This window comes from Odontesthes bonariensis, chromosome 7, assembly GCF_027942865.1.
Source record: "Odontesthes bonariensis isolate fOdoBon6 chromosome 7, fOdoBon6.hap1, whole genome shotgun sequence".
Classification (NCBI taxonomy): domain Eukaryota; kingdom Metazoa; phylum Chordata; class Actinopteri; order Atheriniformes; family Atherinopsidae; genus Odontesthes; species Odontesthes bonariensis.
The window spans coordinates 16,650,562-16,722,650 of record NC_134512.1 but is presented as its reverse complement, the minus strand read 5'-3'; the positions used below and the strand labels follow the sequence as shown (position 1 = coordinate 16,722,650).

The 72,089-nt window shown below is 38.8% G+C and overlaps 1 protein-coding gene across 1 annotated transcript; it reads left to right on the top strand.

Annotated features, from left to right (window-relative positions):
* The first annotated feature begins 29,384 nt into the window (after positions 1-29,384).
* Positions 29,385-60,284, top strand: sema3d (sema domain, immunoglobulin domain (Ig), short basic domain, secreted, (semaphorin) 3D). Its single transcript, XM_075469729.1, has 18 exons — positions 29,385-29,676; positions 36,269-36,521; positions 40,991-41,151; positions 43,304-43,366; positions 43,494-43,613; positions 43,702-43,795; positions 44,311-44,439; positions 47,115-47,251; positions 48,941-49,055; positions 49,274-49,343; positions 49,443-49,587; positions 50,180-50,402; positions 50,774-50,862; positions 51,066-51,107; positions 51,885-52,042; positions 53,385-53,449; positions 53,838-53,977; positions 58,999-60,284. The coding sequence occupies exons 2-18, from the start codon at positions 36,314-36,316 to the stop codon at positions 59,455-59,457; spliced, it is 2,418 nt and encodes an 805-aa protein (XP_075325844.1). The 5' UTR covers positions 29,385-29,676; positions 36,269-36,313; the 3' UTR covers positions 59,458-60,284.
* Positions 60,285-72,089: the final 11,805 nt, after the last annotated feature.

Genomic DNA, 72,089 nt, shown 5'->3' with positions numbered 1-72,089 from the left:
TTGCACAAGCATTTTCTTTCTCTAATTCCACCACGTATTCTTCTCTCTTTTGTGCAGGTCTAAAACTCTTTGAATTTGAAGCATAATTCATTCACACTGGACTAATCTCACCTTGAAAAGTAAAGACAAATGATGTGGTTTATCTCCTGAAACACCCCACGGCTAGTGTTTCTCACACAAATAAAATATCACATCCTCATCGGTCAGGAATTTGATTATGTCACAGAACAAATGCTACATTACTTGTGTTTGCTTTTATGATTCTATTAATTGATTCAATATCACAGTATTAACCATTTATAACCAGTAAAATGAGAAGTAAAAGGGAGGAGCTGCATATTGCTCACATCCTTGTCCAGTTTAATTGTTTGACTTGCACTATACTGTTTAAAACATACACACTGCACGCACATCACCGCTGTGGGGTGTACATGGGCATGTACATGGAAATAGTGCACAGCTGTGCTATAGTTTTCCTTAGTGTATCTCTAGGTTATACTAAAAGGTATCAAAAATGAGTACATACACACATACACAGGCCCTACCACACACACACAGACCATACGTATTAAAGAGACCTGTTTTCATAAAGTAATAGAGTTACTTTATCAGTCTCCCTCAATTCTGTTTTTTTTACTTTTCTTCAACTGGCTGGATGCTAACATGTGGACAGCTACAGTCGTTGAAATAAGGAGCGTGAATAAATTCACTGGTTTATCACTCTCAGCATGTGGTCCTGTTTATGGGAAGACTGTGAGGGAATTCAAATCAACTCCACTCTGGCTCTGACTCCAGGTTTCTATTGTTAGACCCAAAGAGATTGAGTACCTTTCTTTTTCTTCCTTCACGCTCCTGACAACATTTTCCTATTTTCTCCTCTCCCAGACTCAATGCTCACTCTGCTCACTCTGCTCACTCACTCAACACTCTACACACTCATAAAAGGCTGTTGAATCAATTTTTCTTCAGGGAATAGACTATAAATTCAGGGTAAAAATTATAAACTCAAGAAATGCTTCACTAGATCTATGCATTATATCATGAAAATTATACATGAAATTCCTATAACTCATATAACACATTAGGTAGTATGTGTCATGTCTGTGGGTTTTTGCCATGTTTTTAGTTTCTGCTTAAGTTCTTGGTTTTCTCATGTTTTAGGTTCAGGTCTTGTGTTTAGTTTTTTCCATGTCATGCCACCCTCTCCTGCCCTGCCATCAGCCTCACGTCCCTCACCTGTGTTTTCCCCATCAGCTGCACTCTATCATTAATCACCCTCCACAGTATTTAGTCCCCAGGTCTTTCCATGTTCATTGTCAGATCCTTCTCTGTCATTTATAGTCCATGTCACAGCCAGCTAAGTATTTTCAGTCTTTGTTTTGTTTGTCACAGTCATGTTTTGTTTTCACAGTCTCGTTTAGTTTTTTGATATCCGGCTCAGCCGCGCTTTCTGTTAAAACCTTTTGTGAAAATAAATTAAGTTTTGATTTCCAAGGATCTGCATCCGCATCCTTTCTCCTCACACCCACCCTTATTGACAGTATGTGAAAAACCTTTCTTTGAAAGGTTTTGCTGCTGTGCCATAATTGGATGCAGTTGCTACTAACGTTATAGTAGCTACGTTCGTTAGCTCAACAAATCAATTTCAATTAGAAAAAGAAGATTTAATGGCACATAACACCTGTGATGAACTGGTGACCTGTCCAAGGTGAAGCCCACCTCCCAGACCATGGCCGCTGGGATAGGCTCCAGCCCCCGCAATACTGAATTGGATTGAGTCGGTATAGAAATGAATGGATAGATTGATGGATGGCACATGAACATTGTAATTAAACCAGCGTGCATACACTCCTATTATAACAAAGAAATCATCCATCAACTAACATTAACAATGAGCTGGTGAAGCTGCACAATCTGGTTGCTGTGGGAATACGTATAGCCTAACGCTAGTGGCTCAAGAACGATGATCAGTTTGTGAGAAACCAGGGACCCAGAGAGAAGTTCAGAAGCTTTATGATGGGCCGAAAACAAACATTAGCTGGTAAGCTGTCCCATTAAACCTGTTCCCCAACGGTTGCTTTAGCAAGAACAAAAGCTTTTGATATTGTTAGATTGAAATACATTTATTGTCTGCCATTCAACATGATTAACAAGAGGTAGAAATCCACTACAAAATAAAGGGTTACATCTACCTTCCCTCCTATTGAAGTGAAGGGAAACTAGAAGCTAGTATTTAAGGTCCAGCTCCCAGTCTCTGCCAGATTTTCTACCTCTCTGGTGTAGTAACGAGGGTCCTTCTTGACTTTCTTGCATAACTGTGTGTTCCCAGTGCTAATGTCCTCCATCTCCTATTTGCCAGGGTTACTGGCACGCCTGAAGAGCAACACTTTTATCAGGTTCACTCGCCACTCTTCGTTGAGTTGGTCTAACCATTTAAAACAAAAACTCCATCTACTAAATTCTATTCAACAAGAACAATAAAATGTCATCCACATAAAACATTGCAGTATTTTTTATAAATGCAATGTGCTTTAGGCCAGTTAAACATGTCAAGTTTAGAACTTTTTTAACATAGTCTAATTAGAACTGTTTTTGTTTAAATAATATGAAACAAACACCTTTACCGCATTGTTAACAATGTAATTCCAGACACAAGATTATACCAAAGTTTTTCTTAGTCAATTCCCTACATTGTCAATTGTCGATGTACCTCTTTCAGGAAATATCCTGATAGCCCACGCTTATACCTCCGTACCAGTATGTCTATTGAACTAATGTTTGGCATTCTTCAAGAGAGACTCATTTCTGCTTTCTTTCAAACGCCATGTTTGAATTCTGTAAACCCTCCATATCTTCTTTGTGCTCTGTGTATTCCCTTTGCTCTTACGATCAATAAAGCTCCTCCTGTGGTTCACATGTCACTGGTCACTTATAATTGTAGACCCCTGACAAACATGTCTCCTGATGTCTGGGAGCAGACAACAGCCAGAGCATTTCTCTATCTGAAAACTGGCCAGGCTTTCTTCTCCTTTGATAACAAAAACTTACCCTGATGTCCTCTGTCTCTTCCCGTACTGCCATTAACCATCCAGCTGAGAGAAAATTTAGAAAGGTGAAAGTTAGAACATGTCAGAGTCAAAAGTGGGTAAAAAAACATTTGCATTCACTTACCTACTCGTCAATGAAAATTAACACAGTTTCAAGTTATTTGTAGCTGAATAAGAGGTTGTCTCGAAAACTCTTGACTTTACCATAAAAGAATGAACGTGTGACAGTGACTCATTTTCAAGAATGAAGAACCAGTGGCAGTGAATAACATAACTGCATAAGATAATTAAAGAAAGAAAACATGCGTTTTGTCCCGAATGCGCTTTGCATAGCTTCTCATATCTTTTTACAATTTTGTCCACCACAAAGACAACCACCACCCCAACTATGACTTCAATAAATGATCATATTTCTTACAAAGAAATAAAGACAAACATTAAATAAACAGAATTTATGGCTGAGCTGATCTGTTAGATTTTCCTATAGTGTGCAGGTGTCATTGTAGTGCTAATAGAATATATGTGAAACAGAAAAAACTTAGGAGAACTGAGGAGACCAGTTGCTAGACCTTTGGGAGATGAACGTTATCTCATTCTTTTTCTGATATAGGATTCCAGCTGTTCAACAATCCTGGGTCTTTGTCATATGTGTTTCATACTGTGCCAAATGTTTTCAGCATCCGGACTCTTCTACTATAAAGTTATGCTGTTGTAATAGATGCATTACTTGGTTTAGCATTGTCTTGCTGAAATAGGCAAGGCCTTCCCTGGAAAAGACATATTCTGGATGTGAGCATATCTTTCTCTAAAACATGTATATGCCTTTCAGCATTGATGGTGCTTTTCCAGATGTGAAAGCCTCCAGGCACTAATGCACCATCGGAGCTGCAGGCGTTTGATCTGAGCACTGATAACAAGATGGATGGTCCCTCTCCTCATCTCATGCAGTGTCTATGATTTTCAAAAAGAATTTCAAATTTCAACTCGTCTGACCACAGAGCAATTTTCCACTTTGCCTCAGTTTGTTTTAAATGTGCTTTGGCCCAGAGAAAATTACAGAGTTTCTGGATCATGTCCACATATGACTTCTTCTTTGCATGATAAAGCTTTAACCTTTGTGGAAGTGTTCTTAAGCCCATGCAGTGATTTCTATGACAGAGTCATGCCTATTTTAAAGCAGTGGTGTCTGAGGACCAACAGTATTGATTTTTGGATGTGTCTCTTGTGCAAAGAGAAGTCCTCAGATTCTCTGTCACGGCTAGCGAACTAGCCGTCTGAGAACACAGAATACAGATTCTGATGCAGACACTGAACTCGAAGAATATAGATGAGATAATAATTTATCAGCAAGAGTGTAAGTGGAGGGTCGAGAGCTGAATCCAGGCGGACGTGGAACTCTGTGGGAGGAGGGAGATGGTTAGGGTGACTATCTGGGCTGGTGAATTTGTCAAAGGTGGTTGTTTTGTCCTTACTTGTTTTCCTGAGGGGTTCCAGGTAGGAGGGGAGGATGCTGGCTGTGGTGTAAGGTCTTGAGTCGGTGACAGGGTGAGGTGGCAGGTAAGTGAAGCCGGCTGATGAATGGAATCCAACCATGTACAATGATACTGGCAAGAGGAAAGGCAAACAGGGAAACAAAGGCAAGGTAAGAACACAGAAAAACTTGCAATGGTAAACGCACTGGAGTCAGCCTAATTCCCACAAGGATTGTGAGACAATCTGGTGAAGACTGGTTGCTCCTGCAGCTCCTATAAAGGTGTCCTGATGAGGGCAGATGGGAAGCAGGTGTGATAGCAGGAGCAATCCTGACTCCGCCCAGGGCTCCCAGGAAGCCTGCCCAGCCTGCCCAAGACTCAGAAACCAAAACAACAACACAGCCAAGCATGATCATGACATTCTCAGAATCTTTTGATGCTGTTTGTACTGTAGATGATACATTCAATATCTTTCTTGTTTTACACTCAGGAACATTATTTTCAAATTTCTCGTTAAAATTGTAGATGCAGTTTTATTCTGATTTCTTGAACCTCTGTCCACCTTTACCTCTGAGAAACTGTACTTCTCTCAGGTACTCTCTTTGTGCCCAATCATGTTACTGATCTGTTGCCAATCAACCTAATTAGGTACCACATGTTCCCCATCTGTTTTTTTTAGCACCACTTACTTTTCCAGCCTTTTTTTGCCCCTGTCCCAACTTTTTGAGACGTGCTGCTGCAATTAATGTAAAGATGGATCAATATTTTTTGTGAAATAGTAAAATCTCCCTTCTGACATTTTATATGTTTGCAATGTTCTGCTTTTGTTTGTATTTCACACAGCATCACAACTTTTTTGGAACTGGGTTTGAATGATAATTGCAACAACAGACACTTAGACCGCTTCTACTTTTTTGAATATTCCTCATTCTTTATCACAAATCCATATTTTATATGTTAGCTCTTCAATACAGTTATGTCAGTTGAGCGGCTTATGGCCTTGGCATTCCACGGCAAAGATATCTGTTACTTTTACTGGTTCCAAGTTTGAATCAAAAGTTTGTAACTAGATATAGTTGATTATATTTCAGCTTTTACTATGCAGTTGATATGTGCAGAAATTGTGAGGGATGATTTTAAGTGCTAAAGATGCCTCCAATGGCAACACACTGATTTTGTCCGGTGCAATTACTCAGATTTCCGTAAAATTGGTTTGTATTTCTATGTTTTGCAGAAACCCTTTTTCTCAAAAGCTAATTTCTACCTTTTACTATACATCTAAAATAATCACTAATGCTGCAATTTGTCTCTTTCTGCATAGAGTCTCTAAGAAGTGAAGACAAAGACACAGAGTCTCCATGGAGAAGGAAGTGAAATTGAAGAAAATCTGCTGAAGTCACTGCAAATCCATTTGAAAAATATATAACCATTAATCTGTGTTTGAAAGCTTGTTACAATATGTTCAATCTACAATTCACTTCACTTTACTATTTACTGTGAAGTATGTCCAGTGTCGTAATTGTGTGCTTTGCACACCATTACTGACTCTCCAAAACAAAATACATCAAAAGAAACAGCAGTACCAATACATGTAGAAAAAGGTGTCTCTCTTCAGGGAAGAGTCTTTCACAGACTAGAGAGGTAAAAATACTAATACAATAGATCTTTACTACACCACTCGTGCAGTACAGTCCTCTCATGCCCTAGTGCTGCTGTGGATAATAAACACTTAATGGAGAACATTCTATACTAAGCTATTACATCACTAGCTTTATAACCTATTTATAGTTGGCTTGCTAAAAATCCCAACATGTCCTCCAACTGAAACGCTTAATGGTTGTTTGTTCATTTTGTCCCATACGAGATCATAACGGTATCCTGTAATGTATCAACCGTACAAGTGGCAGAGGGGAAAAAAGACTCATATGAGAATTTCCAGAGCAGATCTCATTCTCAAATCTTTTTAAAGCTCTCATCATGTACTCATCAGGAGGAAGGGGGATGGTGACACTGTCAAACCTAACAATAGGCCTTTGTGTGATGTGAGATTGGAGATTTGTTGATTGAGCTTTGATATTCCATCAATAATTCAATAACACTTGGACTTGAACATTACTTGGTTAGAGTTAGAAAACAGTCATGCTCCGGATCAAAATTTTTTAGTACTTTATCATTTTTAGTCAGTCTCATGACCAATGGAGCTGCATAGTCATTCTTTTTCACCTAGTTTTTTGTTATATCTGCCTGCATGAACGAATGGAGTTTCAAAAATCTTTTGCGGCAATTGAATAGAATTTATTCAGTGTTGCCTTTTAGATTACTATCATATGAAAGCCGATTGAAAAAAAGATGGACTCTAGAGGATGCATCGGTCATCAAAATGGTTCAATCTTTGCAAACTTGATGTGAAGAGATTCTTGAAAAAAAGAAAAGAAAAGAAAAGGAGCTCCACTTGTGTTGGTCACAAAATCAGTTTACCAGTCTACATTGGTCCAAATTAGAGTAAGTTAAGACAAGAGAAGTGATCCCCTCATCTTCTATGTTGATTTTAAGTTGACAAAGCATAGCTTTATCCAGGCTTGTGGATATTTAGCTACTGTAGTTGTACACTTTCTCAGTGTATCAAGCTAATCTCGGCAGTTGTGATCAACCCAGCCCTAAGGGCAGATAATGCACAGTATTTATGCCTTTGGTATTTGAGATTTAAAATGAAAGTCAAGGGAATTGCTATAGGGCTGGTCTGCAAAAATGTTTAGGTAGGTGGCAAGTGTCAATGAAATGTCCATGTAATTGCCAGGAAGCAGATTTTCACAGCATAGCATACTTTGCCTGTCAGTCATCTTAATTGGCTGATACAAGTATGTGTATAAATTACTGTTGCATTATACTGCATCCTAATATGCACTTGAACTGTGGTCACAATGAGACAACATGTCTTCTAAATGACAAAAAGTTTATTTGTCAATTTGTCAGAAAATTAAGAGTGTTTGCAAAAACAATTTATATTAATGTTTTCAAATACGTGTTAACTTAAGTCAAAAGCAGAATATAAATTTAGACCCAACAATCCTGAGAACCTGAAAGTTGCCGTAGACTGCAGGGTCTATACAGCTTTTAGACTACAAAATCCAAACAATTAGTCTAAATTTGATAGAAAGCTGGAGCAAAGGGGAACCTGCCTCTGATGAGACAAAATCATTTGATCCATCAGTAATTCGGGTATATTGATTAGAAAAGGCTTCTCAATTTGAAACTGTTGTGGGATACAACCTTAATTATCTTTTGTTTTTGTTATCGCCTCTCTCCATTTACTCTCTTCCCTAGCTGACCAGAGGGAATCAAGGGACTGTTAAAATTCTGACCTGGTGAAAAGTAACAAGGTGACTGATTGCCAGGTGGCGGTAAGGGATGGTTATATCATTCATGACCAAAAAAGAGAGAAAGTGGAGAGGATGAATGATATGGTTGAAAAGACAAGGAAACATCACTGTATAAATCTCTGAGTAGATAGATCATTTGTCCAAACAAACGTCACAGACTCAAAAGTCCAAATATTTATATCACAACTCAGTCACTAACTTTGTGGATTCTATGGGTCAAAATATGCGGTCAATTCCATTTTATTATCTAATATTGTCATGAGTGACTGACAAAGATGACTTGAGTCCAAATGGGGAGCCGCACTGTATGGACTGTTTCACATTAAGAATTTAGTCCTGAATATCTATTAATCTGCACAAAAAGGCTCCACAAGTCAAATATTTATTAGCTCTGATTAGAAAATTCATATTTTAGATATGACTGTGTCTCATTCCTCTCAGCTCATAAATATTCACATAATTTCTGATGATAACCTCAGAAGATTTCAGACTAGACAGATTTTCTCTGTCAAAGATTCTGCTGTCCAGCCATGTAACACATCTCTAAAAGTTTCTCTGAACTTTACTTCACTGGGTGTTGAAGACTGGGTGGATTTTGTGGGACATTAGTTTGCATTCAAGTCAAACCACCATCCTTTTTGGTTTCCGCCTTTTGCTGTTAGGTGCTTGATAAGTATCTTACTATATTTGTATATTTTTCCGTTAATATGTGTTGCAACACTCAGATGAGCAGGCCTGGGAATCTCTCGGGGACAGATGAAATCTTCAGAATCAGCATGAAAAGGGAGCAGAGCGAGCTTGGTGCCAAATTAGCCTGAGATCAGAGTGGATTGACTGAAGCTTGTCTGTGTGTGGTCACATTATGTGTTTGTGAAGAAGTGTGTGATTATGTGTGTGTGCTCTCTGGTAAATGGTTGTCTTTGCAAGTTGACGAGACCTTCTGTTGGACTGTATGGGTCATGGGAACCTGCTTTCTCAGGGTCTTCATTGGCCATCTCATAACACACCCCATCAGACAAACACACAAATACACAAAAACCATCAGTGTGACATGGGACTTCTCCCAGTTGCTCTGTCTCCCGGTATCAACACTCTACTCTGGAGAAGATTAGCACCACTTGTTTTTGCCAACTGGTTTACAGCTACACATGCCTGTACTTGTTTTTAAGACTCAAAGGACCCCAAGTCCCACTATTTGTGCTATATCATGCTGTTACATATGAAATCTACAGCAGAAACAGTATCATACACCCTGAATGAAAAACGTATCGGTCAAAATTTTGTTGAAGTTTAAAAATTCTCTTAGAAGTCTTTGATCTCCTTTTAGTAAACCTAAACATATATTTAATTGAGTGATTTTGTGTTCACTAATTAGAAACTGAATACTATAATTTATTGTCACTCCCTCATAGAGCATTTCCTTAGTGTAAACAAATGGGTAAGCAAATGTAAGAGTTTAGAAAATGACATTAGAAGTAATTATCCAACTTTAATCAGTTGGGAAATATGATGCATTACCTGCATTAAGCTCATTTTAGGTGGATGATTTGTAGTCCATTAGGCAATAAGCAAATTAAATATGTTGTTTAGCATGCATGTTTTGGGAAATTAGGGGAGCATAGAAGCAGAAGGACAGAGAGCGGTTGGAAAGACAGGGAGAATTCAGGGTAATTGGCCATGCAGCCATAATCTGCCATGGACTTTATGTAGTACAGTATATACATGGAGAAAGACACATACACATCAGATAGAATTTTAAGTGCTTTTGGCTTTTGGTCTGCAACAGTATGTTCATGTACAATGAGCAATCTCTGACAGGGGAAGGCTGGAGGGGTTTTGGAGGCATGCTTTTTTTTTCATTTTGACAGTGATTAAACATCATGTGTGCTGTATATTTGTACATATATAATGTATGCAAAAAGAAGTCCACCAATCGAAACTTCCGTGTAGCTCATCTGTTCACACCCTTATATGTGATACATAATGGCATCCTGTTAAGTACCACCTCTAGGGGTGGACTGCATGTAACACACAGCACCTTCAATCACTCATGCATTCATGATGCACGTTCCTACATACATAAGATGACTATTACTATCTGACCATTACCTTCATAGACGTCATTTTGCTGGATACCTTGGCTACATGTACACAGACCATGTAATGGGTAGACCATGGATTTAGGCAATATCGTCAATAGGGTTAAGAAAATGATCATGATTATTGTTACAATGCAATCATACTGTCATGAACTCCAATTGTACCTTTCACATGCAGTTATTCTCAGGACCACTAGGGGCAGCATATTCTTAAAAAAATATTATTAGTCATATCTGCCTGCATTAGCATACAACCTATAGTCATATTTGGGAGGATAATGTTGTATTTAATGAAAATAGATGTAGAGAGCAACACTCCTTGAGTCTTCTATATAATATAATTAATTAATTTAGCCAATATCTCAATAGAAGTACTTGAAACAAAGAAAAGAATCAAACTTATTTGTAAATGAAAAAAGGTCCCACTGAGAACATCACCTGTGTGGCCTTTGGATTCTTTCTCCACTTTTGAAGAGAGAAAGTGCTTGACCTGTAATAAGCTAATCCTCGAGCAGCCTGGTCAGAGACTGTGTTCTCTCAGGCTGAACCATCCCTGCACTGTCGCCTCTCACTTAATGACTTTCTGCTCCATGGTAAACCCGGGCCAGGGAGATTAAGTATAAAAAAGACAGAGTGACAGTGAGAGAGGGACAGAAAAAGACAAAGAAAGCTATGAAGAGTGAAAAATGTGGGGGAGAGCAGCGAAGCATAGCAGGTTCTCTAAGGCTGTGTAAATTGCTTCAGACCGGTATTGATCTTGACAACTGATCAGGTCTTGGTTCTGTTCTGTCCAACAAGTTCTCCAACCTGAATTACCAAGGAAATTGTTCCCTCGTCGATCTCTGATTTCATCCAAGAAGTTTCATGAAATCTAATGAACTGATCATGTTCTCCATGATTTGGTTAGGCTTCTCTCATAAACAGTATTTACAGCTCATTCCACAATCACTGTAGTAATGCACAGAAAAGGAATGTAGAAGTAAAGCATAAGACTGCGCTTCTGTAAACTGCCCATTGTGATGTATTGCACAACTATCATATGTCCCAAGATGATTCTTAAAAGGCACAGTGGGTTGGAAATTGGACTGTCACTCCAAATGAACAGGACCAAGCCCACTTTGTCACAATATTGTCAAAGGAATGACAAATGTATAGATGTACAAAATGTATGTTTCCTTTTAACATGAAAAACATTTGGGGCAATATACACATATACAGTCTTCTTTGACCACTTTTCATTCTTTAGAATGACACCAAACAGTTTACAGCCTTTATCCAAAGGATTTGAATTTCCTAAATTTTAATAATCATAACCCTGCTCTGCTTGGTGAGGATCCTTCTGATCAATATAATGATAATAATAATACATCTTATTTGAAAGCGCTTTTTTAAATACTCAAAGACACTTTACATAAATACAACAGAAAATCAGCAAAACAATATAAAATAGTACACTAAAAATTGTGACATATGACTGGGAATCTAAAGTGACATTGCAGGAAGTGGGTCAAAGTCATCAATCACTGTATTTCAATGTGAAGATCTTGGATACACTACACAGTGGGACGGATGCAAAGGTTTTAGGGCAAAGCTGAAGCTGTCAGGCCAACTTTAGTGAATTTCTGTCAACAACTGTAACACTGTCATCCTCAAAAATAATAAAAGAAAAAAAAAATAGTTAGAAGGGTTTTATATGTGCAAGGTGGTGTGGTGTGGCATGGTGTCAGACTAGTGCTCACAACTCATATTTATGCAGATGTGTCCCCCTACGAGATTGCGAAAGCCTGCAATGCCAACTCAGATTTCAATTTCACGTGGTCTAGTCCAAAAACAATACCTCTATTTTTCAAGCAGATGTCATTTACAAGAATAGATTTAGTTTCAGGCAGAGATGTTAATGTAACACATATTCAAAAAAGATTGAATAAATGTTTCTTCTTGCCTTATCATTCCCAGTTTTTTTCTCAAATGCCAATTACAAACCGAATGGAATTAGTTCTGTTTTTGTGTATTTCCCGTCCTGTGACCCCTGGGCTCATTCTCATGCTAAACTACTTTTCATTTGCTAACGATGTGGCACGGCTTCAGTCGTCCTCTGGAATATGCATGGAAGGTGCACAGAGAGAACAGGTTTTATGGAGATGCAGCTCTATTGCAGTCACTTTCGTTTCAGTTGTCCATTACTGATGATCCTGCAATCAGAGCATACAGTATTCATAACAATGCTTTTGAGTTTGTTGCTGGTTATGAGTGGCCTCTATCTGTCCCTATGTTTTTTTGTTCGTTTGGGTGTGTCTCTGTGTACATAACGTCTCATTTAGTCACCCCTCATTTGGTCATTACATCCACTAATGCAGAATATGCATGGCTCTACTTCTCTGATATGCAAAACAAGCTCTCAACTGCACCTGGTATACAGACACACACTTCATCGTCAGCTACATTCTCCTTTCTCTAATTTGCTTCCTGTTGAAATGTAATAGGAAACCACTCATTTAGGAAAATGGTTTGTTTTGTCTGTCTTGATAATAACGTGTTTAGAGGTTTTGCTCACTGTAGCTGTGTGTATTTGTATGGAACAAAGGCTTCATTCAGCAACTGGAGACAATAGAAAATTGGAAATAGGAAACAGGCTACAAATGGAGATAATAGAGCTGCTGCAGGTGTGTTAAATTTTGCACATACTAACATTGGTATAATATTTTCTCTTTTTGTCTACACCATTAATGATCAAATCAGTGTTGCACTCATGTAAGCTGCGTAGAGGACCTTGAAAGCCCAGTGCTCCGGTACATGTATAAACTCAGCAAAAAATGTTTCAATAAATATGATAATTAATCATCCAGCGACATTTCTATTACTTCCCATGTCCTCAAGTGTGGTCATGTGTCTATGTGTGTAAGTGTGTGTGGGCAGCAGATAGAACAGAGGGTGTGAAAAGCGGATGTGACCACAGGCTGCAGATAAGACAGTCAAGCCTGTCTATCTACACCTCGCCTTTCTCCTCTTTCCTCTCCTTGACTAAATCTAAATAAGATCAATTGGGCCTTTAAAGCCTTGGCAGCGGGCAACTCCTCACATCCTCTTCTAATCGATTATGAATGCTTGGCATACGAGTTCTGTCATGTTAAGTTGCAACTTTGCTGGTTTAGCACTTGGACTTACTGTAAGATTGGGGACAGTTCAAATCGGAAAAAAAGAGAGAGGGAAGTGTAAATTTCTGAAAATAACTTGAAATGAGGAGCTATTGAAATTCAAATCCCTTCAAGGTTTGTTTAGGTTTAACATCATGTCTGAAAATAAGGTGGGTATAAGTTTAGCTCGTCTTCATGAAGGGAAGATAAGTAAGTTTGCATTCTATCTACTTACTCAATGAGTCTGTTAATACTGTATACCTTCATGGTAGCTCTACTGCATGTGTGTCAGATTGCAAAGCAGGAACAAACCCTGCATACCTATCTAAAAAAAGGTTGGGAAAGGACATATCACCATGACAACACAAGGAGGAGTAGAATGTACGCCATTAAAAATATGGAAGCAATGTGGTGTATCTTAGTTTGTCATCTCAATGTAGAGGCAAAAACATGTCTTTGTGTGTAAGGATAAAGCATACTCATACAAACACAGTAACAGACACTCACAGCCACTAAAAGATGCACACAAACACCCAGTCTTTCTCTGACACACAGCCACCAAACGCACACATTTTTGCAATCCATTTATCCAGTCCTTGCTTAATTTACCACGGTGATGACAAACTGAAGTAATTTCCTCTACGTCGTTTTATTCCAGTTCAATGACCTCTTAAACAATTCCTTTTGAACTTTGATTACTTTCTGCTCATTTGCATACTCGGATTGTTAAGCCAACATGTCCTTCCCCCAGAAGAAATGAGGTGACCTTAGAGGAAATCTTAACTTTAAAAGCTGAAGTCACAAATGTATTACCTTTATAATGAAACCAATTTGCTTTGTTTTCAAGAGGTAAGCAACAACCCTGCGTTGAGCTGAAGTTATTACAGTAATTGATCAGTTTTCTCCAGAAATTATTCACAATCAAGACATTGGGGTAAAATGACACTAGGATTCTGTGTAACAAATTTGGCAGTTGTCATCTTTGTGAGCCAAACATGTCAGAAAGTGCAAAATGGAATATAACACAGAGATAACAGTGACATCTAGTGGTCACAATTTATGTCAAGCATGCAGTTTGCAAATCTCAGTTTAGAAATGTCCTCCACAGGGAGTGCAGGAGCTATCACTTAGTTGTGTGGTGTTTAAGCTTCAGTTCCTTTTTGTCTTTGTTAACTTGCAAGTCAATAAGCTTTCATCTTGTTTTTCAAACAATTCATCTTCTGCCTTTTGTCTCTACACATGTGATCACAAACACAGGCACTAAAACTCACACATACATGCGTACGTCTCTAGGTCTAAGAAAGCTGTTTTTTTCCGTGCGACATCAAATCTATTTAATCAATTCAACACAGCCCCAGCTGTCCAACATGAAGTGTTTCCCAATTATCTTAATGTGATTTGCTCTCTGTGGTTGGCTGCTAGACTTCTGATTACGATGTAATAAGATGCTGAGTATACACACACAGACACACACGCACATAAACTTTCTCTTCTGGGCTCTTGTGTCATCGGATAGGCAGCGTGAGTAATGACAGGACAAGCTGTGACAAAGGGAGGGATGAGGAGGCATAAACCCCAGGAGAGGACGGGTGGTGGAATGGAGGAGCTGGATGGATGTAGGGATAAAAAGACAGACAGACACAGAGCCTGCAGACCCCAGTGGAGCATACAGCCGCGGTTCTACTGTCATCAAATCAAAACAGCACGTCCAGCAGAACAGCGAGGCAGACATCATCCTAACTGTGTGGTGACAGGGCAGATGAGATGTTAAATACACATCAGGGGGGAAGTCACAACCCCTACAGGGCAGACGGAATAGAACAAGACAGAAAGAGATGACAGATCGGTATATCAATGCTGGGCCTCACGAATCCCAGCACTAACTTTCTCAGCCCCTCCCTTTGGTTTGAGTCTTAAAGGTAGTATATTGGAGACATAACTATTTTTACATATAGGTGTGATGACTGCATTAACTCAGGTCAGATAACAGGACAGGATCTGGGAATGGATGGATCTGATGGATCAAGATCTTCTGGGACAGTGTGAGCAGTGCAGTGGGTCTGCTGTCAGCAAAGAGGCTCTGTGACAAACGAGAGGAAGGAGGGTTAAAAGAGGCAAAAAATTGTGGCTCTCCTGAGTATTCTTTGAAGACCAAAGTAGAGGAGATGGTCTGAACCCCTGAGATACAAGCATCAGTTTGGTTTGCCTTTGTAACATCGAGAATGGATAAAGAGGATTGAAATTGGTCACCACTAATCTCGAGTCTTGAGACTATATAGAGGAATATCTCTAAAGTCAAGTGCCATAAGATTAAAACTGAACAAATTATCCTAGCTAAAGTGGAAGGTTTTATCTACTTTTGTGTGTACGGTTATCATTGTTTCACTCTCCATATTTCAACACTCAAACAGACCTTTGTTTCTAAAACACTTGAAAAAAGTTTGCAAGTTTTTTTCGTTTTATTCACAGCATGTTAAACCTGCTTAAGCATTACGAGTTACCCTGCTACCCTCTGCTTGAACTGAAATCCATCAGACACACTGTTTTGTTCTGTTTATGCTTTGTTTCCCTGCCAATGCTCGTACTTCTCCGGTTTCGTCTGAGAGCTAATTAGAACAAAAAACATTTTCTTTCTCCTCCTTGACTTTAATTATTTGTCTAATTCATTTCAGGTCGCCTTTACCTTCCAAACCGTGATATTTACGACAGCAACTCTGGCTCGGCAGCAGCTGTTTCTGTGTATTTATAGCGACCACTTGAAGTTAAGCAGCTCTGTATGCAGGATTTTAAGGGCAATTGCCTCTTCACTCGAGTATCTCTTATTTTACTGCCTGATGTGATAGCCGCATTACAGCTTTCTATATATTTACTGTATTTTTTCACGTCACATTTGTAAGTGTTAACATCTTAACATGGTAGGAAAAAATAATCGATTAATCTCCTGACAAGTGTTAGAGCTCTTGTTTTGGATGTGACTGCCTGCATGAGTTCTATCTGATCGTAGGCTGAACTGCCATTATGAAGTTGGAGCGCTGACATAGTAATGGTGTCCCCATCTCTGTTTTCAATTTCACAGTCAATGGCCTCCATGTGGTTAGGCTTAATTAGGGGCGTTATCAAGGGAGTTTTGAATCTGTGTGTCTGTGTGCTCACAGGTATGTGTGTAAGGGAGAGTGCTATATAGAAAGTCCCACTGGTTCACTGTTAGAGAGACTTAGTCTAACACTTTTTATGACTCACACAAAAGCTGCTCTTTTAAAGTGCTTTATCCCTTGTGCATACACTTAGAAGGCTCTTTAAAAAAAAACATCAGAGTTTCTGCATCAAAAACCCAAAACCTGAAGTAAACAACAAAGCAGTATGACTTTGGCTGTGGTTTCTGTAACAGTTTCGATTCTTGCTTGAACATCATAGGTAAAATTCTGTGACATCAAAAATAAGATATGGTAAATTGATCATGTAGGACAGACTTTAAACTAAAGAGTTCGTCAATAAGACTGTTCTAAAGACTATTTTTTTAAACTGTTGTAACTTTGTAAAGAGTTCGGTGTCCACAGCCTTTCTTTCATCTGCAGCTGAGAGACGTCATTAAATTTGCTTTTGTAAGAAATAATAATGTAATTTATACATTTTATATTGTTCCAGGCGTGTCTTCCAACTCTTACTCTTTGACCTGCCAGGCTTGACCCATGTCACAGACATCAAACACATCCTCAGTTCTTTCACTAACCACACATCAAAGGTCTCAGCTTCTGGCTCCATCTGTCCTTTCATTCCTTTTAGTCACTCCCAAGACACAGGGACCTTGCCACCTCTTTTGGGATAGGCAGTCAACACACTGTTTCCTTTTAAAAGAAATAATAAAATTCACTGGCCTAAAGAGGAGATGGAGTTCATGAAAACAGGTTTACAACACTCCTGGTAGGGGTGTGTGTGTGTGTGTGTGTGCGTGTGTGTGTGTGTGTGTGTGGGTGTATGTGTGTGTGTTATCATTTGCAGACTCCCTCCCAATGATCCCTGAAAGGTAGCTATCAACCATGACAGCATTTGTTTTCCCCTTTAGACTGTACAACATCTAAACTTGACTCATAAAAGACCTTCACCTGCTGGTTGTGCTTTAGCCTTTGATAGGGAGATAGAGTTATAAAGTGTATAATGTGTATAATCGTGTTATTATAGCCATATGGAGGGCCGTGAGGATCGAGTTTTATACTGTATCCAGGCAAAGAATAAACAGCTGTTGTTGATGATATCTAAGCTTTGACAAATAAAAAAGGGAAAAAGTGTCTGCTACAGCTGCAACAGTAGATTTTAAATGCATCCCATCAAATTATTCTGGAGTTGCAGCTTGCTGAACTCAGTTTAATTTCCACATCCTAGTCTTAAGCTTCGCTGTTGTTCATGTTACATTATTCACTGTATGCTTGTATAGCAGCCTGGCTCTCACACGGGCGATCCCATCACTCAAACGCACGATGCATGGCCACATTAGAGAAATTAATTTCACGTTCCTTATCTGGACCTGTAACAGTTCCAAAACTGCCAGAAATGTGATTTGCAGGGTGAAACATGCAGCCAGAAAAATCACATCCAGCGTTTTAAAAAACTTCCTTCGAGCTGTTTGTGAAGTAAGAGTGAAGGATGCTGCAGGCAACTGGCTCTCAACAAGAAATGTAATAAGTGTCCTTTCTAAATTGTCAGAAGATTATTGTTGTAATTATTGTGAAACAAAAATATTGTTTAAAAGACATGTACTGTAATAGCCCAAAGTTTAGACACTCCTCCTTTTTTCTCTTTACAGCAAAACAATGCTGAAAACAATGAACAATGAATAAGGAATACGGACTGTAAAGTGGCCACCGTTTGCCTTATGACACCTTGGCACACCTCCAGGCTGTGTGAGGGGTAATCCAATGCTGCATCATTAACCAAAGAAGAGCTGTCTTGAGGAATGTCTTTGATATTGTTTTGCAAGATTGAAAAGAACGGCTATTGAATGAGTAGGCATGTCCAAAGTTTTATTACAGAATCTTTCAGATTTTAAACCTCATATAAAACATGTCACGTTTTATAACTGTTATAAGATGTTTTTTTAATTTTTTATGAAAACACAATAGGATCGAATTACAAAAGTTTGCAATAGTGGGTTTACCTCATCATTGTATGAAGAGTCTTGTAATACGGTATACTTTCATGTTAGTTTTACTGCATGTGTCAGATTGCAAAGCAGGAATAAACCATGCATGCCTATCAGTGTCTACCATGTCATCCATTTACTTTTTTTTAGACTGTTGAATTGACAGCACATTTCCTCAGACCTGTACAAGAGCTGACACTAATGGCAACATTGTGAAAACAATCTCCTCCATAAGCACATAGTGTAGATGCTTTTGCCGTATGGTACAGGGGTACGATGAAAGGTGGGTTTGTCACACACAATGACACGGTACATTTAACGTAACTATCAGCTAATCCATTAGAAAGGCCTGGAGAAGGGAAAAAAAAGCAGACACTGTGAGGTCGGTGAACTTGAGTTAAAAAGTGATAAACAGCAGGAGATTGTGCGTTTACAGACCTGTCTAATTCTTTCATTCACCCAATGTTTCAGTGGAACAGGTGTGGTGTATCAAACTGCCTATGACTTCACACGAACGCTATAACAACTCCCAGTCCCTGAGAAAATCAAGCACATTGCCCCACATTAGTGACGTGTATTAAAGCATGCATCTGTGTAGTGTGCGTGCATGCACATGGGGACAGGAAGCTAATCAAGTGAAATACATTCCATATAAATGTGATATATTACTGCTGTGAAGGCTAAATCTGATCTTGCTGACTGCTTGCAAGGGAAATTAATCTGTTTCAGTTTTAAATAATGACACATGCCACAGGCACTTGGATTAATTGTTTCCCGTTTGCTGACAACTCGTAGTCTTCTGTTCAACCCAAAGCAATTGTAGGATTTAAGCCTGCTCTACTTTTACTGTCATAAGAATATAATTAAATATAAGGATTTACAAAAATATGGCATATATACAGCAGTTAAAAATATGAGAATAGATAAAATAGTACGCTAAATAAGAATCTGGAAGCAACACAAAGAAGATATGGGAGGAAAATTGGTAATATTAGGGAGAGAAAAGGTTGTGAAGCTATGAGAACAGCAACTCCCCGAGTGTGTCAAGCTGTCAGTCAGGCCGCTGCCACTAATTGGATTGTGCCACGTTGTAACCTTGGATACAAGAGGTTACACTACATTCACAAACCAAAGCAATGAAATGTCACGTCACAATAATAATCTAAGAGAGAAGGGGTCATGCTGTTAACACTATTATTTCTTTTACTGCATGTCAATCATAATGAGGCTTTTGATCAGAATGGGTCAGAATTTTGGTAAACCAGTGATTATGGTGGTAACACTAATGACTTATCTATACAAATCTTTCTATTTCACACACTTTAGACAAGATTTCAGATAGAAGCAATCATAGAATTTGCAAATTCTGCGACACATACTGCTAGAAGCTCGAAACAACAACTGCTCTTATAACACGCATACACATGCATGCAGGTGACCTCCTGCTAGACACCTCATGATTGATTGCCTGCCTCAGGCTATCCCTTTCTCTGAACTTCCTGGTTTTTAGGTCTTGCTTCCTGCAGGGATCATTGCTTTTTGTGATATAATTAACTCACCAAAGTGAGGTCATGATTCATGCTAGGGTCTTCCAAACCTCAGTTTTCCAGGTGGTCTAACTAAGGGAGTAAGGGGGAAAAAGATGAGGTGAAAGAGGGCTTGAGGAAAACCATGGCTAGGATTTAAGGTGAGGCTGTAAAAGTGCTAGTTGGCTGACTGTCTTCCCCCGTTTCTAGACTTTTTGGTAAGTGAAGCAATGTGCCTCCTGGTCATAAAATTAGACTTAACAAATACACATAACAAGGCAGACTATAATAGTTGTGGGATACAGACCACATAAGCAGTGTAAATGTAGGATTTGACAAAGTGGAGGAAAGAAGAGGCTTTGACTCAAAGTGACATGTGCAGTTGTGAAAAAATGCATTGTAGAGAAAAAAATTACAAGAAGAGAATTAGGAAAACTAAGCTACAAAATATTATCCTAATTAACAAGTACATGATCAACACTAGGCCTTTGGCTTTGAGCCCTAGTACTTCCCTTTCCAGGCCCAAGCTGCACACTTGAGGATAACTTCTACTCCAGACTTTATACTGGAAACCTCCCCTACAAGACAAACCAAAATTAACTGGCAATTAACTGGATACTGCTATATCAATGAGAACACCCCCATGTACAACCCCTGGTTTAAATGGGTGACCAGGAAACTGCATGAAAATGAGATGGAGGAGAACAGACAGCACACCTGGTAACACAAATATTTCAATAAATAAAATACAAGTCTTTAGAGCATTCAGCTGGGCTAATAATGACTTAATTGTATATAACATAATCTCATGACAAAATGAGTGTCATTACTGACACGAACATTTAATCCACTGATTTGTGTTGTGTTGTCTTTCTTATTTGTGGTGCTGTTGGACATGAAAATGATGACATTGCAAAGAAACTTTACTTTGAAAAGGAATTTTTTCACTGCTGTCTCCTTGCACTCTCAGTTGCTGTTTAAACAGGTTTATGCATTACAAACTATCCAGTTAAGGCGGGGAATTTAACACTTTCCATTCATCTGTAATAACTTATCACACCCACACATCTTTTTCCGGAATAACAGGGCGATGGCTCTTGTTGGGGGCAAGAACCAGACATCCCACTGAAATACATCCTTTTCAAAAACATGCAGGGTGGTATTAAAAAATTAGAGTTTATTCCAGTCGCACAAATACAAAGTTTTTTGACTATTTATTATACATAAAATGAAATGTTACCTCTTTGACATCAACGCAAACAGAATACATAGAATAAAAGTAGTTTTCTTGCACAAGGTGGGGAAATAATCAAATCCCAGCTTTAAATTACTTTAAATATCTTTGGACAGTTCATCAAAATGGCACTGTCCCTGGTTTTAATCTCAGAAGTCCAGAAAGTTAATCATAAAAGCATTTCCATATTGAAAAGTTTGTTTAAAAAAATTCACCCTTTCCAAAAGGCAAACTCATGTTAGAAAGCTATTTTTCTTCTGTTACCAGAGTGAGAAGTCCACTGAAGATTTTAAATGCACTTATTCACGTGACGACTGGATATACAGTAGCTTGATTTTGAAATGTAAAGGCAGGCCATAATGAAAGTTTACACAAACAACTGATGCTATTTGTCTTGAAGAGACAAAACAGGCTCTGTGAAATGTAACCATTTTTTTTTATGTTTGTGGGTTTGTATGTAGGTGTGCATGTACATTCACTTATTTTTTGTTTGTCTCAGCACTACTTTAAAATGAGCATATGAATTGAAAATATCTTCTGTGACTGTAAGATGTTTCAGGTGTGAGGAAATTATGTGTCTTTGTGCTCTTTGGGAAATAGTCAAGAAAGTTGAAAGTAAAGTGGTTGACTAGTGTCCTTAATGATGCCAAAAAAATACTTTCCAATCCTCAACAGAATACAGTTCCTGACTCTTTTACTAACTGCCATCGTGATACTTGATTGTCCACACATGAGAGTTTGAATCTTATAGAACCCGTGTCTCATTATGCTCTGGGCAAGCAACATGTGCAGCCTCCTCTATTCCTATTGTACTTCTCACCGTTGGAACTCAGTGCCCTCAAATGACCCTGTTAGCTTGCTAATTGAGTTTCTACTTTTCACAACCATATGGTATTGGTTTCAGTTGCACTGAATCTAATGAGCTATCCCATGAGGAAGAAAATAAAACCCTTTAGATTTATAACCGTCTCCTAACTGAATCTAAGAATTGACCCTGTGATTTGAAAGGTTAGAAATTTACTGCAAGCTAGCACAAACTCAGCTAATGACCATTACTGCAGACGAAAAGCAGATAAAGGGCTTCCTTTTCCAAACTTTATCACTGCTTTACCCTTTCCTTACCCTCCTCCTATTTCTCTCCTTTTCCATTTATTGCTGTTTCTCATGTTATTGGTGTCAAAGTCCGCCAGCATATAGTGTCAAAGACTCAAGATTCAAAGTGCTAAAAGATATAAAAACAGTATTCAGTCAGAACAAAGGCAATATTAATCACATATTAGAAATACACTTTTAGTGGAAGGTTAGCAATTTAGGTTTATTCACACCACGTATTTGCTGTGGTTTCACACACAGCACTCCGTCTGTATTCATGCAATGAGCCATTTGAGATTATCACTGCATGACACAATTTGGTGTTGCCAGTCTGTGACAGTGTGGAAGAGGGAGGTGTGCCAACATGGTGCAATGGGGAGATTTATACTGCAGAGTGAAATTCTACATTTAAAGTTAAAACCGCAAACCCAGCCAAAAAAAAAAAAAAAGAAGAAAAAAAATCCAAACCGCAACTTTTATCTGTCCCATATAGAGTGGCACTTTTCCATGTGTTTCAATGGCGTGCACTACAAGTTGTTTCCTGTTTCAGCACCTACACCCTGCACTGCAGGTTAATGAGCACCACAGTGGATGGAAATCCTGCCACCACTCCTAGCACATATCTATGGCTTGTCCCATTGCTGCTTTCACTTCACAGTAAGTCATTGTACCGATCACTCCTCATTTCCTCTCCTGTGAGGACTTGAACTGTGTGGTAGCAGCCAGAGTGCAGTATACAGCAGCCTGACATAACACTCATTATAACCTAATGGGGGTGAAGGTGTTTTAATGGCTCTGTCTGGCCCATTCAGGCAGTCGGGTACAAGCCTTTCTCTGAGGGCCTTATTGCAATTTGTGTCTTTTACACAAATCTTACAGATGCACACACACACACACACACACACACACACACACACACACACACACACACACACAATCACACACACCTGTAATTATTCATTCTTGACACTTTTCCAAGAAACTGAGGTTTTTCAACCTCCAGCATGTTAATGAAGTTATATCTTGTGCCCTTACAGAACTGTTGAAAACTGTTCACTTTTATTAATACCCCGAACTGCTGTAAATTGTTTCCAATCAGTTCAAATTGGTCAGTTAAATCGTTTTTTACTTTAGGCGAATGAGTTACTGAACCACCTCAGAATAGATTGTGATCATGTGGACTCGGCAGTGATCAGAATGTGTTGGCAATTGGGTGGTTAACTGCTCTTAATTATTCTCAACTGTTTGAAATGCTGTAATGGAGTGATGTATGGCTTCCAGCAAGACTCCCAGCTCCAGACATCTACACCCCAAAGTGATGTTGTAGATTAAAAACACACCTGACTTGTGGGATATGGAAGTCATGCTTCACTGGCATGCACATTATCATCAGTACTTTCCTGTGAGACATAATGAAGGTCATGTAAAGGCATTCCATTACTATCATGAATAGTTGCAGTAGTACAAACCTAATAACAAACAAAGGTGGAATAGGGAACTCAGTGGTGCGTTAAAGAAGATTAGAATTAACAGTCGAGTTGATGCTAGCCTGTATCAGTAACTTGATCATATAGTCTAACTTTGACTGCAGTGCTGGCATGTCTCCTCCAACTTCCTGTGAAGGGTGGCAGACAGAAACAGAGGGAAGTTGGTTCATGTAAAAGTTAAATAAATTACAGGGTTTCCTGTATTTCTTTGGAAAGGAATTGAAAAAGTGTTGCTGTGACAAAATAAAAGGGGCCTTTTTCACAAAACAGAAAAGGGTCGTTGTCACAGTCTCAATTTAGTAGAAGAATGAGGGAAGTGAGGTTATCATCAAATCCATCTCCTAATGTTTTGTGCGTTTCCTCGTTGGTCTGCCCTTCTCTCTTACTCTTTATGCTTAAATGACCATAATTATAAAGTGAGGCCAGTACGGGATTCAACAATGATTTAAAATGAGTTATTAAAGGTATGCAGAGAACTGACACTGAAGCACTGCCACCTCATATCCTATCAACATCTGCTGAAAAAGACTAAATCTAGAGTGCAACAATATTCCAGATATCAAGAAAAGACACTATGTGCACAAATGCCAGAATGAATATATTTGGTTTTATTGTGCCTCATAATTGTTATCAAGGAGTATTAAACACTGTAGGCTAGTTACTCACTGAAATCAGGCCTACAATAATTCATTCTGTCATGTCAAATCCCAACTGTTTTTTTACAGGCAACCAGTGTCAGTGTTTATGAATGTTGGACCCCCCTCAGGAAACGGGTCTGTAACTGAGTGAACTATGATGTTTGATAAGCTGTGAGAACTCTGAAGTAAATTAAGCCTGGTTGGGCCATGGGTATAGTTATGTCTCTATCTGCAGTCCTCTCCATCCTCTCTCTCTCCCCATGGACTTTCTCTATCTATCCCCGCCCCTCCCACTTTTGATTACTTGTAAGTGTAGATATGAATCACATGTGTTAGGAAGGGGGAAAATGAATAATGGAGAGAATGTGTCCGCTGTCCACGAGAGCTAAATCATCTAACAGGAACTAGAGTGCACATGCTTCCTGTCTCCACTTCCCCTTGTCTGTGTGTTCCTGCAGCCAACATCTGACCTCAGTGATGGAAACGCAAGTTACAACCTCTACCTGACCAGCAAATAACATAAAAGTGACTGGCCTACTGACTAACAAATGTATATTTTCCTCTGTCTGATTAACACTGAGATATATCACAGTAAAATGTCATAGAATGAGGATACAGTTGAAATTTGTTTGTCATCATCTCATCTATTACCCCGTAATTTTTCTCTCAATTGTTATCTTTTACTTAAGGGTGAAATAAAAGGAGATTAGAAATAAAAACCTCCTGATTTGGAACCATTCCTGAAGATTCTTGATTTATTAAGTGCAAACAGCTGATGGAGGGAGTAGGTCTCCCAGATCATTTAACACATAACACAGCTGTGCTACATCATGCACACACATCCACACTTATAAACAACACAGGGGAGAATGTTGTTTGATGTGTTTTGTTGAAAGACTTACACTACAGACGAACTGAGGCTGCACGTCAGCCTGCTTCCCCTGAGGGTCTAATTTACACTCTATCCTTCGAAGTCTCTCTTTCTGTGTCCTCCTCCTCTTCCTAAGCAGTACTATTGGCTAATCAGATGAGATCCCCAGATGTTTATTTCACTAGAGAGGAATGTGAAGACCTATCAAGATCGCAGACAGACGTCAGCTCAACTATTTAGTCTGGAGGCTCTGTCAAATGGAAAGGATTTTTTTTCATGCAATTTGCTTAGATTTGACTTGAAAGAAAGTATTGCTTTTTGACAACTTGGCATGACAGTAGAAACAGTGATAGTTAGATCCACTGACCATTCCACCAAGGCTCAAAGTTAATATATGTGAAGTGATATACAGTATGTGCCATGTCTGTTGTATTTTTCTTTGTATGTCTTGAATTTTTGAACATTCATTTTCAATTGGATAACCCCTCCTTCCTTAAGGATTTGTACTTTCCTCTTCCACTTATCGCTGGGACACCTGAAAATAAAGATAATCAGGAACAAGAGATACATCATGAGAAACAGAGCAAAGACTGTTCAAGTCAGTTTACTGTCTTTGTGCTTTTATTATAGTATTCAACAGCAATTAGTTTCTATTTTGCTTATCAAAATGTGCAAAGAATTGACATTTTGATTAGTTTAGACTGTATTGTTGATCTCCTATATTTGATTTGTATTTCCTTTATAATCTGCCATCATTCTGTGGAGCAACATACCCTTTTCACACATTGTCCATCATTCCCTTGTCCAAGCTGCCTTACCTCCCACCTGTTTCTACTTTCTCCTCACTCCTACTGTAGAGCTTTTTCCTCCATAAACCACAAAGTTGTGCGTTGCTCCTGAAAATAAATAAATAATCCCACGCTCAGACACTTGCCACTCAATAACAAATTCAGGACAGAAATAAACAAAATGCAGACTGAGAAAAAAAAAACTCATTTTCTCAGCTTGCTTGCCCACCAACTCTCTAATTGCATGTTTCTGCTGCAGTTATGGTATAACGGGTCAGTATGTTTACATTCGGTAGTGTGGCGTGGTGAGTTTTGAAACGATCTTTTGAAGTATGCGTGTGTGTGTGTATTTGGAGAATGCACTTAATTGGCTATAGATTCCATGTTTATACAAGACTGTGATGTTTGAAGTGATGTTTGCCTCCCAGATAGAAAAATGCAGTCTTGTGGTGTTTTGTTTGGGGCAGTGTGTACATGTGCATGTTTGTGTATATTTCTCATTTTGTTAGGAAAGAAATGTTTTCAGACACTGTTAAAATCTGCCATTTTGGGACAATTTTTTTTTTTTACAAATGAACACAGCAAAAAATTTTTAAACTGGGGATTAGTTTTTGATCTACTTTGTGGTGTAATTAGGATATTCTACATTGAATGTATTGTATTATCACACATGCTGGTAAGGGGTTCAGCAGCAGAGCACATCTATTGTAAAGTTGTACAGTAAACTCACTCTATCTCAACAGCATCACACTACATACAATGAAGCGTCTTTTGGTAATTAGGCAGACCATGGATATCCACTCGATTGTTCATAAACAAACCTTATAGGCTACACCAATTTGTTTTATGCTATTTTATTGTTCATATGTACTGTATTTTATTGCATTGTCTGGGATTACTGAGATGCCTCTAATTAATTATCCTTATCCCTAATCATCGATAAATAACAATGATTGACAATTAGATTTGCTCCAGTTGTTTTAGAGCACCACAAGTCTGGTGGTAGTTCATGTTATCAAGATTAGTTAATCAGTTCAAGTCTTGCACTAAAGCTTGAAGGGCCTGCATGTGTGTTTGTCTCCGTGTGTGTCTTAAGTAGAGTAGGAGCTCCCTGGGTGACCAGGCCTGGATCATTGCCCTTGCATTGGAGATCTTCACGATTACCGTTGAAATTACTTGCAGATTGAGCTGCATTCTGTCGTATAACATGCACTATGTGTGACTGTGCATGAGGCCATCTCCCCCATGAATTCCACAAATATATAAGGCAAGCTGTTTCCCTCTCTAAACAACTGAGCATTTGAAGACTACTAATGGAACGTTAATGCCAAAGTTTATAAGAATTCTTGCACTTTCAACTCTTTTCATAGGGCATTTAAGCCTGCTGCAGACTATAACTTAACCCTTAATGTTATACCAACTGACAACTGCTGTGAAAGAGAAATAGGGAATATGTACCACACACCATGAAGTGATAAATGGGCTGTTATCAATCCAAAACACATGATTTACAAGGGAAAGTTTCTAGTTCCACTTTGAATGAGAATCAAAAGATGGAAAAAGAGCTCTGTCCACAGTAGTCTCCTGTCTACACTTTGGTAATATCATCACAGTTTTGTAGGATAATACCATCCCATCCTTATCCAAAATGGTGTAGTATTCTGAAAACCACTGTTGTCTCAATTCTACTGCTTCCCAGAGTGAACAGATGATCCTCCATAAAGAGGGATCAAATGGATCACAACATTGCAGAAATTATTTGGGATATGAGGCCTTTTCTTTAGTTTCTTTATTGTCTACCAAATCCTCTCAGTTCACTCTAACTCCATATTCTAGGGGATAGAGATGGAAAAAAAACAAAACAACTAGTCCGATGACAATTTAGTCTTTCACTCATACACCAATTATCTGCTTGTGCCCTAAATGTACAAATGGACAATTCATTTGAATAAATAAGCAACTGTTGTGTGAACTTTGCCCAGGTCAGCTTTGAGTATACCAAAGAAAAAACTTTAGTGGTCTTAAAAGTTTCTGAAATCTATTCTGGTTTATGAAACTTAAATTTCCCGAAGGAAAACTGTAATTTACGCTACAAGCTCTTAACTAACCCTAACCCTAATCCCAATCTAATTTTTTGGGTAGATGTCCACATTATCATTGTATGTGCAGATTTTTTGCCCCACGGCACAAGTATTGCAAGTACATACACAGTCTATCACAACTCCCAGCAGAGAGGGCAGGGATGAATAAGGGATTGTGCTCGCTTTCACATAATTTATGTCATCAGTGTGTCTCATCGCTTATGGTTTTACTCTGTTGCGTGAGTTGTCCTGAGGAAGCGCACACCCCCTCTAGACTCTAAAGCTCCCAACAGAGAGGGAGGCTGCAGTTTTAACCTGTTAACCTATAACCTATAATCTTAGATAGCTGGGTTCCTCTCACATCTGTTGAAGAACAACACCCACTGGAAGAGCAGTAGGTTCATTGTCACTAGGGTGTAATAACAATCATATCCCATCTTTCTTTACATGACTTGAATGGACTGTAACTCTCTTTTCTTTGTCCAACATGAGTGCTGTGAGATTGAGTGAAACTGGCCTCTGTTCGCTTGGCCTAAGGAGGTGTAGAATTAAACTTGTCCATGTCTAGGTGTGCACAAGATTGCCAAGTTACTTCAAAATTAGCTCTCTCATTCACAGCACACTCCTGTCTGTAAGGCATGTGGTCAGTAAGGTATTCCACCCTGCTGGACCTGCTGCCTGAATGGACATTCAGCCGTTGTTTTTTTCTGCTCTCCAGCACTTTAGGAATCTCAGAAGAGCACATATCAGGTGTACAAAAATGAACAGCATGACCGGACATGCATACATACATATCACAAGCTTAATAATCATAGGATTATCCCAGGGGCATGACACATATTTTCATGATCAAATTCCCTTTCACTTGAGGATAGACATGAAAGGCTGCCTCCACCTTTTAATATTAACAGTTTTCATTGTTGTCATAAATAGTCAATTGAACTAAGAAAACGCTGCATGTTTCATGCTTTTCATCCCATTTTTATCATACTTCTATTATACACATGGACATGCAGAGTAATAAACTGAATTTCTGAAGTTAATCATTTTATTTCACCACATAACAAGTTATAATCTATGGATATAAAAAAGTATAAAAAAAAACTTCTTGTATGACTTTGATCACTTGCACATTTAACACAAAAAAAAATAATTTTGTATGTATGTAATGCTGAGCCTTTATGACTTATTAATTCCAGTTTTCTTATAATTTTTTTCTAATTTGTGCCCATGTTTACTTTTATTTTCAATAAAGTAAAATACGTAAGAGAAAGAGAAATATAACACTGACGTGTTGTAGGCTAATCCCCAGAACTCAGTCCCGGCTGGCAGCGGTACAGATGCTGAGGGCCCCTCCCCTTCAGCGGCACCATAACAGGGAGTTTGCCGTCTGCATTTCCACACACACACACAGCTGCCACACACCATCCCGTCCATCCAAAACACACTGAGCAACACTCACAGTGGACCACGAGTTCAAGAGCGCACGTTTCCGTTTGACTCACGTTGAGGCAAGTGTAAATATATGGGGGAAGTTTTCAAAATAATCAGTATTCTCTCCTATGGTCGGTGAAAGGTTGTGCAAGTGTCATGTCCCTCGGGCAAGTTTCATGAAAGGAGACAGACGCGCTTCTTTGGCCAGCGTTGGCTTGTGTCGCGCGGGAGGAGACGAAGTTGAGCACGTGAACAGGTGAGATAACGCACACATATCAAACTAATCATTTACTGTTTACACCGCCGCTGAGTGTCATTGGCGTTCATAAACTTTATGGCTTGAATAATGTATAAGGATGAGATACATATTACGTATTTTTTATGCTATTTTATGTTCTTCAAGGCTTTGGCACGTACTTTGTAACTTCAATCAAAGATGGCGATGTGGCTAGGCTTGAATTATGTTTTAATCAACTCTGTAATATTGTCCTGAAGAGTATTTTTTTTTCTTCAAATCGGTCAAGAAGCAACATTTGATCGTTTTCATGCAAAATGTCAACATTCGGATTTTCTTAATAACTTTTTCATTGATATAACAACCTAAAACATCTGAAATGGTTTAGATAATATGGTTTAGAATCTGATATTGATCTTTTGATTTAGGAATTTCAAAAATCCTTCCAGCTTCATACTCAATATAGAGCAGTGATATATTGAAACACTGCTGCCAGGTCTCTCTGTGGAATCATATTTAGGTGTGTACATTTATTCAGACTTTTAACTTGATTTATCTGGCTCGGCAGTCTCAAATAAATGTATCAATATTTTACCTTTCCATACCTAAATAAGTTTGGAGGCAAAGATCAATGCTACATTTGAGGTTGGTTGGGAGGCAGAATTCAGGGGTAATGAATGTGTTTACTCAGTGTTTGGATGGTGTATGAGGTGAACACACTTGCTTTGCTTATGAAACTCGACTAGAGGTGTGTATAGTTCAGGGGTTCAGCATGCAGCTGAAGGGGGAAATAAATGCAGATGTGCAGTTATTTATGCATCCCTGCCTATTTATCAAACAAGCTCTGTGACTCACACTCCACTTACTGTGTCTCTGAAGGTTTATCTAACTCCTTACATGGAGCTTTGGGTTGAGAGCGATGTGGTATGGGAGGCAAAGAAACTGATGAAGTAACGCAGCAAAAGGAAGAGTTTGCTGTCGTGTGGGAATTGATTTATTTGCCTGTGCTTCAAGCTTTCCATCAGCATGACTGAGATGATAAAGGATTTCTGCTTCAGGTCACAGGAAGACAACTCAACTCATAAATTCTTGACTGATTTTTCTCCTTTAGACACTATCCAAATGTGGTGTCATTCAGATGGTTCCAGGTATATTTAACACACACTGCTATTCATACTGGAAATGTGGCAAACGATAAAAGACAAAAGCTAAACCTTTGTACTGGTAAACCACCATTTTGACTTATCCAAGCCAGATGAGGGATATTTAAGGTATGTGCAACTGTATGCTATATTAAGTCATTCAAACACATGCCGTGGTAACCATGAGCCTCCTGTGTGAGTTTACTCCTGTTCTGTATGGCAAGGCTTAACTAAAATCACCCTAGAAAATCACAGCATTAGTATTCAGCTGTGTTTTAAATGGCTCCCTGCACCATTCCAGCTCTCTATGACACGTCATCCAGTTCATGTGGAGGCTTTTTCTTGGATGGTGATGAAAACTAAAAACTGAAAGGGGGCTTTCTCAAAACTCAACAGGTCTGAAGGACAAAGTGTTATTAAAACACACTGTAGCCATGCTGTGCATTTGCTTAGCCAAATATGGTCATGTTTCCAGAATCCCTCAGTGCAGACACACAAAGCAACCAAGCTACCTTTACTGCAGTGATGATGTTAGTATGTTTAGAGAGTCTACAGTAACGGCTAGGTGCCAATGACCTGCTGGCAGACAGCCTGGCTGTGTCTGCCTGTCGTGGAGCTCTGTAGTCTCTCTGTATCCTCAGTCAGTAGATTAACTTTGTTTAGGCTCATTTGGACACGGACTGCATTGCTTTGCCTGAAAAATAACAACACAGCTTCTCAAGTTTGTAGAAACCACTAATGCTCTTGAGAAGAGTTGTTGCATAGCATACATGGGTGTAGCCCTGAATCCTCAGGCTATCAGGGGACAAGTGAGAGCACTTATATCTGTCAGTCACTGTTTCATGCCCTATTGCTCCCATCTGCCTTCCTCAGTATGGTGTTAGCTTACATGCACACAAACGTTCTTATAGATAGAAACTCGTAGACATTCAGAACTGCATGCTCGGGTCATGCTCCGTTCAGGATGTGTAGAGTTACTTGCTTTGTTATCAATTATCAACAAGCCTAGCAGCATGTTTATCTGTATGTCATTGGCTCAGTTACATCGTTTGTCCTCTGTTTTGAATCACCCCTGACTTAGCTTCCACTTTTTTTCCCCCATCTTCCCTATTGAAGAGTTGAAGCATAGATCAAGTATCACACCCCCCTCCCCCAAAATTTCCATTAACTCTTTTGTTTGACAGCAGACTTGAGCTGGCATTGGCCCAGTGGCATTTGAAGGTTGGAGGATTAAATCACAGCATAAAGTGCGTTTTAAATAAAGAGTGCACCAGCGTCACCTTCTGTCGTTGGTGTATTTGGTTACCATACTAGCGGGCTCCTATGATATTCTCTTACCACTGTTTTCAGATAACAGCTTAGGGATGAACAGAATGTGGACAGACATAGCCCCAGGGTTGGAATTGTATCCACATCCTCTCCCAACAGACAAACTCTTTACTTTGAAAACGGAAGGATTTTCATTGGAATGCCTTCTCATCTGGGCATTCCCATTCACAGATTTCTTGCATAGTGGTTTCAAGCACTGTGAAAGTCCTTTGAATGTGTTTATATGATGCAAAATTAGGCCTCTTTGACAGGAGGGATGTGGAGTGCACTGTCTTGAGTTTACAGTGTACAGTAGTTTAGTCTAGTAAGAGAGAGGCACTCTGTTATAAGAAATTTGAAGATTTATGGGATTTATTAGAAGGCAAATGGCTGCAGGAAAAACTGGCTTTCCTAGAAGCAAAGGATCATCATGTGCTAGTCCATGGAGAGGTATTACTTATCCTTACCTAAAATGTTTTGGATGATTCATTCAGGTTAATCTCTTGCAGTGTGTTTTTAACTTCAAAGCCCACCTATGTCTCCATCAGTATGTTTAGATAATTAAATTTAGCATAGAAGGGGATATTTTGGTAATTTATTTGGCATTTAGTTTTTTTGGGGCGACTTATAACATCCCAAGAGATTCACATGCTGTGCTGAGAGATACCATGTTTCACTCAGATAAGATGGAGTAATGTTTGTGGGTGAAACCTAAAATGAATCGCAGCCTGTGGCCTTAATGTTTATTTTATGGCCTGACTAAACAAATTAGAGAAAAAGATTAGCACATTACACTATAAAACTTCCCAAAAAGCTTTTAGCGTAATCGTATGTAGGTTGGCGCTTTTGATCTCTGTCTAGAATAGTCTTACATTCTTACAAGGATCACATTTTCATATTTACTTGTTTTCCATCGAAAGTTAATTCCCAGCACACTGTTAAATACAATGAGATCAACACAAAAATGTATGAAGTGCTAGCTTTGTTTTGACTGGGTTGACACAAATCTTGAATCCTTCAGAACAAATTTATGAGCAGCCATTGAACATAGCTTGTTACTGACGATGAAATAAATGATCCTTTCTCTAGAATATTTATAATTTTATATTAAATGATGGGATAAAGAGTAAGAGTAGCGCTTGTCTGCAAGGACAATGTTGTGTTTTCTTTTTTACTACAAGCTATAACAGGAGTTATAGCCAACAGTCCAACTTTTATATTCAATGCCCCTTGTATATGTGCACAAACACTGTGGACCTGTGGCGGTTCTGAATTTTCCCAATGAGACATGAACTCACACAGACTCACAGGGGAGTTACATGCTTGCTTAAATGCAAGGCTAAAAAAAGATGATTGACTGTTGCCAAGAAAAACAACTAATGTCTCAAGAACAAGAAACAATTACCTATGTTGTTCTGCCAGGTCAGTGCCTGTGGTCAGGGAATAAAGACAAATAGCTGTGCTAATGCACTTGGTCCCGTGGAGATCGAGGGGTTTGATAATAGTGTACTCCACATGGCACCTGGGTGTTGCTAAATGCCTCATTAGGGGTGGTCTCTATGTGAAAATGCCCATGGCCAAAGCACTTCTTCACCATCTGCTCCTTTCTCATGACTGCTGGCAACTTTCACTGCAGATATTGTCTTATCAGTTGAGCTGCTTTTTAATGTTCGGCTACTTCAGATTTCTCTATAAAGCTTCCCAGCGGCCAGATTGTACATACATAGCTGATAATTCATGGAAGCTGATGAGGTTATGTTTTATGTCATATAAACAGTGCTTTTGTTTTATGTTGAGCGCAAACTACAAAAGCCAGCCTATTTTTGGCAGCGACTCTGAAAAGATGCTGTAGGTGTGAGATCAGAAGCAGCAGCTCTTGGCTGCCAGCTTTAAATCTGTCACCATTTCTATCAAGATTGTTTCCCATCACCCACCACACCGTGTGCCGGCCATGCTGCCAAAGATAACAGGGACTCAAGCAGCCAGGAAATAGTGGTGTTGGCTTAACCCACATGCCACATTCTGTCGGTTTCTCCTCTTTCTCACCTCTCCCTCACTTTTTACTTCATCTGTTTATTTCATCTATGTTATTAACAGCTTCCAAAGTAGTATTTTGTCTGCCTTTTCTCAGAAGTTGTAGCTCCTCTTCTAAAAAATGCTTTCCCCCTTTGTTTGAGGGGCATTCTTGCGAAGGGTGGCTGCTGAGAGATATGGGCACTCAAGCCGTAAGAGAGATATATTACTCAGAGGTTTCTCACTTGGGCAAAATCGTGTCACTGCTTTTCTGTAAACACTGTAAGGGGGATAAGCTCTGCCATCAGCACTATCACTGTCCCTCAAAGTGCCACAGACCACATGGATTTAAACCTCACTTTGTCACTCTCTTTGCTGATTGCTCATCCATCACGCAGAGCTCTGTATCTGTGTTTCTCACCCTGAAGGTGTGAAAGTGCCCCAATTTGTCATCTTAAATAAACAGCAGTCTGTGTATCAGGGTGTATACCTAGCGGTTTTAAAGCTGCAGAAGACTTGGATTGGTGCCACCCTGATGCTCCAAAATTTAATCTTTGTTTTAAAGTCTTGACAGAGAAAATGAATGCAATGATTTATTATGCAATGGAAATCTGTTTGTGCTCAGGATGTCATCTTAAATAGTTTCCTAGGAGCTGCATACTTTACTTAACAAATGGAAATAGTGTCTTCTACTGCTTGTGTGCCCAGTCCTTTCATGTTGAATCAACATAACTTGGTTTCAGTACCTGAGATTTGCTGGTGTGTGTGTCACATCTACATACCATCTATGTATTAGCTTGACATTGTTTACATTGTAACTCGACATGTTGATTTGTGTTATCTGCCAAAGGGGTGCAGGGAAATTAATGAGGGCAGCAATAAGGTCAAAGGAGTAAGTTTTCTTTTGATGCGCTCATTAATTTCTTCATCAATTGTCTGGTTAATTAGTAGCTTGATGGCTTTGGAAATTGCAGGAATGCAGGTTTTAAAAAGCGTATTATACTAAGGAAGGAATTTAAAAGTTAATGTGGTACGAACAAATATTGTAATTTAGGCTAAAGATATTTTGAAGTTATTATGCATACAACTTAACAAGTAATGATTCACCATTTTTCTTGATGCAACACTTAGATATCATTATTATTCATGCTGGAATTGCATAGAATCTACACAAAGAAAATAAGGTGCATGAAGGTTTGCTGATACTTATATGTGATTAGATGCTGATTTCTTGGTTTCATTCAAGGATTTGCTAATAGTAACTGAAAAAAAAACAGTAAAATAAAGTACCAAATTACTTCAGGAATAATTAATCAATTCTTAGTTAGTCTCTGTTCACTTTTCTTTTCTTTTTTTTCTTAACATAACAAACTATAGTTCCAGATCAGTTCCATGTCCCCCATTACATGTAGTGTCCCTCCCAATTATTTAAATACAGAAATTAAACCACAACTTAGATTGTGTGTTTACAATATGTATGAAATAAAGTTTAAAGTAACAAAAAAATGTTTGAATTATGTCAAAAGCTGTGTTTATTTGCCCTATGTTCAGTGAGAGCACAGTGCTGAGGTCCTCTTTGCTTATTAGTGACAGAAAAGCTAGTGCTCCCATACTGGTTGACTCATACATCTCACTTCTCAGAATGTGAATAAATGTCTGTCCCACAGGCCCCTCTAATTCACTGTGAAGTCTTTAACAGGATATGGTTCATTTTTCTACATGGCATAAAAGAAGTGGTGACAGTCTCATTTGCCAACAGTGAAACTATAGACATGTATCATTTAAGGGAAGAATTAAATAAGTCATCCATGTGAAAAGGAAATGAGGAACAGAGAGAGAGAAACTGACTGAGGAATGGCCGGTGGAAAGAAATAAGAATGCGGCTTTTTTGTTAGTCTGACCTTTGTTTTGGGCAAACAGATTTAAAAGCAACACAAAAGGAAAGCCAGCAGCAGGCAACAGCTGATGTAGGATGTGCAAAGGATGGGGACATGCCTGTAGGGCTCCATGGTGAAACAGCTGAATAGTCACAACAGATACATGTGTGCGCGTCCTCTGTGAAGTTAGATGAGACTGCACACACCCTCGTGCACACTCACTTGTGATTGCTCCTCCCTGTAGCTTGACTCTTTACACTGGTCTCTCCCCAGATTTGCAGAGAAGAGTGAAAACAGAACAAGACTACTACACACACCATGAAGACAGAAGGCTCTGGTGATCAGAGTCAGAATAAAGCCAGGCTTCCATCCGGCTTGTCTGGCAGTAATCATGGCAGTAAAGGGAAGAGGACTTTGGTTCTATCCCATCCAGGGATCCCATTAGTGGGACTGATTTTGTTGGCCACCCTCCCTTTTGGAGCAAGCATCAAACAGAGTGTCCCCAGGGTCAAACTCAGCCATGGAGGTAAGAACTGAAATATCATTGATATGTTTGCTAAATGAAAGTTTCAGTTTAATTTTATACTTGCATCCAGATCAGATTGAGCAAAAATAAACCAGGTAATTTACTTTCAAATGATTTTTAATTTACATTGTTTTTACTTCTTTAATCCTTTTTTCCCCTATATGTCATCCACTTTTAATTTGTCTGTCAGGGACATTTTCCCCCTTGTCAATTTTGTTGTTACTGGCAAAATGGGCGATGAATAGAAAGTTCAAAGCAACCAGTCAAACTTTTAAATTCAAAATTATTTGGAAAAAAAAAATCACAGTGAAGCAGAGTTAAAGAGACTCTAGCCCCTTTCACACTGCCGAATAACCCGCGTTTAATCCGCGAATTTAGCGTGTCTGCTGTTGCGTTCACACTGCCGACCCGGGCTGCCGCGTCAACTCGACTCGCCTTTCGACCCGCGTCGGACCCTAGTCTTTTTGCCGAGCCGAGTTTGATGTGAACACAATCGACGCGGGTCGGACTTGGGCGTGGCGTGACGTGAGGAGTTTAAAAGACAGAATGGACAGCTGATTCAGAACAACAGCGACAGGTGAGGACAAGTTTCACTCTGTTTTAGCCTACATCAAGTTGGAGACATTTTTTAATATGGCCAACTGGGGAGACAAGGAGGTCCGCGAGCTCCTCAGCCTCCGAGCAGAGGACGTTATTTACCGCCACATGTCGGGGACTAGTGCTCTTGTATTCTCCGCATATGTTCTTCGGCGGCATCCCACGTTGTAACCATCCACACCCCGTAAAATAACATCTCCATGAACTGCATATACAATTGCAAAAACGAGCCCTCAAGGTGTATTTAACCCTACCTCCGACGCATGGCTTGTGCCTACGTCATTGTACACGCCCAGCATTTTATGTGTTTTGTGTGACGCTCTGCCACAAGGCAACGCCCCCTGAACTCGGCTTCAGGCGACACGGGTCACCAACACGCCAAGCGTTCACATTGCTCAACGCGGGTCGAAGGTGCAATTTGGACCCGCTAAGGTAGCGGGTCGCAGTGTGAAAGGGGCTTCTGACTCACTCACTGATCCATTTGCCCATATCCTAACTCAGTGTTTGTCACTTAAGTTACTTTATGCCCACTTTTTTTCTTCAACACGAGCACAATCTTTTAACATGCTCCAAGAGTAAATTATTATTATACAAAACCAACGGCAGATTTTCATGTTAAGAAAATATTGCTTTTGGGAGAAAATAAAATGATTTTAACAAAACACACTGTTGTGGTAGTTCTGCCACCCTCATCACATGCAGAGCCTGCATTACATTCTAATGCTCCTGGTCCGCAGGACGTAGTCAATCAGTCTGTTGAATTTATATTACCTGTGTACTGTGTCTCTGTGCTTCACTTTGCATGTCTGTTTGGTTTGTGCCACCGGGGGGAAAGCAAAATTATTGCACCCTTAAAATCCACTCTAAACTCCAGTGCAAACTTTACTTCAAAGTCTCCATCCCTCGTGTAGCGTATGGTCCACAAGAAACCACACAAATGAACTTCAGTCTTGCTCCATAAAACTGAATCCCCACTGTGACCTAAAAGTAAACTCACCCTGACTCCAACCTCTAAAGGCTCTCTTTTGGTCAAGGCTTCCAAAGCACAGTGTGGCTGGAAAGAGATATACACATGTGTTCTTAGTGTCCAACATAAATATCTTCAAGTAGCTGCAGAAATAATGATGGCGAGGGACAATGTTTACTCAGCAGTTAGGGTAGCATTTAGCTCTGCAGTTTGTCTCATTTTATGTTAGTTCCAAAATAAAGCAGTTCATAAGGCTGCATTTTAATTGGGCCACATGTATACTTGAGGCATCCTTTTTCATACTTTACCAGGGTGTGTCTCTTGGTTTTGACTACAAGCATGGCCAACCAAACTTTTATTGGTCATTCATGCAAATGGTCATCTGACAAAAATGTGGTTTCTTCAGCCTAGCAATGTCCATTTTTGGCCCTCTTACTCAGGATGACTGAGGCAGAAAGAGATCCATCAAAAGCAAATACTCCACCCCGTGCACTCATCTCGTCATCATCTCATCAGTGCACACTGTTCAAAAGCAACACCACCCAGCAGTGATCACTCTGCAAAACATCACATCACATCACCCCCCTCCTGTGAAAGCACAGCCTCAATGAGTGAAGGGTGAAATGATCAAAGTGAAATCATTCCTGATTGAGCGAAAACCTTCAAAACAAGTGTTCTCAACTGCATGAACTTTACCATGAAAATCCCATGTCGAAGGATAAGTTACACCCAGACTCACAGCTAAGACAGTGTGGCCCTCTGCTAATGAAAAGGAAAAAAAAAATTGTCATCGTGTGACTAGATCTAACTACTTACAGTCGTTTAGTCGATAGTTGTTCTGCCTTTGTTTCTGATGTGTGATGCACACACATCCGATCCTCACAGGCCTGTATTACCATAAAGATGGTTAACAGTTAGTTAGTTTCAGTTCTATTTGTAGGCTCATAACTAACACTCATCTATTGAACATAGTGTCTACTTCAATGGGGCTGTTGTAACATTTGATGCCAACTTTCATGCTTCTGTCTGGAATCATGAAAGGAACATTTTATACTGCATATCAACGTCGGAAACTCTGACTGTATGACAGATAAAAAAATAATTGACTGATTTCAGCTGGTCTACATGCCAAGTACTGGAAAGAAATTTCTGATAAATATTTCTCTAATTCATGTTTGAATTTAACTGTTGTCCTTGAATAGATAGCAGATTCAGATTCGTAAAATATTTCTGATTAAATACTAACCTTAAAGAGAGCAAACATTGTAGAACTTTCCAATATGTGAAATAATGAGAGACCAATTACTTGGTTGGCCCATTAATTGGGCCAATTATTTTGCAATATTTAATAATCAGCCTGTCACCACCAGCAAGTAAGTTGCCTTGTCAAAGTGGCTGCTATGGAACAATGTTTTTGATTACTATTACACATTTATTTAAGCAATGCAAGCCAAAAATATTCATTTTAGCAGATACAAGAAACAACAACATTGTGATTAAATCATTTGGCTGTATAATAGCCATCAGCCACCTAGTTTTTTTAATCACCCTGATCACCAGCTGTTGAAAAATCCAAATCAGTTGACCTCTAATATATATGTATTTGAAAGCCCATCTGATCTCCAGTTGGGGAGCTAATCAAGAGCTATTCAGGATGTTCAGGACTCTCCTCTTTCAATAAAGGTGTGGAGCACCACACTGAGCAGCAGCAGCCAAGCAGACAGTTTCAATGGACTCATAGTGCTGTGTGTTTACAGAACAGATTACTGTTAGCCAGGGTCTAGAAGGCCTAATCTCTCTTTGAGGTTTAGTCTACTGGGGGTCATGATGTGTGTGTAGGAGGGAGAGATATCAGCATGTGGGGTTCTGTCTGTGAGAGCTTGTGTTTAGCAGGAGGAATTAAGCACGACTGCATGGTGTTGAGGGGTCCCAGAAGTTCAAATATTGAAGGTTGCTAACCTCTCCAATCCTTCACACCAAGAGGGTAATCACAATGTCAATCCTTTCAGAGGGACTCCCACAGGACTCCCTTGCTCTGAGCCAGTGTTTACTCAAGGCATGTTGCTATACCGGTGCGCTGAAAAGAGCCTGGTGATGGAAGAGATTTCCTCAGATCAAGGAGATCAAGGACACAACGCTCGGCAGAGAATGTAGCTACATCCAGCTTCCAGAAAACTTTCGTTTTTATGAGCCCTGGACGCAGGGAGTCCCTGACCCACTAGCCAAAACAAGCTACATGTTTTAACTCTTTGAATACACACCATTTAAAGTGCTACAACTGTAAATGCAAGTCCAGAGCAAACTACCTCCATGAGATGGTTGAGCAAACAGATATTATCCATACCCTCATCATGACCTAATCTCACGTAGCCCGTGCCACACACTACAGCGAAAGTTCATGTTTGTGATGAGGTTCAGTCATTGGCAAATGAGGTTTATGTGGGGAAGCTGAGTAACTGAGTGTAAGGACAAACAAAACCCTCATCTACTTTTGAGCCGCTTTCCAACTCAAAGATATATTGCAAGATATTTACACAAGATATTAATGGATGACAGAGTTCCAATGAAAATTCCCCAATAAAGACATCTAATAGTGCACTTATGTAGGTATGTCTTGCCCAAATGGCTGCTACTGTGTCTCATCTATCTTCTCTATCAACAATTGTCTCTGAGTTGTTGAACCACAGAAGGTTAAGGGAACTCAAGTCGAGTCGAGCCAAGGTCTTCTAAATGGTTCTCTTGACCAGGCAACCTTGTATTTGTCTGCAGCAGTGTGATCTTACTGAAATGCAAACCGTAATTTGATTCTAGATGGTGCGTTTTTAAAAGGAAACTATAACCCTAAAGTGCACTGCAAAATATTTTACACACTTTGTTTGTCTGTCTCACTCTTGTTCTTGGCCAGAATTGATGCAGGCTAGCAGTGTGTCTCTGTTTCTGGGCCCAGCTGCTGGCCTGCACTCCCACTCATTGCTGTTGGATGAGGAGCGGGGTCGTCTCTTGTTGGGAGCCAGGGATCACATCTACCTTCTTGACCCTGACAATCTGGCCAAAGCCCCAAAAAAGGTAAAATTAAAGACAGGAATGTCTAAATTACATGTAGAGGGAGGACAAATGACACAGGTTTACAGGGAACAAAGCCAATAATAGAGTGATTTCTGTAAGCAAACAACAGCTCTTGGGTTTCTATCTATTTGGGCCATTTACCACACTTGAGAGGTTGTTTAGAAAGACTTCTACGTGTTTACAGCAGCTTTAAGGGTCACTACACCATTTGACATTCCTGAAAAAAATCGCCGCTCTCTCTACTCGACTGATTAAACTCATCACTTAGGACATCCTAACCTCAGTTATTTAGTATGGATGGTTGATTATAGCACACACTGCCATTCAGCTTCATCTCATGACACTTATACCTGCCCTGCCATTAAGTGGGGTGACGTAAGGTATTTTTTTCCATTACAATGCTGCTGAAAGGCACTCAGGCGTGTTTTGTTTTCGAGAAGCGCTCGCCTCTCAGTCATCAGCAGTCTGAAGCTGTCTGTCTGCTAAGGTCAGGGTCATCATGTAGGAGGGCACATGAACGCACACACTTACAGACAATAGCACACATAAACATTTGCATTGTATGCACATTCACCATTACGCATTTACACAAACACATGCATTTGGACGGGGGCCATGTGTTAAAGTTTGTAAAAGTGAGTGTGTGTTTATGCAGCTGAGGTTGATCCATCACTGGGAAGACTGTTTATTTGATCTTTATCTAGTTGTTTTAACTCATAGTCTTGCTCTCAAACTGTTGCCTTTCTGTTGCCTCTCGGGTCATCGATACTGATGCCAAGGAGATATGCAGCAAAAGTGCAATTCCGTGATCCTTTTGGGAGCAGCCTTGGCAGCGAACATGATCCCCACATACAGGGGAAACCTGGTGTTTATGAGGTTGAGCAGAAGCATACCTGGAATGGGACCAACAGCCAATAAAACACAGACAAACATGATGCTCACAAGCACGCCAGGTGTTTCTACCTTGATTTTCAGGAGATAGTTGCGGTGTTGCCTTTTTTTTTTTTTTCAAACATAGTCTTAAAAAAAAGCACATATGCTTTGATAAAACCACGTCACTTCAAAGAGGGTTTCACAACCTGTTTAAGCCTTTACACGGGCACACTGTAACAAATCAACACGTCTCATTGGAACACTGTTTTTCTGTAAAAATTCTTCAGCCATGAATAAGTTTGGCGATAGCTCTCCTTGGTAGGGTTTAGAAGAGGTAACACGCTAAGAACATAAGCCTGTTTTAACACATGTATGAACATGACTAGGCACATTGAAGAAACACTGATCTCTCGTACCAGCACCTGCAAGTGTTAATCACTGTAGGAACTGATATCAGTCATTCAGTGTGGACACAACACAGTTTGAGTTATACTTTATGTACTTTTCAATGAATGCATGTAAAATGCAACGTAATAAAAAGTGCAGATGAATGCAGATAGAATTTTATCAGAAGTATAATTAATGTCAGAGTCATTTTCAACGTGAATTGCTAAGTTTCTATGTGAAACTGGTAGAAACATGGTTAAAACAGCGTTAAATCAACATGCTTCTTTTTTTTTTGTTGCCCTTGCTATCTCCACATGTGTTTTTACTATATATTGCTCTGTATGCAGGAGAAAACGGAGGAAAAAAAACTAACATTTGTCTGGCTTGAACCTGTCTGGCGATTGGTTCCAAAGTTGACGGGTCTACTCTTGTTTTAAGCCTTAAAAAGCCACTAAAAACGCTTCAAAGGATCTTGGCATGCACTCATGGTTTATATCAGATTGGGCGGTCAAGAGTTTACCTTTTAACAACATCCATAAAATTCTATATTCTACTCCATAATGCACAAGTAGCCAGTGTGGATACGCTAAGACGGGAGCATTTTGTTTTCTCCTCCATGATTTTCTCCATTTTGGCAGCAGTCTTGTGAACCCTTTACAGATTCTTATTCATTCATAAAGTTAACGTTTGTGGCATAAGCAGATGTACAGCACACTGAAAACGAAACTCTACACATGTTCTTCTTAAATACAATGATGAAAACATTAAATGTATTTGTAGAGATAAATAATCTTTCATTTTATAGAGAACTGGTTTAATCTGAAGCCTAAATTTCACATTCTGGCTTCAACATGAGATTTAAAACATTTCCAATTTTGTCCTCTGTTGTTAGATCCACTGGCCTGCTCCAAGGGACAGAGTTGAAACGTGCAAACTTGCCGGCAAAAATGCAAATGTAAGTGTTTCTAAGCAACGTCAGTTTTTTTTTTTACGGATGCTAGAATTCCAAGGACACTGTCGCGTTCAGTCAGGATTTCCATCAAAGTTCATCCTAGTTTTATTTCTGTCCCTACTTGTCCCAGCTGGAATGTGCTAACTTTATCAGAGTCCTCCACAATTACAACCGAACACATGTCTATGCCTGTGGGACAGGAGCCTTCCACCCCACCTGTGCCTTCATTGAAATCACTGGCCGCAGAGAGGTAAAGTTCATACGAGTGAAAATAAGATGAAGGAGTTCATGAGTAGGCTTAAATATTTTGAAATATTATCCTCCTTTTTATCCCCCAGGATGGTGTTTTCCAACTCCTGTCTAATACAGTTGAGTCTGGCAGGTTGAAGTGTCCTTTTGATCCCTTGCAGCCATTTACCTCAGTTCTCCCAGGTAAGATGACTGTAGGTGTATTTGGACAATTCCTTTACTGAAATTTCATTGCAACAGAACACAATCTTCCAGGGAATAAATGTTTCTCTTCACTCTGTTGTTAAGTAGATTTGCATTCATGTATCGTTTTGGTTTTCCAAGCCCTCTTTTGATCATCCTTCATATTATGAATGAGAAAAGCTGACTTTTCTCAGGCAACAGCACACTTTATTTGTGGCTAACTGTAAACAACAAGAATTTTAAAGTCTCTCTATCAAATGTTGCTCATGCTAATTGAAGACTTACTCAGTATGTGTTTTTGTATTCACTGAGGGTTATGCAGTGATTAATGAAATCTATTAAAGCAAACAATACACTTTCAGATTTGTTTTAAGATATGTGTTTTCTTCGTGTGCAGATACTGAATATTACTTTTGAAATTTAGAGACATTACTATTTTACTTTATCTTTTATGAGCAATAATACTGTGTGTGCTGATCTTTAATTAATATCAAAACTGTTTAACATATTTCCAGATCAGTACCTGTATGTGGGCACATCTTCAGACTTCCTGGGAAAAGACACAACATTCACACGCTCACTAGGACCTCCGCCTGACCAGCACTACATACGCACAGACATCTCTGAAGACTACTGGATCAATGGTACACACATGGTTGCACATATCCACATTGACACGTTGAGCACATTTGAAAGTTGTTGTTGCTTTTTTCACGAAACTTCCAGCATCTGTGCTAATACAAAGAGTCTCTCTGTGCCCTCAGGATGGTTATTGGCATTCCAGAGGGAAGGAAACAGTCCACTTATTCATTTAGCTGGAACTTTTATACGAATGCCTTAGCTGAACAGGCACCACACCTACAAGGGAATTTACAGTGAGCCACAAAGTTCACAGTCTCAGTCATACTGCCAAATGCGTACACTTAGACACACGAGCATGCATCATGTGGAGGGAGCCCTCTCTGCATGCAGCTCTGGTCTTGAGTGTTTTACAGCCACTGACGGACTGTCGTGTATCAACAGTTGTCTCCAGGATCTAAGTCCTTGCATATGGTCTCCACATTTCACAACCATGCGATCAGAGATGTTTGGAGTAATTATGTCTCCCTCCGTCCCAGTGTCTCCTGGTGTGTGTAAACAGCATGTGTTGGCACAGAGCAGGCGGAGAGAAAGAGCTCACCTTATTTTCCAGTGTCTCTTTTCCTGTGAGCCTGTGGAACATCTTTCCAGCACCGCATGACTAACAATGACCTTCTGTCAAGTGTGTTAGCTGCGGTTTATTAAGCTGTTCCAGTTGGGGAATCACCCTCTGGTGTTTGGCTCGGCTTTTAGGGGTTGAGCTAATGTTGATGTAATGTTACTGCAACTCTTAAGCTTTTGGACCTGTTCCCATAAGGACAGTGATGGCGATGTCTTGTTTCTGGTTTCCTTCTCATCTCTATGTTTTCTCACATCATGTTCATTTCTGTTGCTCTGTAACCAAAAGCCAAATCATTTATTTAAGTTGTTTTGCAATTCACATCAGTCCAGACTGTCATTAGATAGAAGCGATATAAAGAAACATATTTGTACTTTCTAAATTACAAAGGTAATGATATATATTTTTAATCTAATAGCCATGTAAAATGTTGCATATTAGGTTTTTAAGTACAAACACTGGATAGTCATAGGTACATAAAATATATTTTGAATTAGGAAAGATAGAAATTGATCTTACACATTTTTTTAACCTTGAAAAGTAAATAATGTTAAGGTCTTTTTAATTGTTTTCACCAGAGAACGTTTGTGGAAAAAATACTATTGTGTTGCCTTTTAAGTAACAATGCCTTGGGTGAGATATTATAGCATGACAATGAGTCAGTAATACATAACAGCAAGTTAACTAAACTGAGGTCACATGGTAGTGAATCTGTGGTTTGCTGCACTCATCACATCAAGCAACTCTTTACCATAGGGCTGTTATCACAACTGAAGCGTGGGTAAATTTGATTTGATCTCATTCTGTTTTAATCTTGAGATTAAGTATCATCATTAGTACAAGACACATTTGGGCTACCTAATATGTAAACCTTGAAATGCAAGCTATTTGCAGGCAAGTTTATTATATTTTTTTTTATGCTGTTTGAGCTCACAAGCCTAGTTACGGATGGACACAACTTAAGCATCTAATTCTCACACATTACTAAGTCAATAAGATCTCAATCCCGCATTACAGGGTCTACCAGCCATTTAGTGAAATAATATTCACCAATGTCAACTGGAGGACTCACTCTTCTAACATTTTTGTTTCAACTTTGCAGAAGGTGTATTATCTATCAAAAATATATATTTTATATAGAGATATTGGAGTCAAAAGTTGTTCCCAAAGCATTTTTTCATGTATCTTACACAATTCCATTTTTTACTGAAAACCACATTTTCAGGTACACATTTTTTATCTTCTAGATCTCAGTGAGACCTCTTCAGTTAATCAATAACATTAAAACAATCTTTTTTTTATTTAAATAATTTTTTTCTGAAATCTGCAATATATTGTGGAAAACATGCACTGATTTGGGTGATACTCAGTTGACAATACTATTATTTTAGTTTAATTCCCACTCGCAGTTTGTTTAGGTTTAAGAACCAGAACAAATTTTAGGATAAAGTCATGTATGAAAATAATACCTCCATGGCCACTATATGACATGTTGGGAATGAGACTCGGCTCCTTTGTCTTGCAGGATTTGATATGATGAGAAGAAATATAAAATGTCTGGGTTTTATTTTGTTTACCCAGCTCTCACTAGGTGAAAACATCAGCATTTGACACATCCAGACACTAATGTTTTCATCCAGTATCGAGGGTTGTCTTTACAACTTGTTCCAGCTCCCTAAAAAGAATCATTTAAAACAGGTTTTAGTGCGTTTTTGAAAACATCTCTAATTGGAGTGATTCCATACAGATGTTTGAACCAGCGTGTTTCAGCTCCTTGTGGATCTTTTCTCCACACTGCTGTATCATATACTGTATATCGTCAGACAAGCTGGAAATCATATAAAAGTATACAAAACTGCTTTTAAAGTCATCTAAATTCATCATTGCATTAGCCCACATGGCAAAGTGTGGGACGAACTAAAGATTTATGTGCAGCTTAACTAAGCTTTTGCTCCATAAGAAAAGCTGTAGTCAATCACAGCTTTCTGCTAAAGCTGGGCAAGACTGTAAATAAACACATGCTAAGTGTTGTGTTAATGCCACCACAAGACTGTGGTTCATGGCAAAACCATTAACTGGATTTTTTTAACACACTTCTTCTTTTCCTCTCCGTGTCTTCAGAGGCCAGGTTTATTTCTGCTCATCCCATTGCTGACACGTACAATCCGGACGATGATAAGATATACTTTTTCTTCCGTGAGGTGTCGTGGGAAGGCAACGACAAGAGCATTCTCTCCCGAGTGGCTCGTGTGTGCAAGGTGAGATATTACTTGAGAAATGTGTGGACAGTGTTGGGTGAGCAGAGGCACAAAGGGAAGATACCTCAGTTAAGGGAGCAGGAGGGGGATGGAAGACTTCGATATGGATATGATGGATATGGACAGGATGTAAGATTTTAACTGTGCCCTACAGTTGGAATGCAAGGCCTTTTCCATAGAATGAGGAAGTCATAACTCCTGCAGTGGTGTGATCAGATAAGGATCTTTGTGTTGGCCCCACAGAAGTCTTTCATGTCCCTCTGGAAGGAGGCCATACCAGTATATTAGTCTTTTTTCCGATTTGCTCTGATGTAGCTGAGAAGCAATTACAATCCCACTTGGATTAACAGTTGAAAGGTCTACTAAATATTGTCTTTTTTTTCTTTTTCCTTAAAGTTTTGCAAGTGCTCCCCACTAAAAAATGGATGGTATTTTCTTGCAGTGAAATTTCATATTTTTGCTTTGAATAGATTTAATATGCATTATTGGGCTGGCAGATGTGATGCTGTATATCTCTGTATATACTGACAGATGCTTCTAGCTGCTTAGAATTTGAACCTCTAAGGGAAGAATAGATCAAATTAATCTTTCAAAATGGCATTACTGAAAGCATGTATCTAAACCTCAAATGCATGATTTAATCATTTTGGAAATTCCTTCTCTCTTGTCAGTTGTTAAATGTTGTAAGACATGTGATCATATTTCAGTGCATATAAAATTCTATTTTACAGAATGTCAAAACAACTGTAAGCTTAGACGGGTACAGAAGCAGATTGCCGATTGGCGACACCTCTATGTACCTCAGAGGGTCATTAGTCACTCCATATGGGACCAGCTGACACTGCAGTTAGCTTCGAACATTCGGAGATCTATTGCTAAATTCTTAGAGAAAAGGTTTTAGCATGTTTATGACTTGGGAGTAAGCTGTAAGGCAGACTGTGAGGAGATTCTTCTCTGTATTACAGGTCATTTTAATCCTTTCTTTTCCCCTTCCATCTCTTTTTCTTGTGCCCTCAGTGTTTTTTCCTTCACTTTTGTTATCAGTGAGTGTTTTTTTCTTCCACGTAAAAGGATTGAAGACACAAACACAAGTGTGTGTGTGTGTGTGTGTGTTGTAACATAACAGCCTTTTTCTAAACCGCTCAGATACCAACTAAGTTCAACAAGGGCTTGTTTTCCATGTATTACAAAGAGGTATACTTGAATACTCTTAACATAGCTCAGTCAAAGGTTGCTGATTTAAAACAGCAATTCAAATGCTAAGCTAAAACCTGAATTGTCATGCAGAAACCTCTCTTGATTTTAGAACTCTCTTTTAAATTGCTGCACTTTCAATTATCTCATTTTTCCTCTTTAGATTTCCCCCCTTCTGTCAGTGTTTTTTTTTTATCTTTCTCTTTCCTTTCCCTTTTCAATTACTTCCAGGTGTAATTTCAGTAAGAGGGTCTCCTTTGTGTTAGCTAAGAGACATGTGGTTCACCTGTTTATTTTCCTAATTAGTGAAGCAAACCAGAATTAGGCTGTGGTGCTGTGTGTTGTGTCCCTTGTGCAAGTCCTTTCACAACATTACAACTGAAATGCAGTTTACTACAATGTGTGTATTATAAATTGCAATTGTCTCAAGGCCATGTTGACCAGCTGCACTTTTCTGACTATGGTTTTGTCATGGAGTATGCGCTTGTGTTCCAGAATGATGTGGGAGGGCTGAGGAGTCTGACCAATAAATGGACGACCTTCCTCAAAGCCAGGCTTGTGTGCTCTGTCCCTGGACCAGACGGTGTGGACACACACTTTGATGAGCTCCGTAAGTGACTGTGAGATTAAAAATGATACTGGCCAGTAAATTGACTTGTGTTTTGTAGGCCTCTGAGAGTACTTTATTAAAGGACTGGATTACTTTAGTGTTGGAACAGCAGATGCAGTAGCCAGTATTAGATTATTGAGGATGGAAGTACAGCTACGTCTAGTCTTTGTAGAGAAAGCCAATAAAATAACCTATATATTACTGCCTTTCTCTTGAAGAGGACATTTTTCTGCTCCCTACCAGAGATGACAAAAATCCAATAGTATATGCAGTCTTCACTACTTCCAGGTAAATTCAGTTTTCATCACACCATCATCTACACCACATGTGGGCTACTTTTATTTTCTCTTGGATTAACCTGGTTTGTTATTTTCCCTTTCCTTCCAGTTCCATTTTCCGCGGCTCAGCAGTGTGTGTGTATAGCATGGCCGACATAAGGGCTGCTTTTAATGGACCTTACGCCCACAAGGAGGGGCCCGATCACAGATGGGTAGAATACGAGGGGAGAATACCATATCCCCGTCCTGGAACGGTGCGTTACCTACCTTACCGAGGAGCTCAAAGAGGAAAAACATTACCACTCAGTCCCTCCTAGCTGCACGTAGCTTTATTTTCACAAATTAGAAAAACATCTTTAGCTTTCTTCCAAATTAAAAAATAAACAATAAACATGACCTCATTGAAATGCAATGGTTCTAAGGGTGAAATACTTTAAAAGCGGCAGGGTATGCTTTCATATCCACATGCAGCCTCGCTATGAATGATATAAGTTTGGCTTCAATGAGGTCACTGGCATGTTAATCAGATTCTCATTTAGTTTGTTTAAGACATGTAATCAAAGTAGGAAATGGTATGCAAGAAGGAGGTATTGTATAAGCTTCAGGTGCATAGTTCACTGAGCACTGAGTTTGAGCTATTATATACACGGAGATGGGGAGCAGGAGTTACACAGATGTTCCATATGTGCTCTGCCTTTTGCAGTTCTTACTTTGTCCACTAGAAGGAGACACACTCCGGTAAATGTTCACAGAGACTCCACTTTATATTTGAAAAGTTGAAAAGACAGATGAAAAACTGTCTCTAATCATGGTAAGGAAGTCAAACGTTTATATTTTCCTCTTTAGTGTCCCAGCAAGACGTACGATCCAAGGATCAAGACCACCAAAGACTTTCCAGATGAGGTCATCAGTTTCATTCGATATCATCCCCTGATGTACCGCTCTGTGTACCCTCTGACTGGAAGGCCCGTGTTCACGCGTGTCCGAGTGGACTACATTCTGACTCACATTGTGGTGGACAGAGTTTTGGCAGATGATGGACAGTATGAGGTTATGTTTCTGGGAACAGGTGAGGAAACCTTCATTCGTCTTTTTAAAGTTTATTTTTGAACAGCAGAGGGCAGTAGTTATACATTCAATTTAATTTACTTAAAACCGACTGTGCTTTTGGTAATGGGTGGTCAGGATGTTATTCTGTATCCATTCCTAGGACTAAGGACATACTTGCACATTTTAAATTGCATTGTGCTGCAGGAACCTTATGAATACAGTCTGATAAAGGACTAATGTTGAACATTTGTTGATGAACAGAAGTAATTTGGTGTGGACATTAAGACAATCCAGATTTACATCATTCATTTCTGATTGCAAATGACCGTTGAGACATTTGATTGATTTCACCCATTTTTCTTCCTCGTATCTCTTCTGTCTCTGTTGTAGATGCCGGCTCAGTTCTGAAGGTAGTGAGCATCACTCAAGAGAACTGGTCAACTGAAGAAGTGATTCTTGAGGAGCTCCAGGTTTTCCAGGTATGGTGCACAACATAACCACACATGAAAAATACTTGTGGACGTAGTTTTGTTGCAATTTTGGTCTAATAGAATCTAATAAAATTTTTAACAGTGAGATAACAGACTAACTTTTTTGTTTAACCTCAAGGCTGGTGGATTTTATAAGTTGTTAATCAACCATTTAGAAACATTTTTTTTTTAACATTTGTTTTATTTTACAGGGTTCGTCCCCCATTCTCAATTTGGAGATTTCCTCTAAACAGGTTTGTCTTTCTCTTCAGTTTCATATTATGCTTGATTGCATTAATTTAAACCACATGTATTTTGACATGTGCACATGTTTCACAAGACATACAGCTTTATTTATTCTTTGTTCACGCACATATTCAAATTTTTAGCGGTGACCGTTTTCTTGTAGCTCTCACACCCTTCCGGCTCGTTAACTGGGGGTCATGAGTGTCAGTACACACTTCAACCCTAATCACAGACTCCATTAATCTCCAGCACTGTTTGACCTGTGTATGTGTCTATGGGCCTGCTTGCTGGAGTTTTTAGGCCAGTCAGATCAGATCATCGGATTTGCATTTGTCAGAAGTGCATAGACTGAGAGTTTTTTTTTTTATCACAGTTGCCCTATTACAGATTCCATTCTAATGTTTGGACATTTTGGATTAAAACACATTTGATGGCTATTGCTTTGATCTCCATTAACACCTTTCAGAGAACATTTTGATGAATGAAGTAAGCGAACATGAAAGAGGAAAAAAGTCACGATAAAGCTATTTTTTTAAAGAAAAACAACTGTTATTTTTCCACACCGCGATGAATATGTTTCAGCTTATGTCAAAGCTAACTAAGAGCTAACTGCATATGAAAAAGAAATATGCTGTAGCTGGATTATGCAGAGTTGTACTGCTTCTGCTCTGCCTTCTAAGTGTACAGCACATTTTTTGCACTCAAACCAGAAATGTTTTCCTCATGGATAACAAACTAGAATTGTCTGTGTACCTATACTAAAGTGACACTGTGTGTCAATATAGCAACAGCTCTACGTGGGATCGAGTGAGGGACTAGCTCAGGTTTCACTCAGCAGATGTCACCTGTATGGTCAAGCCTGTGCTGAATGCTGCTTGGCACGAGACCCCTACTGCGCCTGGGATGGACACACATGCTCACGATACATCCCTGCATCTAAGAGGTAGAAAAACAGTAAAAGAACTGCACTCAGAGATTTTTTTAAATGTTGGTGGTTTACAAAGTCTTTGAAATTGAATTCACCCATCTATGTACGCACGTGGTGACTTTTACATAATAATGGGGCCACAGCGGTTGACATGACATGAATAGTCATCTTGGAATTGAGAAATAATAAAACTCTGTTTGCAAACAAATACAAATTTGTAATTATTAAAGCAAACAAAAATGATTCACAGCTTAAAATTAAATAAGCACGTATGCAGACTGCTTTAATTTGTCCATTTGATGCCTTGGTTTTGTATGATGTTCCTGTGTGCCTGGCTCTTTAAACTTGGGAATTTCATGAATACACAATTCTAGTTTGATATGTTTTTTCTCTTTTGGTTTGTTTCACATCTTCAGTATTTTTCCATGTCATGTTATAGGGCATCAGTTATTTTGAGGCCAGACATAGAGATGTTTGCTGTTCTTCATTTGATTAATAGCGCTGCCATTCCACACCTCCAGAACTAGTCTGGAGGTGCAACATCTTCTCATGTTACTGCTCCCTTGTTTTAGGTCTTGTGCTTTCTGGCGCATATTGAAGCTCTACAGAATCGAAAACCCTGTGGTTTTTAGTTCACACAGTCATATTGTTTGGCCAGTGGGGATGCTGTTTTGGCATGAGTAGAGGCCCTGTTTTTAGTCTCCAATGCTCTTTGAAAGTTGATCTTTAGTGAATGTGGGCTACAGATGTTTCATTGGGAGGAAGTGGAGGAAGAAATCAATATAAACAAAAGGAGCCCAAATGAGCAACACCAAATAAGGATGCAAATAAACTAGTGTATTTTGAATAAAAAAAGAAAATGAATTTTTGAATTTTTGAATGAATTTTTAAATATATGAGAGGTTTAGGCTTTAATCCAATGCTAACATTGATAATCTGACAAATGAACATGTATGTGAGAAGACACACACCAAAGATATGTGATTACACTTTAATGGCTAAATTAACTAAAAATGAAAACAGTCAGATACTCATTAGAAATTACTATCCTCTGTCATCAGCTGCCAATAAAATTAATGTATAGTTATATAACATTAAAGTGTTTTAATGTGAATATTTAAGTGAAGTACTGAGTGAATTTAATCGATTTTCAACATCGAGGGAATCACTGTGCTCAAATGAAATATTCTTAAAACTTGAGGTGCTGACCCAAGGTGTGTTTGGGTACTGAGGTTGAACAACTGTCTTCCTGACTAGCTTGATCAAATTGTTCTGAATTGTCCACACTGTTCAACACATACTTTGTAAATTCAGATAGGAATGCATTTTGTTTATGATGTGTGTGTTTGCCGTACAGGAGAGCCAGAAGGCAGGACATCAAGCATGGAGATCCTGCCATTCAGTGCTGGGACACACAAGACAGTATGTAGACTTTGCTCTCCTAACAGGTTCATCCAGTGTCTGCCTTTGTCAGAAGGTCTTCCTTCTTACCAAGTAATCTATTCATGCAAATCTACTCAACAGATACTGTAATATGTAAAGTGCATTTAAGCTGTTTATACTGTAGTATGAGACATGCAATAAAGTTGAAAAGAGTTGTCTTATCAGCCCCAGTATCAATCTGCAGCATGGAAATGACCTTAAACTTGCAGTATATCCTGAGTCATAAAAACTTGTGACATGAAAAATACCTTTCTAAAACTCTTGGGCATATCTATATTGTCAATCACTTGTGGAAACCTGGCACGATACACTTTTGTTTGAATAAGTAAAAATATTTGGAGGGGAATAACAGCCTTGTTGTCTTCAGGTCTTGGTGGGGGACAAGTGGAGGACAAGGTTCTCTTTGGAGTTCAGAACAACTCCACCTTCCTCGAGTGTATCCCCAAATCTCAACAGGCACAGATTCGGTGGTACATACAAAGACCTGGAACTGAACGCAGGGAGGAGGTCAGAACAACTCCCGTAGACACATGTACACTCACACCATCGAAACATTGGAGTATGTTCAGTCGGTTTCTTCCAGAGTTTAAATTCACTCCCCTCTGCCTGATGTCGGAAGGTGCACATTTTATTTGCTTTTCTTCACCTGAGGGTTTTTTTTTTTTTTTTTTAATGAAATGTCAGAAAGCAGGGATGTTACATTGCCAAAGACAATTATTTGTTACATAAGAACTTCAGTTTTCAAAAACAACATACCTGACTTCAACTTTACAGGCACCAAAGTCTGAATCTTAAACACCCAGCAACAAATCACATCATTGCCTGTCTTGCTGATGTTTATGAGTGTCCATGGCATTCTAAAAATGTTTGCAACTTTTTAGGGAGATGAGGAATTACTTACTGAATCCCCGGACCTTTACCTGTTGTAAATGAACAATATCAAACTTACATGAAAGACAGCCTGAAAAATAGAATGAGGGGGATTCGATTTTTTTTTTTTTCAGACATGACGAGTTCAGATCCAGATGTAGGTCCATACATGATTCATCCTGAATAGGAAGAGGCGTGTATGGAAAATGAATGACTGGAAAACTTCAAAGGATCTGAAAGCATTTTACATTTATAATGCTGAACATATATAACTGCTAAAGATAAAGATAATTCTGCATTCTTAAATTGAAAATTCAAAAAGTAAATTGGCACCAGTGTCCAGAGTACGACACTAACATCTAAGTTTCTAACTATTAGAGAATTATACATCTATCTCTGGCTTACTAATACTATCTCAGTCTCACTAAAACTCAGAGAAAAGTGAATCGAGAAGGAAACATACACAGGGAAATAGAGGTATTTATATTTGTAGTGCAGAGAGGTACTCATTGATGATGACCCTTTGGAATGACACAATAAAGATGTGCTTACTCAGCTCTTCAGTGCCCTATTCACCCCAATCCAAACTTCCAAACCATCATACACTCACTGCGAATGCCCCCTATACTGCTCAGCCCACTCACTCCTCATCTGTGTCTCCACTTCTCTGCCGTATAATTTACTCCCACCGTGATCTCCTGTCCTCTCTCTCAGGGGTGAGTGTAAGCACCAACAGGTGCAGAGGCCACAAAAGACTCATGTGTTTCTTTACTGGCTCGCTTCAGAAAACCCTGTGTTTTTTTGTCTATGTGTATGTCTGTGTGTGCACGTGCGTATGTGTTTTCTTTAATTTTTCCATGTACCCCCTACAGATTAAATCATAACAGATCTCTCCCTAAGGACAGCCATGTGTTTCTGGGTAATGAACACAATGGGGTGTTTTCTATGTTTGTGTGTCTAAGCATGCTCTTATTTGTGACCTCTCATACTGTAGACAAAGTGATGAAGGAATGAATGCAGGCATTCTTCCACCCACAGGATTGTTATGTCATGGAAATGACTGTTAAACAAACAAACAGAAGCTTAAAAATATATATACAGGTTATGACAAAATAACAGCAGATTTGTTGTTCCAAGAGCATTTGAATTATTGGAACGTGTGCATAAATTGTCCTCTATGTGAGTGAAATTTTGAGTCTTCTCTTCCAGTTGGTAAGTAGGAAGAGCCACCATTTGACTGACTGGCAGCTTAATGAATTTCTTAATCTCTCTTTCTAAAATAATAATTTAGATAACTCAGGTTACACTTTACAGAAAAATATTTGATGGTTAATTTTTGTACACACTAATAATATTGTTTTTTTCGTGATGAGATGCAGCCATTGCATCAGAAACTTTGGCAGTAATACCTCAAATGTTTAAAGTCGGAATACCTAAGGCTAGAGGAAATTGGAACATCGATACCTACATAAAGTTACTAAACATGTCAAGAGTCAATAGCGGAAAATGGGCCTAGATTAGGCCTCATAAGCAAAACACAGGCAAGTAAAAATATATAACTTTTGCTTAAAACAAAAAAGAAGCACCACTGTGGTAGATAATCTAAAAACAGTGAGAAATCTTGATAAGAACTTATTAAACTTGACATGCGACATGAATTACACTGAACAATAACATGAATCTGGCTCCGAACAAAGAAAATCAGGGAGTGTTTCAGGGGGGAGCCAATGACAAACTACGGTCAGGTGGGGCTAAGTGAATCCAGGTGACTAGGAAAGGCAGACAGCAACGCTTAAGGAGAAAACCAAGGAGCAGACTGAGGAAAAGAAACAAGAACAAACGAGATTAAACAAAAGAGAGCCCCCAAGATGAACTTAATCAATGCAGACACATAAATTTTGAAAACTGAACAAAACTGTAGCACCAAAAATATAACAAAAACCCACAGAACATGACTAAATATGTCTGAAACTCGTTAACATGGATAAACTTTTCATGAACATACTACAATCATTGTTGCCAAGTTGAATGAGAGAACTGTTTGGACTCCGTAAAGTAAGTCAGTGTTCAAACACATTTCCTTTCTCCATAATGATCTCAGACCGTTTGTTAGTAGAAAAAAATAAAAGAAATTACTTCTGCTGTTTACCTCTCTGTCGTGGGGGATATGTAAAGTTACTGTGAGGATTTGATTGATTTGAGAAATTGTAGCTGGCAGTCAACACAAAGTGAAGGAATTTAAGTGAGCAACGCAAAGCTGAAGCTTAGAGATACGATTTGTGAACTTTTGGAGGCGTTGAAAGGCAAATACTTGTAATGTGAGCTATTTAAACTATATGACAGTATGTGGTTTTCAGTGTTCAAAATATTTAAATAGCATCCACTGGTTTTCTTGTATCTCGTGACATGGCTTTATTGTCATCATCCCTTTATTTTCTCTTTCTCTCTCCCTAAAATTGATCCAATTTACTCACATCTATGATGAATGCAAAACCTGGAGAATGTATGTTTGCATTGTATGAGCAGGACTTAAAAAATGTATCTGTGTGAAACCAGAATCTGCATTTTGGGTTTGTTGTTGTAGGATATCCTTGTTTGTCAGCCTTTTTCCCACAGTTGAGCAGCAGGTGATCTTTTAACTGTGTGGCTCATTTCACTCTGTCAATCTCTGTGTTTTCCTCCTGCTCTGTTTTCTTCTGTCTGTCATCCCTTTTTCTCCCCTGTCCTTCAGCCTTCCTCATCAGTCTCACCCTAATCTCTCCTCACTTCCTGCCTTCCTGCTCCTCAGTTTGTCCACTTTGTTTCTTCGCACCTTTCATGTTGTCTCCACAATTTCGCACAGTTTTTCCCTGCTGTGTTTTTGGGTTTGATGGAGGCATCCTCTGCCAGCTGTTCACAGCACCTGCAGTCCACTCTAATATTCATTCTCCTCGTACACCCCCTCCTCTTATCGTGTTGGCAAAAGTTAGCTATTAAATATATTAGAGGGAAGAACTGTAGCTGTCTTTCTCGTAACATCTTTGCACGAGCATGTGTGTGTGTGTGTTTTTGTGCGTGCATTCACCTCCTGGAGACTGGAATGCCTACCCATTAGAAAATTACTCATAAGGAAAGTATGGGTGACGTTGCACATGATGGATGGTGCTCATTAGAACTAAACACAACCTTCCAAAAACCATGAAGCTCTCTACTTCTTGCATTTCTAATTATTTTATTAAAAGCTAGGTGTCATTAGTTTGCTCCACAAGTATGCAGACAAACATACAAATGTAGTGTGTGCTGTCAAAAATAGAACAAGCACTACAGCACCTTTAATTGCAGCAATGCTATCACTTGTAGAAGGATGCTTGCTTAATCGTATCTCCATACATAAACGTACACATGCACACTCACATGCACACAAATAAAGAGACCATCTGGGCAAGTTTGAATATTTGGCATTGATATTTAGTCACAGATGCTTCCATACTGGATGGCAGGGAAGGCTTAGAAAAGACTCACTAATGAGCAGATAAATTGGATGATTTAAAAGTGGACAGAGACTTTTACAGGTGAGATGTTTATGAACTTAGATTCCATTCATTTTGTGAGGTCCGGAAACAAGAATGTGTAAGGCATGAAGTAGTAATATATGTAAGGGTCAACTGTCAGACAGGCTGAAGCCTAAAGGTCTGCTTCCGCTTGAATAACACATCATCAGTGTCAGACCTGGACACTACCACAGAGCTAGACACACATTAACACACCCAGACAGACGCATGCACCCAGCATGCACGCTGACTTGTATGTAAGGAAAAGCAAAAACAAAGCCACAAAACAATATTCTGGCTTTCATATCAGTTACACCTAATTTGGATCAGAGCAGGTTTGGGGGAGGTACACCTTTGAAGGAGCTGCACATGCAAGGCACACATATGCTCCTCTCTGTCCTTTTCAACACAGCTGTGTTGTTTTAGGCCCTGGCAACAGCTGCACCACACCACCTGATGAATCACGGTGGATGCTAAATGAAAAGACGAACATTAACATTAGAATTCTACTTGCCCTTACACCTAAGCGACAAGCACATACACTCGCCCTCCAGAACAAACACTCATTAAGCATCTAAAGCTCTCTCCGCACACATGCTGTGGGTGATACCACACCCAACGCATTGTGCCTCCTGTTTCAGGGATTATTACCTTGTTTACCTCACCTTGGATACAAATCTTGCGTGAAAATGTATGTGTTGCACAAGGTTTGAGATATAAAGCTTAAGTGCTGATAACTCATTGTTTGAGAGAAGTATGACTTTGTCTAGCTTACCTGTGATTGAATGTGACAAAGTACCTGTGTGTTTCTTCAGATACTGTACCGTGGAACAGATTGGTAGTATCTGTACTTTGCTTGTCTTTTGATGCCACCTTCTACTTGCAGTCCAGAACACCTCACAGGAAAATATTTATTTTTTCTTTGTGATTTGTCCTGTAGCTTTATTCAGTAGCTACAGACTGGGAACACAGAACATATGCAGAACTTATAAGATATGTTTTCATTTTAGGTGAAACAACCTGACAGTTTGTACAAATGCTGTAGAAATGGTTGATGAGGACAACAGTCATTTTAAAGAAAACCTTAAACATTATCTAACACATTATACGTCTCTTTTTCTCTCTCAGGTCGCACTGGATGATCGTGTTGTCCACACAGACCGAGGACTTCTGATTCGCTCCCTCCACAACTCTGATGCTGGTGTGTACATCTGTGTGGCTCAGGAGCACACACACTTCACCCACACTCTCCTCCGTCTCACGCTACAACTTGTTACACACGGACAACTTGACAGAAAACCCAAGCTCAGTGAAGACGCCGCAGTGGAGTCACACCACGGAGCAGAGTCCCGTCAGCGTTATAAAGACTACCTGAGAGTCATGAGCTCTCCCTTCCGCTCCCTGGAAGAGTACTGTGACTCCCTATGGCTGGATAAGAGGTCATCAAGGGTGCGCGGACGAGGCTTAGGAACCGGCAAATGGAAACACATCCAGGAAATAAAGAAGAGCAGGAACAGGAGACACCACAGAGAGAGGGAGGGAGACAGAGTTAGAAAGGAGCGAGGGAGGGTTGTGAGGACAGAGTAGTAAAGGAGAGAAACATTGAGGTCAGCTGTGTATATTAACAAGCTTGATGATGAAACTGATGGGACACAGAACTGTGACATTTCAGCGTCAGATGTACATTTGAAGTTTAACTCTTGAGTTTACGCCATTGAACATTTGTAATGAAATGACAGTTCAAGATTTGAATATTTATGCCAAGCAATTAGACGCAGCATTGAAATGTGATATGCCACTCTTTTATCTGCAAACCACAGATTGTAAGAAAATGGACATTATTTCAGAGGAAAAACTTTTTTCTTCGGTTACGTTCTCTGAATATTCCTTTCATAATTTCCTGGAATGTTCAAAAAAGGAAGATGCCTCTTCATTGGATAAATCTGAAATTAAAATTTCAAAGACATCACTACTGACTAAAAGGCTTGTTTATGCCGTATGGAAAACGTCATCAACAGCATCAACTGATGAACGGTTACAACGTGATGATAGCTTTTCAATAGCTTTGTTTGCTATCATTTTCTCCCAGCAGTACAAAAAAAAATGATGATAATAGAAGACTTGATGGAAATAGTGAAAATATGAATGCAAAACAAAGTTTGCACATGGTAATGGCATTGCATTCATGTTGAATTACTGTAAATAGTTATGTAACATGTACAGGAGATACAGCATGCTCATTTTTGTCTAATTACTGTTCTGGGTAGCTATAATAATGCTGATGTATCATGTTTGGCTGACAAAATACCATATTTTTGTACAATCCCTTATTCCCTATTTACTGTAGTTTGAATAGATGCTTTCATTTATTACTGTCCTTGAGAGATATTTAAATAAATTTGACTGAGAACCTTCCTGAATTGCCTGCGTACTTTACTTCTGGTCAGAGACAAAACCAATCTTTGACACATCTATTGCTGCAGTTTCAGGCACTCTTAAGCATACAGCAGCCATGTTGCATTAGGGTTGGTTTAGGTAAGCCTGTCCTGATATAGTAACACAAGTCCCTGTACACAGTATGCAGATGTCAGAATGATTCACGACCAGCTGGTTTGTTGTTTAGTATCAGTGTGTCTGTAAGAGAGGAAGAAAGGAAATAGGCATCTTCCGGAAATCTGGCAAAATGTTGAAGTAGGGGATCAAAGTTTTAGGTTTTCAATGATAACAAAGTTGAAAAAGCATAAATATCAGTAGAGTTAATGTGAAACCCAAGCATTATACAATCTAAAGCATCTGACCTGATTTATATGTTAAGACTTATGTAATAATGTTGATTATATTATACAGAGTGCTTGTACGCTGCACAAGTCTGAAATTTTCCATGAAAGGCATGAACACAATCACAAGACACCTCTTAACTGATTAGAGAAAGTGACCTTTGAGTATGACAGTAGAAATAATGTTACATTTATCAATATATTGTTTACTTACTACGGCAGAAGGTCTTAATCACGAAGAGCTTCCCTGCTCCTCCCTGTGACGGGCATTTATTTCACCCAGATTTGACAGAAACCATCAGATTGTGCTCATCTGCCCTTTGTATGAATGTGTTTGTATGAGCAGCACACAAGTCTTTTGTCTGGAAGGAAATTTCATATTTGTTGTAACAAAGACGATAAATATTTCAAGTGTTTCCTCTTTGTTTATAGTTTATTTATCAGTTAGCTGCAAAGAGCAAACTACACCTTCCTAAAAAGGGAAGCGGTGGTGGGACACTCAGAGAGCAGTGGAACAAGCTGTAAGAAAGCATCTACTAAATGCTTAAAAAGCATAATCATTGCTAATTTATGTCTAAATATAGTATATCAATTGGAGAGGAAAGGCAACTAATGTGAACAAAATAATGCACTATGGAGTTGATTTCGAACAAATAATTTTTTCTGCCTCCTACAACTTTTGTTAACAGAACTCATTCATCTCATTCAGTTGGTTAGACGGCAGTGAAGAAAACATGTATCACTGGTATTACAATGTAGTTATATAAAGATAGCATGAAATGAATCATGGTACAAAGCGTGGCAATAGTCAAAGAAAGTGCTATATCTTTATAAACTGTTGGTAAACTGCTTTTGTGACTGAACAGTATCATTTATTACAAAATGTACTTTCAGTATTTTTTAATTATTTGCATTGCATTTATGCTCTGAAGGAACTTGCACTCTTAGATTAAAGTACAATTGCCAGATGCTACCCTTCATTATAAAGAGTTTTTTGTGAGACATACTAGTTAGCACAGAATTAACTTGAACTTTACATTTGGCTGAAGAAAAGCCACTAAGTAAAGATGACTTGCTGCGATAAGCAGGCAGACAGAAGCAGCAGGGGTTGAACATAGAAACAGAATTCAAGGGAAAAAAAGCATGGTTTCCAGAAGGAAGTGGTTAATTTGATGTGATTGGTGTAATGAGCAAGCAAGTCTGCTCAGGAACCCCTGTAGAGGAGTTTTGGAGTAAACTCACACAGAGACAAAGGCGCATGCTAACAGCATTGTTCTTTTCAATGAACTCTACTTGTAAAAAGCTTGACTGTGTCCATTGAACCAAATGGTGTTGCACATTTGACTGAGGTCTTCATAATAGGAGGACCCTACATATGGTTAACCTCTGTCTCTGGGATAATTTAATATCATTTGTCTAGCCTGTGGCTTTACTTTCAGCTGATTCTTTAATCTACTGCCACATGGATGATTTCCTCATTCCAGGAATGGAATATTGTGGGAAATTCTGGAGCCAACATTCTCCACGGTTGCACTTCAAAAAAGTATTTCAAATTAATTTAATTAGACATTTTGCATCTTCTGCAACAAGATGCAGTGGTTGGTCTGATATATGTAAAGATAATAACAGAGAAAATTCATGCTCTGACCAGTACAATGCCATAGTTATTGATAAATGAAAAGTTTTTTTCACAGTTTAGGGTTAAATTGAGGTTTGACTATGTGACACGTTGCTATTTTTTGTGATTAAAGGGGGTTAGAAACACTCTCAAAAACACCTAAAAAAAAACAATTGTCAAGGCTGTCAGTGTTTGTGTTAGGTGTTAGTTATCACATACAAATGCAACATACGATGAAACGAGTCTGTCATTGCCTTCTTCTGCTATCTTATGAGAGAGTCATACTTCTTTGTGTCAGTTTCTGCAGTTCTGTCCTCGTACAAGAATTAAAAAAAACAAGACACTGTTTCTTTGCTAAATTCTACAGTGCCATTCCAGAATGAGGATATCAAAGACCAAGACAGGAAGACTAGAGCGGAATTGAGATGTCAGACCACAGAGTTTTTTCGACCTTTATATTATAGGGTATTTACAGCTGTGCAGATGTGCGTTTGTCAGACGCTGACAGTGAACTTCTGGGCCTGGATGGAGACAGTCAAGTGCTGTGTGGGAGCTGTCTGGTTGGGCAGTATTGATGGCTGCCTCGGGGTATTGGAAGGAGGGAGGTATGTGTGTATAAGTTAGAAACAGTTGTTCTTCCAGTGTAATGACTACCTTTTCTCCCTCTGCCTAATTTATGGACCTAAGTGATCTCTCATCACTCCAGAAGTTGTGGTAGGACAGGCAGGATGCAGTGAATTATCTAAACACACCTCATGATAGATGTTTTCATTTGCGGTGCAAAGAGCTGCTTTGAAAATCTGCGTAAATAAGACATCTCTCAGTCTAGTCATTCTTCAGTTTTACAGCTCTGCAGCTGGAACTAAATTCAGATGTAAATCTTTTTATGTCAACTGTGGGGCTGTCTCTGCTGGTTAGGTGTTGATTGGTGTTGTGCAACCATGCATATTCACTGCCAAAGTGGTTTTGACCTGTTGTTGTCAGTACAGGACAGGGGGGTCGAGAAAGACAGCTCAGTTGTCATTGGGATCGAGGTCCAATGAGCATTGAGAACACTGTCGTATTCTATAAGAAGTACAGGCAAGTTCAGAAATGTGTATAAGAGGCATACTGATCGTTCTTGTGAGGGTCTTGAGTGAAATCCCTGGAAAATACATGGATAACCTTTCTCTGTGACAATTTGACGTTGTTTGCATGGCCTGTGGTTTGACATTCACTTTAGTTTTTCTCTGTCAGATCATGGGAAAAATTCCCCATTCACATGACATGGAAATACATTGAAATGCCACATAATTTTTCAAAATTGAGAAAAAAAATCCTGTTATATAGCTATATTTATCTATTTATTAAACGTGTTGTCTGTGGTATGAAAGCTCAACTTTATAATGACTCCATTGCTGCTACTAATGTGGCTATAGTTATTCCATCTAAAATGATTTTCTCTTTTAGTTAAAACACCATTTCTCCTTAAAGCTTAAGGTCAAGACTGACAATAACAAAGAAATAGCAAAGTAGCTGCAGAGCCATGCACTGGGTGATTGACTGTTTAAACTGAATATTAATGAGCATTGGGAAAGGTAGAGTTGCAACATCCAGAATATTTGCAACATTCGACTTGCATATCTTTCCAATTGTTCCTACAAGTAACATTCAACAAAAGGATAAAGAGCGACCATATAGGACACTGACCACAAACTCACTTTTAAATAATGACTCTGGATTCAGCTCTGTCCACTAGAATTTGCTATTTTCTATATTACTAAATTAAAACAACTACATTCTTTTGAAGCTTTATTGTGATTATTATGATTTTTTATATACACAGTGAAAAGCAGTTCTGAACATATTTTAGATATAACTCACAGATGTTCCTTAGTTACCACAGTCCATGCCTTATCAAGTGTTTGTGTTGCCTAATCATAACCAGAGACATGGCTCTAGATGCAAAACCCATGCTGTTATGTGAGAGTGGAGCCCATCATGGACCCCCACTACCTCATGCTGCTGACAGTGCAGTTCAAAAAGGTAACATTTCATTCAATCAAAGCATAAAATACTCACTCTGGAAAAAAAATCCACCTAGCCTGTAAGTTGTGCCTACATGAAATTGGGAAAACATTGTCTCATTTTAAGGAAACAGCGTTTCATGCAGGACTTTCATTCAAAGGAGCATTTGAGCTTTAGTCAATAACCCCTTGATCTTTCCCTCTCCTCCTCTCTGCTCCTGTTTCCTTAGTTACATTGGTGTTTTCCACATGTCTCTATCTTATCATTTGCAAAGCATGATAATGTAATATGCTCTGCTTTTCCTAAGAAGAAGCTAGACCAAATAACAGTTGAGAAAATTAAGTACTAAATGAGGATGGAAATAGTCTAGAGTGATGAAATGTTGTACATAATAAGTAATAACCCTTGTGGCTGTCCTGTATTGTGTAAACCCAAACTCACAACGGAGTACATGGTGCCATAAAGGTTAATGAGCTCAGTAAACATGGACCTCTTTCAGAACTATGTGGTCCAGAAAGAATTTTCCATGCCTGGGTGTGAAGAAAGCACTCAAATTTCTAAAGATCAACACACAAATTTTCCACCTTGTTTTCTTCAAATATCCTTTTCAAACAGACTCCAGGCCTGTACTCCAAGGCAGGCTGTCAGTGTATTGAATTTAGCTCTGTCAAAATAAAGACAGCATGTGTGTGTAATGTAAGATTCTCGTAGTTTTTACTGTGCACACACTTTCCATCTTTATGTTGTAGTCCACCTTAACACTGTGTTGACCTGTCTTCAATGTACATGTTTCACCCCAGGGTGTGAAAATAGAGGATTACATGATACTGAGCAGTTATTTGATTTACCAAAAATATTTCATGAGACAGTTTTTGGTCTAAAATGGAATTTAAAAAATCTGGCTAACGGTCCACTTTATTTTTCAGATGATTGAGAGTTTGAGCATTTCTCTCGGCCTGTGAAAGAATCGGGCTTTGTGATTTTGAAAATCATCTAATCCCTACAGTATATTTAACTGAAAAAACAACATATTAGATGTCGAATCTCAGAGATTTTATTATTTTTTTAAATCCACCTCTTCATTTTGCATGTAATGCCAGAGAAAATATGTTTCAAAAAAGTTTGGATAGGGCATTTTTACCGCAGTGCTTATGTCTTCTACAAACAAAACACAGCCAATATTCAGGAACTAAGAGGAATAGTAATTGTTGTTTTGAGAGTGAAATGTTATTTTTTGATTCCTGCTTCATGAAGGATTTCAGTTGCTCAATGATTTGGGGCCTTCTCTGTTTTCTTTTTCGTTTCATAATGCGTCAACTATATTTAGTGGGAGATGGCTGGGGCCTGCAAGTGGACCAGCTCTGTACCTGGACTCAATTACTAATAGTTGCATGATGTTTTTAAACATGCAAAATTTAGTTTGGCATTGTCTTGATGAAATAAGCAAGACCTTGTCCAGATGGAACCATATATTGTTTTAAAACCTGTACATATCATTTAGCATTATGATGTCTTCACAGATGGGCCAGTCACCCCTGCCATGTTCACCAACAGACCCCCATACGATCCCAGAGGCAGGCTTTTGAACTGTGTTCTGATAACAAGCTGTGTGACTCTCTACCACAGACCCCAAACAGAAGAGATACTTAAAACATGAAAAAAGGATAATTCATCTATCATCAACACATCAAACTAAACAATGGAAATATAATAAAAGAATTGCAATAATGAAACTCAAGTAACACCAAAAAAGATTACTTATGCTACTGAAGTGTTACTTGTGTGACAACACGGGTGCCGTTCATCAGGTAACTATATAGTGTTCAAATGATTTGCTGATCATCACATTCTATGTTCATTTACATTTTACACATCATTCCAATCTTCAGGAAGTGGGGTTGTATTATTTATTTAAAATGTCATTAGAGACATTAAAAGCCTTACTGAATGTGAAAAACATCTGGGTTGGCAGAGCTGTTTTTTCCAACTTTTTATAAGTCATTACTGCACATTGTAAAAATCTCAGTTGAAATAGCAGAAACTCCAACTTGAGGACTTTTGAGACATATAAAGGCACCGACTGTGTCTGCTGATGACAGATCCTTCTGTTATTTCACGTTTGAAATTTTAGATACGGATATGTGTGAGAAACAGTGTGGTTCAATACAAATACAGTTAATTTTACATCCTTAGTACAATGACATATTAAGGCGGATATCTACTTCAGCAAGAATTTCTGTCGAGAATTTGGGATTACCGTCTGTCGGTATAGCTGTATATACACAAGACGAGGATAGAACACATTCCTAACTCAATGTGTTGCAGAATGAGAATGTGAGTTTGCATATTTGTGTGTGTGTATGTGTGTCGGTATGAGTCTCATATTGCTGCTGGCATCTGCAGACCTCAGGAGCAAACACAGTGTTCATATCCATGAAATAGATATGTCTTTAGAACAGTTTGACACCCCACCTTATTGACCTTTAGCCTTTTAATCTAGTTTTCCAATTGGTCACATATCCTTACTTTATCCTTGTGTTGCTCTGCAGCCACGTGGACTTCCATAATCTCATTTGGAAAATATTTCCCTGGTTTATGTAACAGATATCAACTGTAAGCACAGGATGAACGTGATGACTCCCATATTCTAATTCAACTCTTAAGCTTATGTTCAACATTTGTAAAATCATGTGATCACAACGGTGTCCAACTTTGATTTTATTTTATTTTAAATGCTATTAGATGTCTTGCAATTGAGCTACTAGAGAGAGATGAAAATATCAGTGTCTATCTGCCTCCCTTTAAGAGCTTCACACAAATTTGATGGTTATTTTTCATTCATGGAAACCATAACAGAACAGACAGGGAAATGAAGGGATGGAAATGGATACATGGAGTCATGAGTGAGACTTTTTCCACATATTGATCTTGGAGACTGAGGATACTTCGAAAGTGTTGAGGGCTATCAGGTGTTGTGGTGAAGAGGAAGCGGTACAGCAGAGATGAGATAAAAAAGAAAAGTGAAATAGAATTAGTATATCTGTTCTGTCTGGTGGCATGTGATGGCCCTTTATCAGACAGGCCTCATTTTATCTCACCAATGAGAATTTGACACCTCAAAATGGCCTTGGATGCTGCCTCCGTTTGACTCTAAAGTTAGAAATCTGTTCTGTTGCATTTGTTTTACAGCATAATCAAAATCAGTTGATTTAAATGTTGTAGTTTTTTCATGTCATAGTTGCAGTCTAGCCTGTTGGGGTTATTATTTCTCTTGATCATGTAGTGTTGCTGAGCTGAGGGGAGAGTCTGTGTGTCGTGAAATCTGCCACAAATCAGTTGTAAAAAGCAGCTTTTTTCATGGGCTGTTCTTTTATTTTTGACACTGATATATTTGGACTACTTTAATACATACATGTGTGCTAATGAATATTTTAAAGTCAGTCCCACTTTTATCTGTAATATCATAATCTATATCACAGTAGGCAATAACATACAACTGGGACAAGATTTATTTGAGAGGCATTACCAGGTAAGACAAACTCTCCAGTTGCAACTGGTGTTCAAACTCCGTGCAGCAGTGATGTAAATATGACACCCAGATTGACATGACAAATGTCTCCTCTTCTCTGGCATAATGCTCTGAGCTTTTAAGGAGAAGGCAGGTTTGTTTAAAATGAACTATGCTTAACCTGGAACAGATTTAAACAGACATCAGCAACACTAGGCTGACACAAAAAGCTTTTGTTACTGTAAACCAGACAGTTTACAGCAAACTTTAGTCTGTTATGAGAGTCATAGTGATACTCATGTCCAGCTAGATCTTATCAACAATGTTATCAGACACACTCATCATTTTGTACAGTCTGCTGTTGTTTTGAATATGACATGATAGCCTACATTGAAGTTATTTGATCTCTGTTCATGGTTAAAACTCCATTTTACATGAGTTCCAATGTAAATTAGGACCATCAGGTGGTAAGTCAGACATTTCCTACCCTTCCCCGAGGCTGTGAAGTTGTTGGAGCGCAACTTTGGGGCTTGGCTTTAACAGCTCCGAAAACTGCAGCTACTTCTGTCTTCTGAGATTTATGCTGTCTATGTTTGCATGACATCAAAGCAAGTTGGAATCTAGCTGCCATGCACTGTGTGGCGATTTTTTGTTATTGACTCTGTGTGGGTCTGGCACATCTCAAATAAGCCTTTTGTAAGCTTATGGTCTTTGTAACAGTGACTTCATCGTGTTTGCCAAGTCAAAAACACCCATCTTTGTCAGAGCAGAGCTCAGCTTCTGATCAGTTGCTGTTGAATTTGAAGATATTGAACATAAATCTGAAAATACAGTATAGACACCATGTTAGTTTCTGTAGTTTTTTGTTTTTTTTAAAAGAAGACAGAAATTCATAATTATCCAAGGGCAATGGGAAGTTTTAAGCAATCTTAAAAATTAGAAAAGAAATTGAATAGGGATTGAAAAGGGTGTCAATTTTTTTTACTTTTCATATTTTTTAAAAAGATCTCCTGATATTTTGATTCCGATTATTATTTAGATGTAAATACCTATTACCAATGATCTTGATTTCAAACATACCCACGCTAACAAAAAAAATATATTGAAAATTATTTAGGGAGGTGTAATATAGTCCAAATGTTAAGAGTAAAACAAAGAGTAAGAACTTTAGCAGAGGCAAGCAGACAAAGTATCATAACTCTCTTTCACACATTATCAAGCCAGGTATGTGTGTAACCGTATATGTGCATGCTTGGTATTTTTCAGAGGCGTGAATGGTGATGAGCTGCCAGCATTGAAAGATCAAAAGCTTAAATAAAATGTTTGTCACAGTAACAGCTGCAGCACTGTGGATTTCTACTTGATACTGCTAAGTGTCATCAAAACTGCAGGAACCTCTATTTAACAGTATCTGTTGAATGAGTATTACTTTAAAGTGTATTGCTGCCACTCTACGAAAAAAAAGAGGCTCAGTATCACGTAATTACGTTAAAAGTTTATCATTATAACAATATCTTTTTCACATTTAACAAAATATTTATCACGTTATAACGTGAAACTATCCCGTTATTTCAAGATACGACATATTCACGTTATAACTTGAACATTTGTTTATTGAAATAACGTGATAGTTTCACGTTTTAACAATATATTTATCACTATCACGTAATTTCAATAAACAAATGTTCACGTTATAACGTGAATATGTCGTATCTTGAAATAACGGGATAGTTTCATGTTATAACGTGATAAATATTTTGTTAAATGTGAAAAAGATATTGTTATAACAATAAACTTTTCACGTAATTACGTGATACTGAGCCTCTATTTTTTCGTAGAGTGACAGCAATATGCTTCCGTAAAAGTGCTTGTCTTTTTTAATAAAAAAAACATTTGAACTTTATAAGGCTTGTCCACATGATTACTTCCATTTGTCACTTTTACAAGGTTCAAGCTGGCGATTTTACAAAGAAGCAGTTGCAACATTTGTAATAGACACACACACAATGTTTCTCTCTGTTTTATAGTGGATAATATCCAAATAGAACTGTTCAATTGAGGCCCAGGGATATTTGACTTAAAGCCCCCAGGTGCTGAGCCAAATTGACAAAAACATTGCATAAGGCAAAATCTCAAACCTTAACTCAAGATAAAGCAATACAATGGAAAACAGCAGGCAGCACAATAAAAACAGAAATCCATCTACCAAACTTGATATCTGCTGTTCTTAAATTTATGTAGTAATTTATTTGATGATTCACATTTCTCCTTACAGCTGCTATTCGAGTTGTGTGCTGGCACAAAAGCTGTGAGAATTGGCATTCTTAGTAATAATCAGTTCTAGTTGTTGCTGTAAAGATAAAGGCTACTTTCTTTTTTTTTTCAGGGAGATTCTTTTTCAGATTTAGGTCTATTCACTTAGCTAAGCAATGAATGCCAATCAGAGGAGAAACGGTCCATTTTGCAAGGTCTATTGTGTACAGCTGCAACTGAAAAATGACATCCATGACTCTTCAACCCATGCATTACTTCACCATTCATAAGAACGATGCCACGGCCTGATGCTCACATCAGGTTGTCACATAGCTTCCTTATTTCTTCTTTTTTTCTGAAACAGATTTGTATGAAGGATGATTCAGTGCTTTCATAAAGCACAAGCTGCCAGTGCCTCTCTGACTGTGATAAGCCCCGTCTCCTAGCATTTGTCTTAATGAGCTCATTCCAAATTCATTGCAAACTAATTACTTTCCATAATCACGACCAGACACATTGTAGCCTTACAAAAATTTTTTTTCATCAATGTAATGTCTTTATTTTTTGTCATTCCTTTTTAGTCCATTCCTGCCTTCTTCCTTCCTGTGGTTTCAGAACACCCACCCATATGGCCTGGCCTTTGATGTCTTTCCGAAATCCACATGCATGTTGGTCATCATGTTGCTTCATGGCAGGCACATTCCTATCTTCCAGCATGAGGGCTTCCAAACTAAGAAAACATACATACCCTTAGTGACTCAGTGCTTCCATTCAGATATCTATAGCTGTAAAGAACTTCTGTTGATGTTTTTTTTCAATCCACTTTGGTAAGGCATATTTTGGTTTTCGAGGTGAGTCAGAGAGACAGCGGTCCCCTCACAACTATACAATGTAAAACAAAACTTTTTTTTATCAAAGTACCTGCACAGTAAGAGGTACGACAGCCGCAGTTTTGGCAAGCATGAAGGGCACAGCTATCATCAGAACAGAGGATGTTCGGTAGTCTTCTTCAGGTGACAGATGACTGCACTCACTGCTATTTTATGGCTCCTTCAGCCATGCTTAAAGTTGATATATGTGAAGGAATGAGGACAGAATCTATTTCACACAAGTAATGGAGGTCATTTTCAACCTGCTGTGAATTTTATGGTAGTTCAGACTCTTCCTCACCAGACATTGTATGCGTGTGTGTGTATGTGTGTGCGTGCACATACATAAGTGTTAATGAGAAAGAGAGAAAGCGGAAGAAGATGACATAAAAGTCACGATCAACTTGATATATAGCATAACATTCTCAGAGGAAAATGTCACTTCATAAGATTTATTATTCTCAGCCCCCCCCGTTGTTCAGGTCTACTGACTGGATTCAAGGCTCTCCTCTCCGTTGTGTCTGATATCCATCTATGGAAACATTCACAAGCATTGTTTGCCTCACTGAAGGAATGAAATTTAATATTGCATATTTCTATTGCATATGCAGTAGAAAAAGTATGTCACATGTAGATCATATTAAATTGGTGATGTCCCAGGTAACAGAGGGCAATAGACAGGGCTACACATTCCTTCACGGGACAACCATGCACACTGACATTCAGTCAGCGTGCATTCACCAGTGGGTCACTGCCGAAACCAGAGCACTGAGAACGAATAAGAAGAAAATATAAACAGCACACAGAAAGGTCCCAGGTCATAAGAATGAAAACTTCCATCTGTGAGCCGTACCCCTGAGTCATATTTAAAATCCACTTTAATGGATTTTAAGTACATGTGTTTTTTGTCGCCATTAGTGTTCTATGATAAATGCACACAATATAAATGCCACATGTAAAAGACCAACAATTTACTGCTGGACTAACGATTTCTTGGCTTGATCATATTTTACTTGCCTTAATGTCCTCTGTGTCCTTTAAACTGGCTTTGTTTATTCAAAGTGTATGGTAATAGTAATTTCTTCTTGTGTGTAACCGTGTGAGTGTGCACGAGAGATAGATAAAGGGAGATTCATCACCAGGAGGTATTACTCCACTTTGGGTGTTGTAAGGGCATTACTATTATG

Excerpts from the sequence above, each read along its gene's own strand:
- sema3d (XM_075469729.1), top strand. The coding sequence starts at position 36,314 with ATGAAGACAGAAGGCTCTGGTGATCAGAGTCAGAATAAAGCCAGGCTT. Across the intron at positions 47,252-48,940 it reads GAGTGGCTCGTGTGTGCAAG|AATGATGTGGGAGGGCTGAG; the intron begins GTGAGATATTAC and ends CTTGTGTTCCAG. Across the intron at positions 50,403-50,773 it reads GGTTATGTTTCTGGGAACAG|ATGCCGGCTCAGTTCTGAAG; the intron begins GTGAGGAAACCT and ends TCTCTGTTGTAG.